Here is a 72089-nt window from a genome sequence, read left to right as displayed (position 1 = left end):
ATTACAGAAGAAATTGAGAATAACTGAAGAAGTAAGCTCACAGAAGAGGCAGATCCAAAACAAAGGTGAAGGGCTTAGCATTAAAGAAGAAAACGATGAGATAGTGGGGAAGGTTCTGAGGTTTAAGAGTGGAAAAAGTCTTGACACTATGAAAGTGAATGAGAGACAAAAGCAGTGAAACATTGAAGAAACCCTGGGCATACCTGGACTTTGAGACCAAATGTTACATAGTTTTCCCAGCAGCACTCAGAAACAATATTAGGAACAAAAGAATGGAAACTGAATTGTTCGTCCATGAATGGGGTTTCTCCAGGTGGTTTCAGATTAGCACAAAGAGGCAAGGGAGTTAAAGAAATTGCCTTGTCAAAGAGAGGGGCAGCATGTATAGAAGTCTTGTGGCAGGATAGATCATGGTGCATTTTAGATTCTTTAACAGTTCATGTGGCTAGTGTGCAGAGAGTAAAAAGAGTAATATGAGATAAGATTGGAGAAAAAGATCTTTAAGAGCCAAGAAAAATAATTTGGGTATTCTAAGTATGACAAGAATCTATTGGAGTTTTTAGGAAGGGTAGTAATCGGATATAAATTAACTTTTTAAATGGTTGCTCTAGATGAAGAATAAATCTGGAGCAAGATTAGATGAAGACACTAAAATCAAGAACAAAGCAAGGATCCTCACTTTTGCCATTTCTATTCAACAGTGTACTAGATGCTCTTGCCAGGGAACTTAGGAAGGAGAAAAAGTTGTCCAAATAGGAAAAGAAGTAAAACAATCTCTATTCCCAGATGACATGATCTTGTACATAGAAAATTCTAAGGATCCACAAATAAACTATTAGAATTAGTAAACAAGTTCAGAAAGATTTCCAAGCTAAAGAATCAACATGAAAAAATCCTTTATATTTTAATACACCAACAATGAACAACCCAAAAATGAAATTAAGAAAACAATTTTATTAAAAATAGCATCAAAAAGAATACAATACTTTGGAATCAAGGAAATGCAAAAATTATACACTGAAAACTACAAAACATTGTTGTTGTAAGAAAATTTTCAAAGACCTACATAAAAGGAGAGGCCGTTATGTTAATGGATTGGAAGATTTACTGTTGCTAAGATAGCAGTACTCCTCAAATTGATCAACACATCCAACACAATTGCTTTCAAAATCCAAGTTGGCTTTCTTTTTCTGCAGAAATACTCAAACTGAAATTAAAATTAATACCAAAATATAAGAAACAGAAAATATAGCTAAAAACAGTCTCAAAAAAGAGCAAAGTTGGGGGCACTCAAACAACCAAATTTCAAAAATTACCACAAAGCTTCTGTAATTAAGACTGTGTAATCCTGATAGGGACAGTCATAAGTAAACTCATTTATTTACATTAATTGACTTTGAACAAGGATGGCAAGACAATTCAATGGGAAAAGAATAGGCTTTTCAACAAATGGTTCTAGGGCAAGTGCATATACTCATGCCAAAGAATTAATTTGAACCCCTATTTCACACCATATAACAAAGTTAATTCCAAATGAGTCAAACATCCAATTGTAGGAGCTAAAACTACAAAACTCTTAGATGAAAACATAGGGAGAAATCTCTGTGAGTTTGAATTAATCAATGGTTTCTTAGATAAAACACCAAAAATACAAACAACAAAAGAGAAAATAAATTTGACTTTATCAAATTTAGAAATTTTCATGCTTCAAAGGATTATCATCAAGAAAATGAAAACACAATCTATAGAATGGGAAAAAAGTATCTGCAAATCATATATCTGAAAAGACTTTAATATTCAGACTACTTAAAGAACTCTTACAACTGAACAACAAGAAAAGACAACTCAATTTAAAATAGGTGAATGTAGGTGGGCTGACATGTTCACTGACCATATTAATGCTCTGTTCAAATGGTTCATCTCTTCAATTCAGAACACATTCTTAAGGGAGAAGCTATGAATGGCTTGACCCCACCTGCTTCTCTGAAATTCCTCTGAACATGAGCTTTCTCCTAACAGAACTATTGTATTTGTGTTAGTAACTTCTATTAGGCTTATGTTATTGCACCTTGAATAGGTATTGTACTCAATATTGATATGTACTGTAAAGTACTTTGTATAAGTAAATTGAACTGAGCACACAAGGTATTATTTATTGCTGGAATTCAAAGTTAAATGCCAGGAAATCTATGAAATAATGAGATACATCAATGGATTAAAGGGAAAAGACATGGTAATCTCAATAGATGCAAAGAAGACAAAATGTCAACAATAATCTTGATTATTTGCTAATATTTAATAAACTAAAACACACAATTGTTGTTCAGTTGCCAAGGTGTGTCTGACTCTTTGTGACCCCATGGACTGCAGCACGCCAAGGCATCTTCACTATCTCCTGGAGTTTGCTCAGACTCACATCCATTCAGTCGGTGATGCTATCCAACCATCTCAACCTTTGTCGCCCTCTTCTCCTCCTGCCCTCAATCTTTCCCAGCATCAGAATCTTACTGACATAATACTACCATTTGTAATACTAATAAAACCCAACAAAATTTCAGTTTTTAAAAGATGAAAAAATGATTTGAATAGGTATTTCTTCAAAGAAGATATACTAATGGCCAATAAGCATATGAAAAGATATTCAAAATCATTAGTTAGTAAGAAAATGTATATAAAAATGTCAATTAGACACTAATCAGCATCCACTAGGCTAGGTATAATAAAAAAATAGACAAAAATAAGTTTTGGCAAGGATGTGGATAACCTGGAACTCTCTTACATTTCTGGTGGGAATATAAAATGGTGCAGTCACTTTGGAAAAGTGGCAGTTACTCAAAACGTTAATCAGAAAGTTATCATATGACTCACCAATTCAACTCCTAGGTATAAAATACCTCCTAAATTGAAAACATATTCATATAAAAATTGTATATATAAATGTTCATAGCAGAATTATTTGTAATAATTCAAAAGTAGAAATAACCTAATGTCCATCTAATGATGAATGGATAACAAAATGAAACATTATTCAGTCTTAAAAAGGAATGAAGTACTGATATATGCTACACTGTGAATGAACCTCAAAAACATTATGCTAAGTAAAAAGAAACCAGTTCAAAATACCTTATATTTTATGATTCCATATATATGAAATGTTCAGGATAGGGAAATCCAGAGGGGCAAAATATAGATCTTTCGCCATAAGGAGAAAGGACAATGGAGAGTGACTGCTAATGGATACAGAGGGTTTTTGGGTGTGAGAGGGTTGATAAAAATATTCTGACATTAGTGACAATGGTGATAAAATTGTGTAACTATATTAACTATATTAAAAACCCACTCAATTGTGAGGTTTAAATTTTATGATTGTGAATTATATCTCAATAAAAAGGAAATAAGGAAAGAAAGGGAAGAAAAGGAGGAAGGATGGGAGGAAGGGAGGAAAGAAGAAAGAAGTGAATTTGTTTAGAACTACAGATAGAAAAAAGTGAGCATTTGTTCTCTGCAATTTCTCAGCTAACTGAGAAACTCCAGCTATGTACATTTTCCCCATTCATTTTAGACACTTAACAAGAGGAAATTACTCCTTGTTTGTTTCTAAAATCAGGGGAAAAAAGGTTAAAGCTGCATTCTGAATTCGAGATTTCTCTTCTCTATTGTCCGCTGTGTTTTCAAAATAGTGAAAATTTGCATGTGACCATGTATCTACTAGTATTTCCAAAACCTAAAAAGAATTTATAAATTGTTGTATCAATTATTTTGGGAAAACTTAATTTTTTTCTAAAAATTTTATTACATTTGTTTTTCTTTCTCTGTTTACTCTGAGACTTTCCTTATTAATGACATCAATTTAAAAAAAAATGAAAGTCAGTGTCTTTTGCATATTTAATATGCATAAAGTAAAGGCTAAATGTTGAGAATTGTGTAAAATGGGTAAATTCCGTGTTTTTATGTGGATGGTGACTTAATTTGGTTATATTTCATATTCCTGGAAGTTCCTGGAAGTTATTCCTGGAATAAATGTCATTTACTCTAAAATACGGGCTTACCAGGTAGCTCAGTGGTAAAGAATCTGCTTGCCAATGCTGGAGACGCAGGAGATGAGGGTTCAATCCCTGGGTCAGGAAGATCCCCTGGAGGAGGAAATGACACCCCGCTCCAGTATTCTTGCCTGTAAAATTTCATAGACAGCCCTGCGGGCTGTCCATGGGGTCACAAAAGAATCAGACATGACTGAGCGACTACAACAACAACATAGTAGTTTAGCTAAGAAAAAGATGTTAGTTTGGACTAGTGCAGTAGCAGTGGAGTTGGAAAAAGACGGAGAGTTTGAAAATACATTTAGGGGATAGGATCAATAGGACTTGGAAGAAACTGGGGGTGAAGATGACAAAGAGGTATCACAGTTTCTGGTTTGTAAAAACGGATGATGTTACCTACCATTCATTGAGATAAGGAAAGGTAAGGGAGGACTGTATTGGAGAATGAGAGAAAGTAGAGATGATTAGACTAGTTTTGGATATCTTGAATTTGAGATGTCAAGGTGAAAAGCAGGTTGCTTAATACAAGTATGAAACTCAGAGGAGATTTTGGACAAGAAATAAACTTGGGAGTTATAAGCATATAAATAAAACCTTTGGCTTCATATTCTATGTACTCTTTCATCCAGCAATCCCACTTCCATGAATTCAACCTAAGAAAATAGTCCAGGATATGCACGAGGGTAAAATCAGAAATATTCATCTCTATATATATCCCTAGTTTCAGTATTTGGGCAAGGACAAGAATTTAGAGGAGTAATTGCTACACGGGAAGAGTGTCAAAAATGATTCAAAAGGAAAGAGTTCTAGGCAGTTGCAAACATTATCAGAAACACAAACATATCACTACTATCAGCAACACCACCAATAACAGCAACGGTCAAATTCTAGGATTTACATGTGTGATTTTACTGGAGGGGAAAACATGTTTTAGAATATCTTTATGATCTATGATGTTCCAGAAAGTGTGTAAAAATTGTCAGTCTCTTATACCCTTGGTGTGACTATAAATTGCTTCAGACTTTTGAAGGCAAATATCAAATGTGTTTGTTCTTTGAGACTAATTTCATTCATAAGAACTAACAAAATAATGGGTGCACATAAGTTAAGTGCACAAAAGTAAAGTAAAGTAAAATGGGCATCCATTTCAGCATGATTTGTAAATTGTACTTCTGTACAATGGAATCCTCTGACTGGGTTAAAGGAAATTAGGTGGGACTCTATCGAATGCCATAGAAAGATGTCAAATATATATTTTTAAGTAAAAAAACCAGCATGTTGTTTCACAATATACCCAATATAATCTCATTTTGTGCAAAAGAATATATGTGTGTCTGTGTGTGTACATGATGGGGGTGGGCAGAGAGATTAGTATTTTGCAAAGAAAAAACTGGAAGAATAGATACCAATAGTTACTTCGACAGGTAGATGAAGGGGGCAACAGAGGATGAGATGATTGAATGGCATCACCAACTCAATGGACATGAGTCTGAGCAAACTCTGGGAGATAGTGAAGGACAGGGAAGCCTGCTGTGCTGCAGTCCATGAGGTCACAGAGTCAGACACGACTGAGTGACAACAACAACCTTGACAGGGAAAGGGAGATATACAGGGAAATTTCACTTCTTAATTTATACCATTTGTATCCTTTGAATTTTTGCAGCAAGCGTATATAATTTATAATCAGAAAAAAATCCTAAAATTAGAAACAATCTTATTGAATAGTGAGTGATTCATAAAATGATGTAGAAGTATATTTATTGACCTGGCATATGTTCAGAGTTTATTGACAAGTAGAAAGTGCAGCCTGCAAGCTTTGTAGGAATGGGTAAAATTAGAAATACACATGAAGAATAACTATGTTTTCAGTATTGTCTCACTTTTGCAAAGAAATATATTTGTATATCCCCCAAGAAAATTCTCTTAAGGAATGTTCTCAAAGCTATAAACAGAGAATATTTCCACAGATTTTCCAAGTGAAGGAGATGAGAGACAATTTCATTATCTCTGTTATACGTTTGTATTTTATTTGATCTTTATAAGAATATTTTACCTTTGAAATTGGAAAAATAGAGATTAAAGTTTGAAACCTGAAGAGTTTTATTTTAAAGTGATTTATAAAATAAAGTGCAAATCTATTTATTGACCCTGAAATTCACAGCATGAGGTTAAATTTAAAATGGTGGTTGCACTTCTTGAAAGAAGAGAATTTTTCCCAATTCTGTAGGGAGTCAGTGTGACTTTCTACTTACTTTGTATCTGCTTACCTGGATTATAGGGCTTCCCAGGTGGTTCAGCGGTAAAAAATCCGCCTGCCAAGCAGGAGACATGGGTTTGATCACTGGGTAGGGAAGATCCCCTGAAGAAGGAAATGACAACCAACTCCAGTATTCTTGCCTGGAAAATCTCATGGACAAAGGAGCCTGGCAGGCTACAGTCCGTGGGATCACATAGAGTTGGACATAACTGAGCGACTAACACTTACTTACTTCCTTAAGACTCACTGGACTCATTGGAAAAGACCCTGATGCTGGGAAAGATTGAGGCAGAAGGAGAAGGGGGCGACAGAGGATGAGATGGTTGGATGGCAACATCAACTCAATAAACATGAGTTTGAGCAAACTCTGGGAGATAGTGAAGGACAGGGAAGCCTGGCATGCTGCAGTCCATGGGATTCGCAAAGAATCGGACATGACTGAACGAATGAACAACATGGTAATATGTATTTTCTTCTTTACATTTTCCTGAACCTTATAGATTTTTCTCAATGGGCAGGTATAACTTTCATAATTTTAAAAAAAGCTTCAAATGAGATCTTATTTTTATTTTAAATCCATGCATGTGTGTGGGCACATACACCCCCCGCCCACACACACAGCTTCTCTTCAGCTGAGAGTGGAAGATTCCATAGGACTGAATTGGCTCCCTGCCTGCTCTGAACCGGCCTTGACAATTGTTCCCACCCTGATTTATGTATGTTGTAGGAGGAGGAGGTTGATGAGGAAGATAGAGGAGAAGGAAGAGGAGGGGGAGGAGAATGAGGGGAAGGAAGGGGAGGAGGGGGAGAGACAGGAGGAGAAAGAAGAGGAGGAAGGGGAGGAGGAGAAGCGGAAAGCACAGTAGAGACCTTGCTGACTAGCTTTGAGAAAAATCTCAGCAGAGACTGCTTGTCCCAGCTGTGTTTCCTATGCCACACAAACTTCTGGAAAGCTCTGTCTGGGGTTAGAGCAGCAGTCTCCTGCATTTACTACATCCTTCCTACCTTGCCTTCCAGCATTCCTGCTGTATGCTGTTCAAGTTGCAGTTTTGACTTTGAACTCCAAGTGGCACTCATTTGTATTTTCTAAATATTTCCCAATTCACAGGTATCATTAGTCCAAGGGGAAAAAAAGCAATGAAAGTCATTTTCTAAACAGGCTTTGAACAAGAAATGATCATTTCTCAGTTGATTGATAGAAATTGAAAAGAAAAGCAATGATACAGTGTCTAGGAGATATTCAGCATTTGGCTAAGGGTATATACTTCACTTCTTTTCACAGCTATTTGTAAGGCCTCCTCAGACAGCCATTTTGCTTTTTTGCATTCTTTTTCTTGGGGATGGTCTTGATTCCTGTCTCCTGTACAATGTCACGAACCTCCATCCATAGTTCATCAGGCACTCTGTCTATCAGATCTAGCCCCTTAAATCTATTTCTCACTTCCACTGTATAGTCATAAGGGATTTGACTTAGGTCATACTTAAATGGTCTAGTGGTTTTCCCCACTTTCTTCAATTTCAGTCTGAATTTGGCAATAAGGAGTTCATGATCTGAGCCACAGTCAGCTACCGGTCTTGGTTTTGCTGACTATATAGAGCTTCTCCATCCTTGGCTGCAAAGAGTATAATCAATCCGATTTTGGTGTTGACAATCTGATGATGTCCATGTATAGAGTCTTCTCTTGTGTTGTTGGAAGAGGGTGTTTGCTATGACCAATGCATTCTTTTGGTAGAACTCTAGAAGGCAATGGCAACCCACTCCAGTGTTCTTGCCTGGAAAATCCCAGGGACGGGGAAGCCTGGTGGGCTGCCGTCTATGGGGTCGCACAGAGTCAGACACCACTGAAGCGACTTAGCGGCAGCAGCAGCAGCCCTGTTTCATTCTATACTTCAAGGCCAAATTTGCCTGTTACTCCAGGTGTTTCTTGACTTCCTACTTTTGCATTCCAGTCCCCTATAATTAAAGAAGAGAAGCGAAAAGCAAAGGAGAAAAGGAAAGATATACCCATTTGAATGCAGAGTTCCAAAGAATAGCAAGAAGAGATAAGAAAGCCTTGCTCAGCGATCAATGCAAAGAAATAGAGGAAAACAATAGAATGGGAAAGACTAGAGATCTCTTCAAGAAAATGAGAGATACCAAGGGAACATTTCATGCAAAGATGGGCACAATAAAGGACAGAAATGGTATGGACCTAACAGAAGCAGAAGATATTAAGAAGAGGTGGCAAGAATACAAAGAAGAACTATACAAAAAAGATCTTCATGACCCAGATAATCACAATGGTGTGATCACTCACCTAGAGCCAGACATCCTGGAATGTGAAGTCAAGTGGGCCTTAGAAATCATCACTACGAACAAAGCTAGTGGAGGTGATGGAATTCCAGTTGAGCTATTTCAAATTCTGAAAGATGATGCTGTAAAAGTGCTGCACTCAATATGCCAGCAAATTTGGAAAATTCAGCAGTGGCCACAGGACTGGAAAAGGTCAGTTTCCATTCCAATCCCCAAAAAAGGCAATGCCAAAGAATGCTCAAGCTACCACACAATTGCACTCATCTCACACGCTAGTAAAGTGATGCTTAAAATTCTCCAAGCCAGGCTTCAGCAATACATGAACCGTGAACTTCCAGATGTTCAAGCTGGATTTACAAAAGGCAGAGGAACCAGAGATCAAATTGCCAACATCCGCTGGATCATGGAAAAAGCAAGGGAGTTCCAGAAAAACATCTATTTCTGCTTTATTGACTATGCCAAAGCCCTTGGCTGTGTGGATCACAATAAACTGTGGAAAATTCTGAAAGAGATGGGAATACCAGACCACCTGACCTGCCTCTTGAGAAACCTATATGCAGGTCAGGAAGCAACAGTTAGAACTGGACATGGAACAACAGCCTGGTTCCAAATAGGAAAAGGAGTTCATCAAGGCTGTGTATTGTCACCCTGCTTATTTAACTTATATGCAGAGTACATCATGAAAAACGCTGGGCTGGATGAAGCACAAGCTGGAATCAAGATTGCTGGGAGAAATATCAATAACCTCAGATATGCAGATGACACCACCCTTATGGCAGAAAGCGAAGAAGAACTAAAGGGCTTCTTGATGAAAGTGAAAGTGGAGAGTGAAAAAGTTGGCTTAAAGCTCAACATTCAGAAAAAGAAGATCATGGCATCCGGTCCCATCACTTCATGGCAAATAGATGGGGAAACAGTGGAAACAGTGGCTGACTTTATTTTTCTGGGTTCCAAAATCACTGCAGATGGTGATTGCAGCCATGAAATTAAAAGATGCTTACTCCTTGAAAGTTATGACCAACCTAGACAGCATATTAAAAAGTAGAGACATCACTTTGTCAACAAAGGTCCATCTAATCAAGGCTATTGCTTTTCCAGTGGTCATGTATGGATGTGAGAGTCAGACTATAAAGCAAGCTGAGCATCGAAGAATTGATGCTTTTGAACTGTGGTGTTGGAGAAGACTCTTGAGAGTCCCTTGGACTGCAAGGAGATCAACCAGTCCATCATCAAGGAAATTAGTCCTGGGTGTTCATTAGAAGGACTGATGTTGAAGCTGAAACTCCAGTACTTTGGCCACATGCTGCAAAGAGCTGACTCATTGGAAAAGACCCTGATGCTGGGAAAGATTGAGGGCAGGAGGAGAAGGGGATGACAGAGGATGAGATGGTTGGATGGTATCACTGACTCAATGGACATGGGTTTGGGTGGACTCTGGGAGTTGGTGATGGACAGGGAGGCCTGGCGTGCTGTGGTTCATGGGGTCACAAAGAGTCAGACACAGTTGAGCAACTGAACTGATATACTTCACTATTATCCTGAGCTCTTCCCATCCAAAGCAGCCAATCTTTTAATCAACAAAGCTTCCTATGTCATAGTAAGCTTTCACAAAGTAACAGCAAAAAGCAAAAGAGCCACTATCATCTAGATTACGTAAGAGAGTCAGTGTTGTTTCTATGATTTAGGGTGTTGTCCAATGGAGTGAAAGGGAAAGTCGCTCAGTCGTGTTTGACTCTTTGTGACCCCGAGAACTATACAGTCTATGGAATTCTCCAGGCCAGAATACTGGGGTGGGTAGCCTTTCCCTTCTCCAGGGGATCGTCCCAACCCAGGGATCGAACCCAGGTCTCCAGCATTGCAGGCAGATTCTTTACCAGCTGAGCCACAAGGGAAGCCCAATGGAGTAGATTGGAGGAAAATCCTTACCTCTTTTCAGGTTGATTTTTTATCCCCTTTAGGAATTATACATGGGCTGGATGTCAGTGATGTCATTGCACCCCCAAAATATTAAGACACTATAAAGCCACAAAGCACAATAATGATGTGATGGACAGGACGTTGGAATGAGAAAAAAAAAAGCATATAACGAGGTGTGGGATTTGTTGGGAATGCCACTACTACCTTACTTTAAAATTATCTCATATTGAACTTTTTCCCCGTAATTAATTCTACACCCCTCTCTTTACACAGCATCTTTTTACAATTAAAAGGCAAATTTTTAGTGCTTAAAAGAATAAAGTGGAGTTATGCTACATTACAGAAAATCAATTGAGTCTATAAAGCTGCTGACTTGACAAGGATTCCTGACATCCAGGCAATGGCCTGCTTCTCAAGCATTATTTGTTAGCCATGTTAATGACTAGGTAACCATGACAACCATCAGGATTCTGACACCCTGCCCATGCTCTTCACTGCTACTTTATGCTGCATCTTAATGTACATGTCTAGGAAGTCCCCACCAGCAGGCTCTGGCAGACAGAACTGCACAAACAGCCTGAAAGAGGAGGGGGGAAATGAAATCGCCTTGCTCAGAAGAGGAGGAACACCAAGAGCCCTCAAATACAGCCCAAAGAATGCATGGAGAGGAAAAGGATGACAACACCCTTTCCCAGGCCACCCCACCTCCAGAAACACAGATACAAAGTATGTAGGAAAGCGAAGCAGAGAGGAAAGAAATGATATTGACTTTGGGATGTTCCAAAAGTCTCTCTTGTGCACACCATGGGATGTACATTTGGTCTGTGCTGTCTGAGCCTCCAGTTTTCTCCTGGTTCCCATTTCCCTTCTCCTTCCTCTAGCCAGCTGATCCACCCACAGGCTCAGAGGCTGATGATCACCACATCTTTATCTCTGGGACAGATGTCCAGTCCAACTCCAGATTCATGTCATCAACTGGTCACTGAAGTGCTCCATGTAGACAACTCACTGACTCCTAAAACTCAACTTTTTCCACCTGAACTCCTCCACTTCCTCCTCAAACTGTTCCTCCTCCTCCTTCTGCTCCCTCTGCCCCTCTCCCTCCCACTCCCCTCCTTCTCTGAGGGGTCTCACTCTCAGTGAAAGGCATGGACAACCCACCCCACTGCCTAATCAGACCCTGTCTTCTGCCTCACTCCCACATCCCATCTGTCTACTTCTGCAATATCCCCCATCCGTCCCCTCCTTCCAGTCACCACTTCTGCCAACCTTGCCCATCAAGGATGACTCCTTGCATCCAGGAATCATCTGTCTCTCTTGGATGACTGCAGCAATCCCAGCAGGTCTACATGCCTCTGCCATGGGGTGGGGTGTGGAGAGCTCCAGCATACTCTGCCGCCTGAGATCTCCCTCCAATCTGTGTTCCTCCATGTCTCACTTCAGACCCCTCAGTGGCTGGCTTCCCACTGCACTGGGGTGAGTTCCAAACAGCCAAGCTTTCCATAGCCCTGTCCCTGCCTACTCTTCCTTCTTCACTCCTTTGGCATTCTGAACCTTTCCATGTTTTGGGAATGCACCATGGTCTCTCTCATCTCCTAGCTTTGGCACATATTGTCCCTTCTGCCTAGAACACGGTCTCTCTCCCCCTTCGTCTGGCTGATGCCCCCTCAACCTTGACTGCCGTATTGGGCGTGCGCGTGTGTGCTGTTGCACCTGTTCAGCCAGTCCTTTGATTGTGTCCTACAGTCTACTGTTCACACTCACTGTGGCTGGGTTTACTTGTTTAGCTTTGAGATACAAACTTCATTTCTAAGCTCTTGCAGGTGTGTGTGTATGTATGTGTGTGTGTATATTTCTTTCCTTAAAGAAACTTGGTTATAGGATGATTTAATAATTTATTGCTAAGACTGAATTTAGCCCTTTGTCTCTAGTCATGCATTCTTTTAATCCTCTAGTGTACTTTCTCATTGCTAGTGTTTATTGATGCCCAAGAATATCTGTGGCTTTATATTTTTATCAGAACTGCATAATAGTTATGAATTTGGGCTCTTCAGTCAGACTGCATAGGTACAAATCCTGGTTTTATTGCTATATGTAGGTCTTTGAGCAGGGTTCCCTGGTAGCTCAGCTGCTAAAGAATCTGCCAGCAATGCAGGAGACCTTGGTTCAATTCCCGGGAAGATTCCCTGGAAGAGAGCATGGCAACCCACTCCAGTATGCTCGCCTGCAGAATCCCCATGGACAGAGGAGCCCTCCAGGCTACAGACCATGGGGTTGCAAAGAGTCGGACACAACTGAGGGACTAAGCACAGCACACATGACTTTGAGCAAGTCATTTAACGTCTTTTTTTTTTTCTTATGTGAAAAATTACGGTAACAAACATCCTTTCTCACAGGGTATAATTTAGTGTAAAATATTTAGAGCAGAGTCTGGTATGTAGTAAGTGCTCAGTAAATTTAACTAAAATTGTCACCCTCAATGTTGCTTTCTCCTGCATGTGTCTTTTCTTCTCAGAGAACAGAACAGCTACCCTTTGTATTTTAGAGTCTGTAGCTATTAGGTCTCTTCCAATTGTAGCTTTTCAAACATACCTTACTCTCTCAGCTTCTTGTCCATTTACAAAGTGAGAGTTAAATATATCCAAAGATTATTACAGCTTCAAAAACCACAAAGGAATTAAAAGGAACTGGTCAGTGCTTAATGGAGAAAACATTAATTTGGGAATTAATTGTTCCTGTGATTTGGGACATAATGAATCTAATGTCTGTCTGTGGTGAGAGTGATAGAAATTCAGTCTTCAAATAAAATTGGATATGTAATATGTTTTTGATTTGTTTTATTGAAGTATAACATTAAAAATCACAATGAGATCTGATAACAAGGTCTAAGTACTCAAGCCAAATCTCTCCCTCCTACCATCTCTTAATTAGCTGACATTTTAAGGTAGGATGCTTTTGAATGACCAGCCAACTGTGAAATAGGTTTCCTTTGTTCCTTTCATTCCCTGCCAATTGAGTTAGAATAATCACATCATTAAAAAGCTTCTCTGGGCAGCCAGCTCACAGGAGCGATTGAATGAAGCTGGGTCACAGGCGAGGTGTTGAAAGCATGGACATTTTAAACTACTTCCCTTATCCTGTGCTTCAGTGTATCAAGACGTCAGCCTTCTCTGGAAACCAGGAATCCCTGTCTTCAGAATGTACTTAGTTCATCAATCATACTGCTTCTTTCAGGTCTATGGAGGGCTCAAAGCCATATTTATCTAGAAAAATACTGGCAAACATTGATATTAAGAGAAGAAAAACAGAATGGAAGAGAGAATGAGAGAGAGTGCTACTCTCTCTGAATTTTAGAGTCTATAGCTATTAGGTCTCTTTCAACTGTAACTTTTGAAATATACCTTACTCTGCCAGCTTCTTGCCCATTTACAAAGTGAAAATTAAGTATATCCAAAGATTATTACAACTTCAAAGACCACAAAGAAATTAAAAAGAACTAACCAATGCTTAATGGAGAAAACACTAATTTGGGAATTTATTGTTCCTATGATTTGGGATATTATGAATCTAATGTCTGTCTGGGGTGAGGGAGAGAAACTATAGTTAAGTTCATGCTGTATACTTTCCTTTATCCTAAAATTTTAGCCTGTGACTTGTCAATCCTAGTTAAAATACCCTGATTACCTTAAAAATTATGAATTGAAATATTTAAAGACTTTCTAGGAAAGTGGCTGGTAACAGAGAAGCCTGGAGTGAGATTTGGGGATACAGTGGGTAGAATTTAAGTGGGATGTTTCAGTTGGAAAAGACTGATATTAAGACGTGTGTCCTGGGGCTGATTAAGTAACTGGATACTCAGTGAGTACCCAATTATACACCTTTCTTTGCCTGTGGAGTGGGAATGACTGAGACCAGCTGGGATCCTGGTGGTAGCCATGGCCTCTTGCACTCTGTACTGCCTATGTGATCTCTTCTGAACACCTCTGCAATCTCTGCTGCCCTACTTTCTGTTTGTCTGCCCAGGGAGTAAGAACCAGCTCAAAATCTGGACTCCCAATCTTATCTCCCACTCCTTGATTACTTTCCTATTTTCAATCAGTCTGCCTCTTCACACTCCTGATTGTGACTGTTGAGGGGGATTGTTTCTGCTCAGTGAGATGTATGAAGGGAAAGAGTGGTGGTGGGGGGGCATAAACCTCCATGTGAGAACAGCTTGACAAGCATGGCCACGAATAAAGAACTGCAAATGTTTGTCCTTCTATCAAACATTTAATATCCAATATTTATCTAGTTGTCTTTTGGGTGGGGACTGCTTCAGCCTCTCTCATTATTCTTTTTTCTGTTTATTTGTACAGTTACAGTTTCTGTTCATACATTGATCTGTGGAGAGAGGGAAAATGTAGCTAGAAACAGGTGTCATGGAATCACCTAAGTAAGAGCAAGTCTACAAAGTAGGAAATAGTGGAAAACCAATGTTCTACATCAGGAATAATAGGTATTGCCACTGATGACCAATGATGGTCAGTCCACAAAGCAGTTGTTAAAGCTGTGTGTTTGGAATATCACCTTGCACATAAGAAAATAGAACCATGATCCCAGCTGACTGCAAGTCTCACCAGAGCACTAAATTAAGATTGAATCCTAATGCATAACAGAGAATTTAGGAGGTGAAGGATAAGAACAGAGATTCAAGGGGAAGGGAGCACAGACAAGTTGGATTTTGTCTGGGTATCAGGTGCTTTTCTAAGTCCTGTCCTAATAAGATGCAAAAGTCTTTATAACCTTTGAGAAGACTCCTGGCTCACAACCCAGATAGCAATTCAACTGTTTGCTCAACAGCATTCTCTCCATTCAGGAACACTAGGTTTGCTTCTACATCTGAGGCTCCCCTACTCTGCCATCTTGCCTCAAGGAAAGTCTTACTGATATTCTCCTGGACTTGCTTTTGTTTTTCTTTTTATCTATAGCTTTGAACTTGAATATTAGATCTATTATAATTCCCATTTGCTTAGAGACCAGCCTCAATGAATCAACCCAATGATAAGACAATAGGATACTAAGACAGTTTTATTGTGCTTAGTCTCTCAGTCATGTCCGATTCTTTTTGACCCCATGGACCGTAGCCCACCAGGCTACTCTGTCCATGGGGATTCTCCAGGCAAGAATACTGGACTGGGATGGCATGCCATCCTCCAGGGGATCTTCCCAACACAGGGATTGAACCCAGCTTTCCTGCATTGCAGGCAGATTCTTTACCTTCTGAGCCACCAGGGAAACCCTTAGGAAGTATAACTGAGTATACAGAAGAAGAAATTAATTACATGTTACTCTGCTACAATCTAGAGATCTTTTTCTGTAGTTGAAAACATTCTGTGTAAACAGTCTCAGTTTCCCTCTCTCTCTCTTTGTTTTAATTATTTATTTATTTGCTTGTGTGGGGTCTTAGTTGCAGCTGGGGGGTTTAGTTGCCCCAGGGCATGTAGGATCTTAGTTCCCTGACCAGAGATGGAACCCACATCCCCTGCATTGGAATGCAGATTCTTAACCACTGGACCACCAGGGAAGTCCCCTCAACTTCTCTTGAACTGGAAACTTTTGGGGCTTCTGGTTGGGTAGAGGGAAGACCAGATATTTATTACGCTTTCAGTCATTTACAACTTTATCAGTGTGTGTGTTTGTGTGTGTGTGTGTAGGAAGGCAAGTTATAAGAAGGGTAATAGTGAGGTGAGAAATGTTGGGAAATCACTACCCAGAATCAGGAACTATGAGTTTTGAGGTCAAAGTTCTTTATTGATCTTTGCCCTGTTTTTGATCTGGACATGGGGACAGCTACTCTACTTTTAGGGACTGCTGTCAGTGAGTTGCTAAGGAGGTCCCAGCCCCAGCCATGTCCCTAACAGTTCATTCATCCACAGGCACCAAGGAAAGCACCAGTTCCATAACAAACCTACTGCAGATCTTGCTGCTGCTGCTGCTAAGTTCCTTCAGTCGTGTTCGACTCTGTGCGACCCCATAGACAGAAACCCACCTGGCTCTCCTGTCCCTGGGGTTCTCCAGGCAAGGACACTGGAGTGGGTTGCCATTTCCTTCTCCAAGGCATGAAAATGAAAAGTGAAAGTGAAGTCGCTCAGTCATGTCCGACTCTTAGCAACCCCATGGACTGCAGCCTACCAGCCTCTTCCGTCCATGGGATTTTCCAGGCAAGAGTACTGGAGTGGGATGCCATTGCCTTTTCCAGGGGATCTTCCCAATCTTATTGGGGCCTTAGTTCAGGGTTGACTTCCAGTTGGGAGGTGTGGAGGTTGAAGTCAGAGCTTCTAGAAGGAAGGAAATAGCTTTTATTGAGCCGCAGCTGGATGCCAGTTCATCATGTCAGGATACATTATTCCTTCTTAATCCCCAAGAAAAATCACTGATTTTCGCATATTCAGGCAAAAGAGGCTTAGTGGACTTCTTAGCAACTGCAATAATAAAGAAAAACTTCCTTTTCCTTGTTTTCCAGCTGGTTTTTATTTAGTCACAGGAAATCTATTCATTTTTATGTATTTATCTTGTTAATGGTCACTTATTGAACTGGCTCATTGCTTCCAATGGCTTTCCAGTTCTTTTTATTGGATTTTTCCAGTTATTGAATCCTATCACCTATAAATAAAGATAAAATTTGCTTTCACCTTTTCAATACTTTACATATCTTTTTTTTTTTTCTAATTCAACTGGGCTGATATTTCCAGAACCATGTTAAAATAAAATGATGAAATCACTGTTCCCTTGTTTCTGATTTTGCTGAAAATGCTTCTGTGGTGTTCCCTCATTAATGACTTTAACTGAAAATATAATATTTATAAACTTTATAAAGTATTTTTAAAAGAAGGATTAGTTGAGAAGTATTAACACATTCCTTTTCTGCATCTTTAAGAATGATCATATGGTTTTCCTCCTATAATTATTAATTTGAAAATTATAGCAATACATTTTTTAATATTGCCACAAGTTTACCTAGCTGAAATGAAACTTAACAAGGAATATTATTTTTAATGCAATGTTGAATGCTATTTGCTAATATTCTATTTGAGCTTTTGCATTTTTTATTTTTTGAAGTGTAGTTAATTTAATGTTGTGTTAGTTTCAAGTGTACAGCAAAGTGATTCAATTATAAATATGTATTTTTTTTCAAATTCTTTTCCCTTATAGGTTATTAGAAGATACTGAATGTAGTCTCTGTATTATACAGTAGGTTCTTGTTGTTTTTCTATTTTATAAGAGTTTTGCATTGTTATTCAATTGTGGAAGATATTTTGGGAAAATATATTTATAACTTCTATAATTATTGCTATGCTGTGCTTAGTCGCTCAGTCATGTCCAACTCTTTTCGACCCCGGGGACTGTAGCCCACCAGGCTCCTCTGTCCATGGGGATTCTCCAGATAAGAGTGGGTTGCCATGCCCTCCTCCAAGGGATCTTCCCAACCCAGGGATCCATCCCAGGTCTCCCGCATTGCAGGCAGATTCTTTACTGTCTGAGCCACCAGAGAAGCCCAAGAATACTGGAGTGCATTGCCATTCCCTTCTCCAGGGGATCTTCCCAACCCAGGGATCAAACCCGGGTCTCCTGCATTGCAGGTGGATTTTTTTTACCATCTGAGCCACCAGGGAAGGTTTATAAAAAGGTATGTGAACGTTTTAATATTTCCTTCATGCTCTTGAATAGTTTAAATCATAGGGGAATTATCTGCTTCTTAAAGAACCATTGACGTTTTAATCTGGGAAGTGGCTTAATAAAAATCTCTCCTGGCAGTAATGTGCAGAAGAGACTGGAGACAGGAAAACAGTCTAGAAGTCATTTAATAGTATAGGCATGAGATGAAGAAGGACTGATACAAAGAGGGAGAGGTGAGAATGCTGCAATTGGAGGCATGGTTATAGAACTGAAAGACACTTCAATAAAAGGAGAGAATTTGGTAGCTGATAATGTTGCCAAATAAAATACTGGGCGCCAAATATTGAGTGACACAGAGGAAAGATTGTATAATCCAATGCACATTTTGATGGGTAAAAGCTCTTTCTCTTGAGCAACTCTAGTGATTGTGTAACGGGAAAAAAATTACCATTTTGAATAATGAGAAAAGAGCAGCAGTGGAAAGAACAACCTAGAGTTCACACATGATTTGTTTTATGAGGTTAGAAGTTTAAGTCTGTTTTCTTTCAGAACAAGGACAATGGTAAGACTTTTTATGACAGCACTGAGTTTACTTAAGAAAAAAATGCATCTTCCTTTTTTCCTTTCCTGCTTCACTGAAGTAATGAAAGGATGGTACGAAAGTAGAACAAATGAACATGATTTTAAAAAGCCAAAATATTTTTTCTGAGTAGTTTGGGTTTCACAAAGGAAGGATTTCTTTTTAGAAGGAGATTTTGATACTAAAATGCTTAAGTCATTTGTTCTAACTTTGTGACTCTGAAGAATGGTGAAAATTTTGAGTGTATGTTCTATATTCTTGACTAGAGCCATAGGATTTTTTTCAAATATTAAAAGAGAATTTTGAGTCACAGATTATTTTCACAGTATTGCTTAACTTAAAATAATTTAAGTTTAAAGGAAAAATGCAAAACACTAAGCAAGTATAACTATAATTTTCTGAAATAAAAATCATGAGTCTTTGTAAAAGAAATAGGTTAATACTTAGAGCTGCATCTCATTGTAGAGTTGGAGATATTTACAACTTCTAACTGATCTTTTTTCTGACTTCTTACATTATTTTAATTCAAAGATTACAAGGAAAGAAATTCAAGCATTCAAAATTTTTAGCTAAATACACTGAACATCCTTGTTCAGTTCCTGTTTTCAATTTAAAATTTTATTATTCATTTATGATAAATTTATTACTCAAGTCCAGTGTGGTACAATTAACTTTTTCATACTAATTAATTGATCTTTTATTTGTAATTTCTTTGTTATTCCTATCCAACATAGAAATGTTGGTTGACAGAGACAGCAATAAGTTTCTAATTTTCAGACTAAGGATGTTGAATTGAACATTTAATCCTTTGAGATTTTATATTACATTGAGTTATGAAATCAATGAGCTCAAATGATTTTCATGTATTTTTTATTATCACCTCAAGTTTCAATCTAGAGAAGACTAAGAGGAGAGCTTCTCTGCATTCAATTTGGAAATCAGCTAAATTCAAAACCATTTGGAAAAGAAGATGCCACATGTTAAATAGGTATTTAGAGACTCTGACTTGTTGAGAAAAGAAAGAGAGCAACAGAGACCAAAGACAGCACTGCTGTTCATTAAAACACATGCATCTTGATCTACCCGAGTGACTAACCACCCTCATAGATTATCCCTGTGTGTGCATGCTCAGTCGCTCAGTCGTGTCTGACTCTGTGTTCCCATGGACTGTAGCCTGCCAGACTCCTCTGTCCATGGAATTTTTCAGGCAAAAACACTGGAGAGGGTTGTCATTTCCGCCTCCAAGGGCTCTTCTTGACTCAGGGATCGAACCTGCTGCTCCTGCACTGCAGGCAGATTCTTGACCATTGCACCACTTGGGAAGCCCAGATTATCCTTACTGTCCTGATTAGTTCTGATTCCTTGTGTCCACTAAGCGTCAGCAGGGCATTCTGAATGGAACTCCCCCTCCTCTTTCTTAGAGGTTTTCTGCCTCTAATCTTTACCAACCTCATCAGTACCAAGGGTTTTATGAAGTAATGTAAGACATCCAAATCTTTCAAGCTGCAGCAGCTACCTGTTGTGTGATCTGAACTCCTTAACAGCAAACCCAACCCAAATGGCTCTCAGACTGTGCTGACCAAGAGAAAGCTGAGTACAAACCAGTGACCTAGGGAGAGATAGTTTCTTCTCTGGCATTATTCCCCTGCTAGAGGGCTCCTGCTACAACCCAGAGCCCAAGGAGTTCCCCTATGTAAAGTTCTGGATAGTCTTAGGAAAGAAGAAATACCCAGTATGTCAGCACTGGATTAAGGGTGTAAGACGTGATGGAGGAACATATTAATCTTTTCCAAGTATTCTTCCTTGAAACTTGGAAAGAGAAAATCATTTCCAATATTGTTAGAGGATGGTTGTTTGTGAAATGGAAAAGATTATTTCAATGAAACTAATAAACTTCACTGCCAAGGAATATTTCACTTAGTAGTTCCTACTAAACTATAATTTATTCAAAGCCCTGCATTTTAAGAAACAGAAATATTAGTCCTGTTTTAACCGAACTGTACTGACAGTGAAAATGTAGCATGTGACGCTGGTCAAGAGACTGACTTTCTTTAACAAACATGAGAACTTAAAATGCAAATAAGTACTGACCTTCAAAATAGTTACCTTTGAAAGAAGGCATGTGCCTCTGTTGTCTTTGTTTAAAATACCTTGGGAATTGCTTTCGGAACCGGTTCCAAAGTCATACAGGCAAAACAAAACCAGTCCAAATGAAAATAAAAACCATTGCTATGCCTGTATAGGTATATTCCATAGTATAGTTATAAATTATTTTATACTTTACATAAAGGACTTTCCAACTTTCATGAGCTGCTGAATTTTCTATTTAAAGGGGATGTTACAATAATCTTCACAGTAAACAGATAATAGGGAAAGTAATCTGGAGAAAGCTGTGCTGGGGGTGACTAGACTCCTGACAACTTGCTCCCTTTAATCTCCTCCTCCCTTCAGTCTCTACCTAGGGCCATAAGAAACTTGTCTGTAACACAGAGCTCTGTAGAACACATTTGAAAGCACTATTTTACATGTCTGTCAATATTATATTAAAAATATTAGCAGCAGAGAGAAAGCGCTGCAAAAAAGCAGTGCTCACAAACTTGGGTGTAGAAACCTTTCACACACTGAAGTCTGCAAACATTATTTTTTAAGAATCTAAAGAGCCAGAAACAAAACTTAAAACCGAATCAACCTAATTTCTATTTTGAGATTATCACTCCCCTAGGATGGCATAAATTTAGTTCTCATAAAGTTTGGATTCTTCCTTTTTTCAGGGTTGTGTTTAAAATCCCCAGTGCAGAAAGGAGAGAGGAGTAAAGATATTGGTTGGAGATGGATATCTGGTCCTTGAATCATACGTCACAAAGGTCTGGGTCATCAGTCCTTGGAGATTGCTGCCGAAAGTCCCTCATTCTTGTCTGATGGCACTTCAACTCTAAAACCTCTGTCAGATGCTTCCTCTATATGCCAAGGCACAGGAACTCTGTAAGGTTGCTCAGGGCCTCATCCATCTCAGCATGACTTGCATGCATTTCCTCCCTGGAATCTCTGCTCTTATCACTTCCTTTCCTTCTCTCCTCTCCACTGGGTTGGGGGAGGGCCTTCTCTCTAATTTGGGAAAAATCCTCCTCCCTGTAATTCTTGTTTTTTGTGTGTTTTTTTTTTTTTTTTTTTTTTTTTTTTTTTTTTGCCTCAGAGGCTCCTAGAATAATGGGCTCAGGTTTTTACAGAAACACAAAAACCAGGAAACCCTGCTACAAACCTTCACGGATATCTGCATGAATGACAGGAAGGCAAAAGAGTGAAATGCCCAAAGGAGTCAGAGGAATATAGGTTGATATCTGAAAAACACTATTTCACACACAGCTAAGGTAGAAGAATGCATGCAAAATTAGGCATGCTTTTAACATCAGTGAGGGGGGCATCTGATTCAGTAGCACAGTACTTGGATCAACTTAGGCAAATCATCATGATGCAATCGTAAGAGGGAGGGGTTTTTCACTTGTGGAACCCCAAGTGCTCTGTTCTTCCGCAGACCACAGCATGGAGAGATGAAAAGGACTAAGTAAAATGGCTGTAGGATGGGACAGAAGCCTTCCTGTCCCAGTTGAACTTAGGGCTCATGAATGTAAAAATGAAATCCCTGAGCACCTTGTCATCAGGACTTCATCCAGTGGCAGCAACTGCAGCAGTAGTGGAGTCTGGGAGTCCCTTGGAGCAGCAGGAGAGAAGATTGATTCAGGGCTAGGGAGTGGCAGAGGAATGTGGATTAAAAATGACTATGAGCTCAGAGAATTGAAGGTACTCTTGAGAGGACAATTACCCATGAATCCAGACTGAATCAAGATTAAAGCAATATGGGTTAGTACCTGCCAGGCATGTGGGTTTAATGAGAGAACACACTAGAGAGAAAGCATTGGAGATGGGTTGTAGGATTCTTCCTTAAAGATTATCTGTGGCTTCTAGGGCCTTTGGGTAATATAAATTAAGAGCAAGAGACTGTCGGGAAGCAAATCCTATTTACTGTCAATATAACATCCTTCCAGACTACATAAGTGAAGTCTACTCTGAACCCAAAAGGCCTTAGAGAGGAGTACCATAAACATTCTGTTAGGTCTGTTTTTGTCAGTTCCACTGTCAGGAAGTCTGTCTTCACTGTAACCATACAAATGATCAAGTAGGGTGAGGGTAGGAAGAGTTAATCAAACATTATCAGGGGGTATCAAAGAAATTAGTAATTGCTACAACCTTTTCCTGATTTTTTCTGATGATTTATGATTTTTTCTTGCACAGTAAATGACTGTGCCACACTTTTATATTCCACGTAAGCCACAACCACAGATTCTTTGGTCCTTCTGCCAAATATAAGCTATCAGATATTTTCTACATAATCATTGTATGTGCTGTGCTCAGTTGTGTCCAACTCTTTGCAACCCTATGGACTGTAGCCCACCAGGCTCCTCTGTCCATGGGATTCTCCAGGCAAGAATACTGGAGGGGGTTGCCATGCCGTCCTCCAGGGGATCTTCCCGACCCAGGGATCAACCCTGTGTCGCTTATGTCTCTTGCACTGGCAGGTGGATTCTTTACCACTAGCGCCACCTGGGAAGCCCTAAATCGTAATAAGAACTAATACTTGTATGGCACTTACTGTGTGCCTGGCCCTGTTCTAAGTCCTTTCCATATATTATTCGTGTAATCCTTACAATACCCCTACTGAAGTATAATCGTCACTATTTCACTGATGAGCAAGTTGATGCACACTGAATTAGCTACCTTATCTAACATCACACAGCTAGTAAATGGTAGTTCTGGGATTTAAAAGCTAGGCAGGGAGACCTGACAGGCAGGCAGGAAGCACGGATCTAGAATCCACAAGTTGGACCACTTCACCTGTACTGCTTAGTGTACTTGACTAATGAGAGGGCTGACTCCAAAGCCTGGGCTTCCCAGGTGGTGCTAGTGGTAAAGAAACCACCCGCCAATGCAGGAGACATAAGAGACACGGGTTCAATCCCTGGGTTGGGAAGATCCCCTGCAGGAGGACATGGCAACCCACTCCAATATTCTTGCCTGGAGAATCCCATGAACAGAGGAGCTTCGTGGGCTTTGATCCCTAGGGTCGCAAAGAGTCAGCACGACTGAAGCAACTTAACATAGCATAGCACACAGCACAAAGGAACAAAGGAATGCCTTCCTCAGATGACTCACCACTCACAGCTATCCTGCTTTAAGTACCAGTAAATGGAGAGGGAGTAAAGTTAGAAAAGTTTTCTTCCTCAGAGTCCGCTGCCAAAACCATATTATCTACAGTCTTCCATGCAATAATCGTCCACCTCAAATCATAACAAGTGCTAAGAATATGTCATTTCATCAAGGTATTAGAGATTTCACTAGAAATAGTTCTATGTGGTTAGGTTAGTGTGAAAATGGCATGGCTCAGCCAGATGCTGGAAGTAGATGCCTGTATAGCTGTTGCTGGCAGGGACATTTGCACAGAAAGAGGGTGGGTAATACATCAAGGCAGTGTGTGGAATAAGAGGTTGCTAGTCAGCATTTTATGAAAACACAAGTAGCCTTGGCTTTTTGAAAGCCTTGGCTTAATGTGAAAATTGTGAAGAACTCATGCAAAGGGATAGGGAAGAAGAACAAGGAAATGGGAATGCAGGCAAGCTCAGTACAAAGTTGGAATCTGAGAAGCACTGGAGAAAAAGAAGAAAAAGGGCAGCAAAAAGGGGAGGGGAGAAATTCACTTTTTACACTATATGATTTTACACTGTTGAATTTTTATCACAATGATTACTTTTGGAATTTGAAACAATAGCAAAGGAGAAAATTGATAATTGATATTATTTTTTAAAGGGAAAATTTTATTTAAAAATTGCCAGTATAAGTTAAGTTTCTCTTGGATTCACCCCTGATTTTTCCAACTATATTACCAATGCCCCAGTGCCCAACCAAACACTATGTTTTACATTCTGTATAAAGCTTTGTAGGGGCAGGAGGAAGTTTTTCCATGACAGTTTTATATTCCTAAGTATGGTTCCCTGACCTCTTCTCCCTAGTCTCATGGAGAGTCTAAAGCAGAAAAATAATCAAGTGACAGAGATTAAAAAAAAAAAATTTTTGACAAAATTTAACACCCATTCATGACAAAAACTCTCAACATTTAGGAATAGAGAGGGAAATTCCTTGGCTTGGTACCGAACATCTACAAAAGATTACAGCTAATACTGTATTCAATTGTGAATGAATGAATAAATGCTTTTTCCCATAAGATCAGAAGCAAGGAAAGATTTCTTCTCTTGACACTGTTATTCAATGCAGTGCTGGAAATTCTTTTTTTTTTTTTTTTAAACCACGTGCCCAGCAGGCTCGAGCCGGCCCCAGTCTTGGCCCTGCGCATGCGCACGCACTCCCTGCTCAGCCACGATTGGAAATTCTAACCGTTGTGATAGGGCAAGAAAAGGAAATGAAGGCATGCGGGTCAGAAAGAAAGAAAGAAAACCTGCTGTTTGCAGATGACGTGCTTGCCTACATAGTAAATTCCAAGAAAATTACATATTGTTATCTTTTACCTCCACATGAATTTGCTAAGAAGTGTATTTCAAAGAAAAATATCCTAAACAAAATAAAAGGAGACCATTATTTCCTGATGTGCAATTATTCTATACAAGTGTGTCACCAGACTACTTATGAAATGTTAAGAGGTTTGGTTGTCTTGACACTCCACCTGGCTACAGCCTCAAAGGATTTCATGTTAAGCTAGGGTAAAATTGAAGTAACCAGGAGAAATCATCCTATCTCACCAAGTTGTACACTCAGGACCACAAGAGACTGTCACATCCCCTGCCTACCAGGGAACATCATAGGAGTTGAGAGTGAGGATCCCTTTGTCCCTTTGTCCAGGGATCAAAGATATGGGTTGACTCTCACCCTTGCCACTTACAATTAGCTGGTGCTGCAGACAAACCCCTTCAGCCTCAATTTCCTCTTTGGTAAAACAGGTATAAAAGGTACAAAAACAGGTATAAAACCTACCTCATAGACTTGTGCTGAGGATTAGATGACGCAAGTAGAGCACTTAACACAATCCCTGTCACACAGTGTAGGGTATGTGCAGTAAAGCTTACTTACAAAAGCTGTACATAATGAGAAACTTCAGGAGATAACAACAAAAATATGCAGAGGCAGAGACAAGGATATTTGCTGGGTTTTATGTTTTTTGCTCTTTTTTCACATGGCGTGGAGATCTGAGGTTCTGAGACAAGTCAGAGCCAGCTATTTAATACCAAGAGGTGATGGTAATGGATTACACGATCTTCTCTTTCTGCCTCCTCTTTGTTTATTTCTTCTGAGAGTTGAAGACACCAACGGAGTTCGATAATTTTTCTTCTTAGAGAAGATGCACCTCCTGGAGTTAAGTTGTCTGACGTTGTTTCCAGTTTGAAAAGCCATGCTGGATGCTAATATGATGAGGAGTAGGAGACAGAGGATCAGCTGCAACATGAACCAGTGATAGAGAATCATGTCTGACCAGTTACCCATTGTGATGAACAGGTTTTTACTCAAAGAAGACCCTCTCTTCACTCTGCCAACATTAAGAAGTTCGTAATTTTAAGGTGTTGGAAGAAGAGCCATCCCACAGTCACAAACTCTCCAGGTGGTTGTTGCCTCTTTCATCCAGCCTAAGTTCACAGTGATAGGTGATTTGGGCAAGAGGCTTAAAGGGAGTCTGACCATAGGCATTCATTGGCTGTTGACCTGGCAACGGGGGGCTTCATTATTACCTGTCTCTTTTTCTCCCCCTCTGGAACTTTCATTATTACTCAAGCACTCAGAGCTGCTCATCAGTCTTGGTTTCCAGTTTAGCCTTGAGTAGAAAAGCTACTGCTAGTTTTCCTAGGAACTGTATTCACTGACTAAGTTATTTGGTGTTTCCCATTTTGTACTGAAAAATGACTTGTGATTCTTTTTTGCCAGTATTATCAAATGGGAAAAGAAATGTTGCAGCATTCATCAAGGGTCCAGCCACTGCTTTGTCACATGTAGTTGTCTCCTTCTGGGCTTCACCATAAATCTTTACTCTTGTTTTGGGTAGATTATGCTAGACATGGGATGATTTGTCCCCCAGGGCCTTCAAGGAAAGAACTCATCCAGGGGTCCTCTTTCCACCCTCTTCTCCAATTAGTCTCTGAGAGAGGAGGTCATTTCTCAGAAGCCCTTTTCCTGACTCTCATTGGAGGCAGCTCCCTTCACTTTGCCAGAAGGCCTAAATTAATTCCCATAAGAGAATCTACCACATGAACAACCTTACTCTGTGATGAAGTCTCTCTATGTCTAAAACTGCTGGAACTGAACAGAACCTGTGAGTTCTAACTCTTGCCTGTGCGTGCTCAGTTGCTTCAGTCGTGTCTAACTCTTTGTGACCCTGTGAACAGTAACCCCCAGGCTCCTCTGTCCATGGGATTCTCCAGGCAGGAATACTGGAGTGGGTAGCCATTCCCTCCTCCAGAGGATCTTCCTGACCCAGGAATTGAACCCGTGTCTCCTGAGTTTCCTGCATTGCAAGCAGATTCTTCACCCACTGAGCCACCTGAGAAGCCCCAACTCTTGCCTAGAAACAGCCTTCTCCCAGAGGAAGATCCTGCCACCACCCTGCTCATCCCTGTGGAGTGATGGCTCCACCGGGATCAGAAAGATGCTCATCAGGAGGCATTCAGCGCCCTGGGAATGTGAGGACAGTGCAGTCACTGTCTAACTTGGGGCCTTGGTCCCATTCCCTTCCAGCCTCAATGGGCCTGTGAAGATAGAAGCTTCTGTGAAGACAGGAAATGAGCCATACTTTCAAAGGGAAAAGGAAGAGAGACTCATACTTTTTGAAGACGGATCTGCTGAGAGTCAAGAATCTGGTGGAAGTGGAAGGGGCAGGAGAATGTGAACTACAGATGTGACTGTATTTGAGGGGCAACATGATCTGGAGAGTAGGTGGAGAGAAGAAGGAAAATACACTGTGAGTCAATACCATTTTCTGTGGTGAAATAAGTGCCCTGATGGGGCTGGGGAAGATAAGAAGGTGTTTGTACAATTTCCATTCAATTGAGTCATGTACCCCATGAATGGAGTTAGGGATAAGGGAATGAAGCCACCACCTACCCCATTCTCTACATTTTTCTGTTGCCTTAGCATACCCTCTTGTTTTACATAGGAAACGAGTATTTTCTTTGAAGTCCTGAAGACTGAGATCAAAGCCCACACCACTGAACCACTGCAAAAAATGCAGTGGATCCCAAACTCAAAACACTGGGTAGAGGAGGTGGCCCATGGAACCAAATTCAGGAATATGATATTGCCACGAGGACAGCTTGCTCCTGCCTTTACCAAGTTGCCCAGTATTTCCCAAACGGGAGAGGCAATCAGTCATGCACTTGTATACCTGCTTCCAAGGATAACCCTTACTACCTGCACTCTGTCACACATTTGAGGCTGAATGTGTGTAAAGGAAAGCAACAACTTGTTAACTCTGGAGCATAATATTCGGGAGTTAAGAGAGAAATTTAATTTTTTTTTTAATTGAAGTACAGTTTATTACAGTTGTGATGGTTTTGGGCATACAGCAAAGTGATTCATTATGAGTGTATTATATATATGTGTATATATACAAATATATATATATATATATATATATATATATATATATATAAAACTTCTCGGGTGGCTCAGATGGTAAAAAGCATCTGCCTACAATGCAGGAGACCTGGGTTCAATCCCTGGGTCAGGAAGATCCCCTGGAGAGGGAAATGGCAACCCATTCCAGTACTCTTGCCTGGAAAATCCCATGGATGGATGGAGGAGCCTGGTAGGCTACAGTCCATGGGGTCACAAAGAGTCAGACACGGCTGAGCGAGTTCACTTTTACTTTCATATATATATTATTTTTCTGATTCCTTTACATGAGAGATTTAATTTTTATTTTATGTTCCAAAACATTTGTTATGACAGCATAAAAGTTAATAAATTTATTCTATGTCATTTCTGCATTGTGTGATATTTTATAATCTGTGTGATATAAAGATGTTTCTTCTAGAAAGGAATAAAAAAGACCTAGAATTTCAAAATTAAAGAAACATCTCATCAGTTAAATATGAAAGATTGCAAACTTTATCTTTTTATTTTGTCTAAGTATACTCAACTTTAACCAGACTTGATCTAAAATAGTTTCCATTTTTATGTTTTATCTAATTGAAAGGATATTAATTTTTAATGGCATAATTAAAACTAATCCATATGTAATTGAAATATTTTTTTAAAAAGGCATTATACTAAACATGCCAACAAAAGCATGGTCAAATTAACCAGTAATCAGAAATAAAAAATAAAGCAATGTGATACTGGTTTTATATCTGGTAAGCAAAGTAAAAGGCAAAAAAACAAAAAAGGAAAATTTGCAACAAATGCATCAGCGTTAATATCTTCAGTATATAAAAAAACCTTGCAAAAGAAAAAAAAAAAAAAAAACAACTACCCAGAGCAATTCATAGAAGTGGAAGCACAAATAGCCAATAAACATAGGAAAAGATGTTTGATCTCATTAATAAATCTACAAACAAAATAATCTTTTTTTGTCTATAGATTAGTTAAGATTAAAAAAATGGTAAAACTCCATGCTGATAAGAGTGCAATAAATAGGTTTTTTAAAACTATTTTTGGTTGTACTGGATCTTTGTTGCTACACGTGGGCTTTCTGTAGTCGCAGCGAGGGCTACTCTTGGTTGTGGTGCACCGGCTTCTCATTCCGATGGCTTCTCTTATTGTGCAGAACAGGCTCTAGACACATAGGCTTCGGTAGTTGCAGCACAAGGGCTCAGTAGCTGTGGCACTTGGGCTTAGTTACTCTGCAACATGTGAGATCTTCCAAGACCAGGGATCAAATCCATGTCCCCTTCACTGACACGTGGATTCCTATCCACTGCATTACCAGGGAAGTCCAGGAAATAGGCTTTTAAGTTTTCTGTTAACTTGAGTGTCAATGCACATACAGCTTTTCTGATGGTAATTTGACATTTTTTAAAAATTATAAATGTATTTACAATTTGATTCAGCAATTCTATTTCTAGAAAACAATCAAGTGTGCACCCTGGTGTATGTCAGGATGTTTATTGAAGAGTTTTTTGTAGTAGGGGGGAAAAATGGGAAAAATCTAAATTATCATAGGTAGTGGTTAGAAATATTTATGGTATACTCATACAATGGGATACTCTGAAGCCATGTAAAAGAATGGTTGAAACCTATACTTATAGATGGGAGAGATAGCTACAATATTATATTACATGAGAAAAAGATTACAAAAAATACTGTGAATAATACACAATAATTTTCTTTCAATTAAAATTTAAATATTATTAGTATTGCTGAATATACACAGAAAATTATACACTAAACTGTTTATCTCTGGCTGTAGGGAATCTGGGGATCTTTTAATTTATACTTCTGTACTTAAAAAATTATATTAATGTAAGCAGAATTTATAATGACAAAAAGATTTAACACAACCTAAAATGCCAACTGTGAAGAAAGCTGATCGCTGAAGAATTGATGCTTTTGAACTGTGGTGCTGGAGAAGACTCTTGAGAGTCCCTTGGACTGCAAGGAGATCCAACCAGTCCATTCTGATCAGCCCTGGGATTTCTTTGGAAGGAATGATGCTAAAGCTGAAGCTCCAGTACTTTGCCCACCTCATGTGAAGAGTTGACTCATTGGAAAAGACCCTGATGCTGGGAGGGATTGGGGGCAGGAGGAGAAGGGAACGACAGAGAATGGGATGGCTGGATGGCATCACTGACTTGATGGACGTGAGTCTGAGTGAACTCCGGGAGTTGGTGATGGACAGGGAGGCCTGGTGTGCTGCGATTCATGGGGTTGCAAAGAGTTGGACACGACTGAGCGACTGAACTAAACTGAACTGAACTGAAAATACCAACAAGCACATTGGATGGTTCCAAATATGAGACACTGTTGACAATGATATTTTTCAAGTATGTTGTTGACATGGTATATTATTTTTTAAAAATCATGCAAATATACTTTATCATTTTCTTATGTATTTTTAATATTATCTCAGTTTGGTAAAAGAAAAAGCATGTATGGTGGAAGAATGTATTTAAACATCAAATCATTATTTAGTGTTTGATTCACTATATTTTTCTTCTCTTTCAATCCCCCTCCCCAATCCCAAAAAGGGATTTAGGCTTATTGTACTCCTTTACGTCTGGGGAAGTTGGTGGCATAAGGCTGAAAACAGATGTTGTCTGCCAATAACCTCCCTTCCTGGCTTTTGTTTTCTGAAAGCCTGAGTTCCTAGGGAGGGTTGTGCTGTGGAGAGGCAGGGAAGTGTTAGGGGAGAGGTGATTGAGAGGGAGAAGGAAAGCAGCCAGTTTTCCAAGACTGGGAAGAGGGCTGGCAGTTTACAGATCTTTTGTTACATAGAAACCTCACTTCCTACTAGTGCCCAAAGAAGATACATAGTAGGTGCTCAGAAAAGAACATCTCCATGATATGACTAAGAGGGTTGGACCCCAAACATCAAAACTTCTAGCCTCAGCAAAGAGTCCTGGGACCAATCTTGGCACAGAAGTAGCATAGATCCTTGCACTCTAGAAATAATCCAGACTTGGGCAGTGAACATATCAGCAGCAATCATAGTATCCCATGTTCTGGGTACTCTTTCATTCTGGTGAAACCTTGTGGAGGAAGAACAACCCAAAAACAACAACAACAAAAATCAACTGCAATTGCATTTTCCACCAGTCACGTGGGATGCAAGCTTAAAGTCAGGTTTAATTTGACATTTAAAAGATACCAATGTGGCATTTCATATACACATGTTTATGAAGTAAGATTCATTCCCTTCAGGGGATCCTTCTGACTCAGGGATTGAACCTGGGTTTTCTGCAGTGCAGGCAGAATCTTTACTGTGTGAGCCACCAGGGAAACCCTCATACCAGCTACACATGTTTATATAAAAGAAACCATTCTGGAAAGAGGAAAACGAAAATGATAACAATGGCTATCTCTGGGTAATGAGATTATGGATATTAGTAAGTTTTCTATTTTTCGTGTTTTTTAGTTTTTTGATACTGGGTCAGTTCAGTCAGTTCAGTCACTCAGTCATGTCTGACTCCTTGCAACCCCATGAATCGCAGCACACCAGGCCTCCCTGTCCATCACCAACTCCCAGAGTTCACTCAGACTCACATCCACCGAGTCAGTGATGCCATCCAGCCATCTCATCCTCTGTCGTCCCCTTCTCCTCCTGTCCCCAATCCCTCCCAGCATCAGGGTCTTTTCCAATGAGTCAACTCTTCGCATGAGGTGGCCAAAGTATTGGAGTTTCAGCTTCAGCATTATTCCCTCCAAAGAAATCCCAGGGCTGATCTCCTTCAGAATGGACTGGTTGGATCTCCTTGCAGTCCAAGGGACTCTCAAGAGTCTTCTCCAACACCACAGTTCACGAGCATCAATTCTTTGGCACTCAGCTTTCTTCACAGTCCAACTCTCACATCCATACATGACCACAGGATAAACCATAGCCTTGACTAGAAGGACTTTTGTTGGCAAAGTAATGTCTCTGCTTTTGAATATGCTATCTAGGTTGGTCATAACTTTCTTTCCAAGGAGTAAACGTCTTTTAATTTCATGACTGCAATCACCATCTGCAGTGATTTGGGAGCCCAAAAAAATAAAGTCTGACACTGTTTCCACTGTTTCCCCATCTATTTCCCATGAAGTGATGGGACCGGATGCCATGATCTTCGTTTTCTGAATGTTGAGCTTTAAGCCAACTTTTTCACTCTCCTCTTTGACTTTCATCAAGAGGCTTTTTAGTTCCTCTTCACTTTCTGCCATAAGGGTGGTGTCATCTGCATATCTGAGGTTATTGATATTTCTCCCGTCAATCTTGATTCCAGCCTGTGCTTCTTCCAGCCCAGCGTTTCTCATGATGTACTCTGCACATAAGTTAAATAAGCAGGGTGACAATATACAGCCTTGACGTACTCCTTTTCGTATTTGTAACCAGTCTGTTGTTCCATGTCCAGTTCTAACTATTGCTTCCTGACCTGCATACAGATTTCTCAAGAGGCAGGTCAGGTGGTCTGATGTTCCCATCTCTTTCAGAATTTTCCACAGTTTGTTGTGATCCACACAGTTAAATGCTTTGGCATAGTCAATAAAGCAGAAATAGATGTTTTTCTGGAAGTCGCTTGCTTTTTCCATGATCCAGCGTTGTTGGCAATTTGATCTCTGGTTCCTCTGCCTTTTCTAAAACCAGCTTGAACATCAGGAAGTTCATGGTTCACGTATTGCTGAAGCCTGGCTTGGAGAATTTTGAGCATTACTTTACTAGCATGTGAGATGAGTGCAATTGTGTGATAGTTTGAGCGTTCTTTGGCATTGCCTTTCTTTGGGACTGGAATGAAAACTGACCTTTTCCAGTCCTGTGGCCACTGCTGAATTTTCCAAATTTGCTGGCATATTGAGTGCAGCACTTTCACACCATCATCTTTCAGGAGACAGGGATCAAGACCATCCCCATGGAAAAGAAATGCAAAAAAGCAAAATGGCTGTCTGGGGAAGCCTTACAAAATATTCTGTTTAGCACAGTCTAAAAGAGGTGAGGATATGATCTCAGAAAAAATAATGAATTAACTGAAACTTGACAGGAAAATAATTTATGAGACATAATTTAACTGGGATCCAGGGTAAAAGAGTGTCAAACTTGCTTTATAAGCTTTTAAAACTGAGTGAAAAAAAGGAGAAAATGGCATCCAGGGTGATAACACTGATAGAATACAGGCATGAGTTACTATATCATAACATATCCTTGAGGATCGGTAATGATCAGTAATGAGAGAGCACACTGCATAATTAAAGGAACACTTGGACTGAGAAAATGAGCTAAAATCTTCTTCTGGCAATAAATTATGAAATACTTGTCACCCAGTTTGATAAGTTAGATCATGTACATATAACCATTTTTTATTTTATTTTATTTTTTTTTTTGAGAACTGAAAGGAAGGACATCATGTTGGTAGATAGGAGCTTCAGTGACTTAAACACACACACATTCAAGAGCTTAGAAAAGGAAGTTTCTATCTCAAAGCTAAACAAGTAAACCCAGCCACAGTGAGTGTGAACAGTAGACTGTAGGACACAATCAAAGGACTGGCTGAACAGGTGCAACAGCACACACGCGCACGCCCAATACGGCAGTCAAGGTTGAGGGGGCATCAGCCAGACGAAGGGGGAGAGAGACCGTGTTCTAGGCAGAAGGGACCATATGTGCCAAAGCTAGGAGATGAGAGAGACCATGGTGCATTCACAAAACATGGAAAGGTTCAGAATGCCAAAGGAGTGAAGAAGGAAGAGTAGGCAGGGACAGGGCTATGGAAAGCTTGGCTGTTTGGAACTCACCCCAGTGCAGTGGGAAGCCAGCCACTGAGGGGTCTGAAGTGAGACATGGAGGAACACAGATTGGAGGGAGATCTCAGGCGGCAGAGTATGCTGGAGCTCTCCACACCCCACCCCATGGCAGAGGCATGTAGACCTGTTGGGATTGCTGCAGTCATCCAAGAGAGACAGATGATTCCTGGATGCAAGGAGTCATCCTTGATGGGCAAGGTTGGCAGAAGTGGTGACTGGAAGGAGGGGACGGATGGGGGATATTGCAGAAGTAGACAGATGGGATGTGGGAGTGAGGCAGAAGACAGGGTCTGATTAGGCAGTGGGGTGGGTTGTCCATGCCTTTCACTGAGAGTGAGACCCCTCAGAGAAGGAGGGAGTGGGAGAGAGAGGGGCAGAGGGAGCAGGAGGAGGAGGAGGAACAGTTTGAGGAGGAAGTGGAGGAGTTCAGGTGGAAAAAGTTGAGTTTTAGGAGTCAGTGAGTTGTCTACATGGAGCACTTCAGTGACCAGTTGATGACATGAATCTGGAGTTGGACTGGACATCTGTCCCAGAGATAAAGATGTGGTGATCATCAGCCTCTGAGCCTGTGGGTGGATCAGCTGGCTAGAGGAAGGAGAAGGGAAATGGGAACCAGGAGAAAACTGGAGGCTCAGACAGCACAGACCAAATGTACATCCCATGGTGTGCACAAGAGAGACTTTTGGAACATCCCAAAGTCAATATCATTTCTTTCCTCTCTGCTTCGCTTTCCTACATACTTTGTATCTGTGTTTCTGGAGGTGGGGTGGCCTGGGAAAGGGTGTGTCATCCTTTTCCTCTCCATGCATTCTTTGGGCTGTATTAGAGGGCTCTTGGTGTTCCTCCTCTTCTGAGCAAGGCGATTTCATTTCCCCCCTCCTCTTTCAGGCTGTTTGTGCAGTTCTGTCTGCCAGAGCCCGCTGGTGGGGACTTCCTAGACATGTACATTAAGATGCAGCATAAACTAGCAAGGGAAAGTGTGGGTTTAGGAGACAGTTCAGACTCTAACTCCACTAATTTTTAGCTTTGTATGCATTATAAAAGTTGATTAACATTTCTGAATCTTTATTTCCTCATCTATAAACTAATCCCTATTCTTAATGAGATTTTATAAAAATTGTAATAGATAACATATAGAAAGCATTCATCACATTTATCATTATTATCATTTCTATTTTTATTATTCTTGCTCCAGGACAATCTGGAACCTTCCATCCTAGGAATTTTATGCCAGGCATCAGGACGAAGAAAGAATGCCTGAGAAGCATATAGTATTCATGAATTACAAGAAACTTTTACTTTCCAGATGAAGAGAAAGCCACAGGACTAGTTTGAGTTTCATGAGGTAGTTTTGAGTGTTGATACTGAGAGCCCAAGGCAAGGGTTCCCTTTCCTAAGATGCCATCTCATCTACTACAACACATGACACAAGAACTTCTTATATTCCAACTGATTAGGTTGGAGTTCCAGCATCTCTCTTGATGACATTTTGATTGGATGGTCAACCAGTAAACCAGTTCTATATTCACTGTTTAAAATAACTACAATAGGTAAAACGTTTTTCTGAATTGCAGATCCCTGGTGGCCCTAGACAGAGATAATAGAAATACTCTTCTCCATTTAGTAGTCAGGACTGTCATGGTTACCAAACAGTTCACAAGACTGGTAAGTACAGCCTGCTTTTCTATGTATATGTATTTGCATTTCAAAGGAATCCACAGTTTCAAAATTCCCTTCTAAAAACATTCGTTTCAGTGGGGGAAATGGAATTAAGTCTGGAACAGTTGATATTTGCAATAGCAAATTTATGTTTGCTGCAGGAATTTCAATAATAAAGGTTTTATTGGAGCTTTAAGTGTATAGGTATAAAATAGGCTTCCTGATGACAAATTCAGGGTTTGATTACATGGAACATTTGTTCGGGAGTAACAGCTTTTCTTTTCCTTATCACCAACAGCTAAAGCTGAAACTCCAGTACTTTGGCCACCTCATTCGAAGAGTTGACTCACTGGAAAAGACTCTGATGCTGGGAGGGATTGGGGGCAGGAGGAGAAGGGGACAACAGAGGATGAGATGGCTGGATGGCATCACTGATTGGATGGACATGAGTTTGGGTAAACTCCGGGAGTCGGTGATGGACAGGGAGGCCTGGCGTGCTGCAATTCATGGGGTCGCAAAGAATCGGACACGACTGAGCGACTGAACTGAACTGAACTGAACGGCTCTTCTTTTCCTTATCACCAACATCTCTATCGTTAGAACAAACCTTCTTACATAGTCTCATCAATTTGTATCACTTTTATCACCCACTGGTAGGATAAACAGTATTTAAAGGCATTCCAACCAAGTTGGTATGTTCTTAAAAAAATATAAGTGATAGCGGCTCTTGATTTTGATGGCAATACCAACCACTCTTTATATAATGTAAATTTGGTTTTCCTAATTGATCAAAGACTTTATATCCGATTTGAATTATAAAAACATGGTTATAAGAGAAATACACACACTGTATAAAAATAAGCCATTAGCTGGGACTTGGAAATCTTTGTCATGGAGACATTTTTAACAGACTTACATAATATCCTATAATGTGTTGTAATATTTAATTATCTCACAACATTAAAAGATATAACTTTTAATTATAAGTGAAACTGGTTAGGAATAGGAGAAGGAAGTAAATTAAATTATAATACAATTTCTTAATATCTATTTTAATAAGATATATGTTTTTAAAATGAGAAAGAACTTATCCATTGACCTATCAGTACCTGTAGGGTCTTGGTTAACTTATTCTCTCTTGATCTCATCTGTCAAGTTAAGCAAGATAACTGATGATTTGAAGAGACAGGAATTTCCCCCTAGTGAAGAACGTTCACCTGTTCTGGGGAAAGGTTAGTGAATGTGAAGAAATGAGGGACTCCTGAACAAGGAGATACCCCAAGAGTGCTTCAGTGATGTGGCAAGCCTCAGATAGGACAGCCATGATGAGATGCTCAACAACTCCAGTTTTGACAAAGAATCCTGTTCCTCTGGCATACAGCAGAGGCGCTAGAATTTTCAAACCTGAAACGGGTTTGCAATTTGGAACAATGTATACCTTATCAGACTGTGTAAATAGGCCTGCCTTTCTGATACTCTGGCTCCCAAATTTTGATAACATTTGAAGTATAAGGGAACCACGAAAAAAAAAAATGAGGCTTCTTTTTCACATTAGCAAGATGAGGGCTCAAATTTTAAATTCCTCCAAGGACCCTTCTATCTCCAAGAGCCCAGGGCCACCACATGAATGTTAAATTAATGGGCAGCCCATTTGTCAGGCTAACAAGGTCCTTTTGCCTTTACATCCTCCTGCCTCTGCTTCGGTCTAAGTGAATAACACCTGCCCTTCCTCTAGCAACTTCACTAGTTTCAAGAATTTGGAAGAGAGTTGTATGGCAGTCAATTTAACACTTGCCAAGGCCTGTTCTAATTGGCAGGCCTAACCTGGCAACCCACTCCAGTGTTCTTGCCTGGAGAATCCCAGGGACGGGGGAGCCTGGTGGGCTTCCATCTGTGGGGTCACACAGAGTCGGACACGACTGAAGCGACTTAGCAGCTTAGCAGCAGCAACCTGCCAATTAGGTTCTAACCCTAACCCTAATTGGACTAGAGCCATACATCCTATCCTATATCTAAACATCTCTCAACCTTTGTACTAGCCTCCAATCTCATAGGCAGAACATATTTTTGCAAGGTGCTAAACTGCGTGCTACACATTAGCCCTCCAAAATCCATATATTGAAGGAGGAGAGTTGATTCTTACTTAGGTTGTAGAGAGAAAATTAGCCTCTGAGAGAAAATGTTTCTGAGACAACTACTAGGAGACTGGAGAAGAAGCAGCACTCTCCTCTTTTTGTTTTGTTTATGGAGAAGCTGGGCATTTCCTGATAGACCGCACCCATGAAATAACTCTGCAGCTAGTAATGCTGAAGTTAAGGCTTCCTGATGGGAAGTTCCCATGGATAGGAAACACATTTTCATTCCAAGAATGCAGACTGGCTAGTTATAGTTGAGGGGGTTGTTGTTGGTGGTGGTGATGGTGGTTTAGTCGCTAAGTCGTGTCCAGTGACTCTTTGGACCCCATGGACTGTAGCCTACCAGGCTCCCCTGTTCACAGGATTTCCCAGGCAAGAATATTGGAGTGAGTTGCCATTTCCTCCTCCAGAGGATCTTCCCGATCCAGGGATTGAACTCGGGTCTCCTGCATTGCAGGTAGATTCTTTACCATCTGAGCCACTGGGGAAGAAGGCACTATTGATGCCCTGCCCAGATTCCACTTCCTGGGCTAGTTACAGCCACCCCACTCAGTTGCTATGAGCATTGGTTGCTAAAAATTCATAGCCACACCCTTGTCAGAGGATATCTTGGAGCTAAAACCCCTTTCCTCTCATACCAACTCACCCATTGGTGGATGGATAAAAGGCTTTCAGTTGGTGGATAGAAACTTGGCTCCTTTGTCTCAAGATGGATCAGTTCTGTGATGCTCTTCACATCCCAGAGCTGCCCTGGACTCAAGCTGAGGCTACATTTCAGCTGAACAGTTATGCCTAGTTTCTTCCCCTGTCCTGTGCCCCTCATCTCCATACATGTTTCATCTGAGAACACTCTGTCAATAAACCACTTTCAGAAGAAGCCCCATGTCAGGCTCTGTTTCTAGAGAACCTCACTTAAGCTTTTAATTTGTTTCATTTCTATGGTTGTCTGTGTTCCCTGCTCTCCCTTTCTCAGTCCAGCCAATTCTGTTACTTCCTTGCCTCAGAGAAAGTTTGTGGCAGGATTTCCCAGATATTATTTCCTCCAAACCCCAAATTCATTGTGAAAAATGAAGCTCAGGGAGTGAAGGATTTCCCTCATACTAAAAAGAAATCCCTTCTCCCACTCAATGGAAAATGGGAGAGATCTCAGAGTCCCTTGAATAGATGAGACCACTAGCCTGCTTCCTGACAGCCCAAAGAAAAGAGGAGGAAATAAAAGCTGCTGGCCTTAATGATACTCCTACAAGGCTGGGTCCTACCAAAGGCTGTCAGTCTCACCAAATTCCTATGCCCTCTATGCCAAGCATGGCACCAAAGCTACCTAATTGGTCCTTCTGGAAACAAGAATGATGGATATCACAGCTATAACTAGTATGGAAAGACATCCCTGCAAAAGTCTATGTAGACTTTCTCTATGTGTGTGTGCATGCTCAGCCGCTCAGTCACATTCCATGCTTTGTGACCTCACGAGCTTGTAGCCCTCCAGGCTCCTCTGTCCATGGAATTTTCCAAGCAAGAATACTGGAGTGGCTTACCATTTTCTCCTCCAGGGGATCTTACCAACTCAGGGATCGAACCTGAGTCTTCTCTGTCTCCTGCATTGGCAGGCGGATTCTTTATCACTGATCCTCCACGGTTATTTTGTAGAAAATTAAGATATCTAATATTTCTTTCCTATCTGAAAGGCCAGCAAAGGGAGAAGATTATGATGTTATTATGAAACAATCTGTTAAAAGACTGTTTATGAAGCATATTCATTAACTGATGAAAGGCATACCCTACAAAGTAACCTGAAAAAAAAATAATTCCAGGATATCATACACAGTATAGTTTCAATACTGTTAAACACACACATCCACATTCTTACACAGACAGAAAGACAAGGAATAGCAATTATTGGTGACTTATTTTTATTTTCTTCCTTACAGTTTTCTGTATTTTCTAAACTTTTTGTAGGCAGGATTAATGTCTTTCGAATCAGCAGGTCTCTTCTTATTCTGCTCTCCCAACGTCAGTCGGTATATGTAGTACCAGGAGCCAGCCCCGACCACCAGGCCTGTTGCCATCAAGCCCAAATTCTGAGCACGGCCCATGCTGCAGCCGAGCGAAGCTCTCAGGGGACTCTCATAGGCTATCCAGAGCCGCCTGGACGCAGGAGTCTGAAACCGCAATCTAGCTGGATCTAGGGGGCGGGGGTGTTGGGGGCGGAGAGGGAAGAAGAAAATGAGGCGTTAAGAGGCTTTTTCTTTTGCATCATCAACCCACTGATAGATGGACCAGCAGACAGGGACAGACCAAAACGAGAACCAGACAGAAACAGATAGGAGACAATGGGGACTCAGTGCTGCAATGAATACAGCGAAAGCACCAACAGCTAAATGTGGGCTCAAAACCGGAACTTTTCCTGTCAGTCCAGGTAGTCAGGCCTGTCTCTCACCTCACACCGCACCCCCCCATGGCTCCACTCCCCGACAGCCTCCTCCTCCCCTCCCCTCTGCCCGCGGGAGTCCCCCACGCCAACATTTTCAGCTGTCTTTTACAAGGCAGAACACAAAAAGGAGCTGGGTTCGTGTGACTCTGACGGGGTGGGGCGGGGGGGAGGGTCGGGGAGACTGAGAAGCCCCTCCAAACTCGAAAATCTACCCTCCACCCTCATTTCAAGAGTCTCCAATCAATACCCACCCTCACCGTGAGCGGAGGGAATCAGGACGGGTTTCCTCTTGTCCTCCTTCCCTGACCACAGTCACACCACCTCCAACGAAATCGGGAGTCGGTTACCTGAGTAAGAACCGCTATCTGGACCGACTTCAGCACACAGGCTCCTAGTCACGTGAAGCTACGTCAAGGGTGAGTTCAGGGTCCCAAATTTCCCCTCTTATTATTAGCCAAGCAGAGGGTGACCCGCCCCCTTCCAGCCCCCTTTTTCTGTCCCCCCAGCACCACACAGGACGCTGTCCCTCTTTTTAGTCATTGCACATCCAACAAACGTGTTGTCTTTGATTATTAGAAGAGGCAATATTTTCTCCTGGGCTGCTAGCCAATTCTACTGCTTCTCTGGGGAATGGTCCTGTCCTTTTCCCTGCTCGCTCCACCTTTTTTCTTTGGAATCACTAATGTTCACCTCTGCAGTCCTGAAAATACCTGGAAATAGGGATGGGGGAAGGGGTGGCAGGAAAGGAAGCAGAGAGTAGGAATGGATTTTGTTATTTTCTTGTTAGCACTATTCTGTTTCTTTTTTTATAATGCAAATTTTATTGTGGCAAAATAATGATAAAACTACTTTCACATGCGAAGAAAAATATTATTTTTTTGTAAAGGCATGTCTCATAAACAATCATTCTCACTATAATGAGTTCCATATGTGCCACTCAAAGCTCTCTTAATATCTTCTACATCTAGTCACATGATAAGACCCTGATTTAGCTAACTATTTACTTGAGAGTTTACAAATCTGCTAATATAGCATAACCAACTGGCTTTATTTCTGGACTGCACAGAGAGTCACTGCAAGTGAAATGTTGGAAAGCCATTCCTTTATTTATTCATTTATTCAACATATTTACTGAGACCTCCTACATACCATGCATTGTTCTACATTCTGTGGTTACATGGGTGAATAAAACAGAGCTAAATCTCTAAATCATGTGGCTCTTACATTGTAATGAGAGAGACAGACAATAAAAAAGCAAATAAACTATATATATATATATATATATACTATCAGTGATACATACTAAAAAAAAAATTAAAAGCAGGAGAAGGAGATATGAAAAGTTGAGACAGGTTAAACTTTCAGATAACTTTTCAGGGTGACCAGAGATGGCATCACTAGAAAGGTGACCTTTGAGTACAGACATGAAGTCAGTGAAGAATCTAAGTGTGGTAACATCTGGGGGAAGAATATGCCAGGCATGAGGACAAGCAGATGCAAAGCCTCTGTGGAAGTAACAAGCCCAGTATGTTCCAGGAACATCAATGAGGCTGGAATCACTGAGTGAAAGAGAGAGCAGTAGAAGATGAAGCAGAAAGGTAATAAGGTTAAGAGAATAGGCCCTTGTCAGTTGTAGTGAAGACATCTGCATTTACTCTAAACCAGGGAAGGTGGGTTGGGAGTTTGAATTTGGGGGAGGTAGTGAGAATAAACTATAGGGAGACTAGAGTGACAGGGAGACTGGTTCATCTACATCTTTCATTGCAACAGCAAGCTGAAGAAGAAAAAAAAACCATACAATTAAACCATTTGATAAACTGATTCAGGCAGTCGTAAATTTATATATATATAAAAAGGAATAGTGGAAACTTGGCTTATGTAGTAAAGAATTATATATTTATAATTTAATGAATTATTATTGGTTAAATTAGATTAAGTTAAATTAAATTAATGAAAAGAAAATGGGCTTCCCAGGTGGTGCTAGTGGTAAAGAATCTACCTGCCAATGTAGGAGACACAAGAGATGCGGGTTCAGTCCTTGGGTAGGGAAGATCCCCTGGAGTAGAAAGTGGCAACCCACTCCAGTATCCTTGCCTGGAAAATTGCATGGACAAAGGAGCCTGGTGGGCTACATTGCATGGGGTCACAAAGAGTGACTGAGCGACTGAGCACATAAAATAGTCTTAGTCTGATGAAGACTATATCAGAGGCTATTCTGACCTAGCAGATTCCTCCATCTTTGTAGGCTACCAAGACCACAGAACCTGTGAGGTAACCTCTACTCACTGATATTATTTCCTTCTACTACTTTTTGTGAAGTACTGATAAACACAAGTAAAAGTAACCTTGAAAAACAGATAAAATGTATCAGAAACAGCAAAAGTTACACTAAAAGATGAAACATAAGAGGTATTCCCATATTCTTCAAGAACAAGATCAGAAGGTTCTCAAGCACCACCATTACTCAACATAGTTCTGGTCCTTATAACACATGCAGCAAAGAAAAAGGGAAAAGTTATACATATTAGAAAGGAAGAAATGTAAAAAAAAATAATTTGAAGATGGTTATGTATACATACCTGGAAAAACCAAAAGCATCACCAGAAAACAATTGGAATCAATCAGACAGAACACAGAAATGGGCAGATACAAAATAACTATATGATAGAACATTTTCCTTAAGCAGAAAATCACCTTTAAGAAATTATAATTGGAGAAAGGAATAGCATTTCTGCAACATAAATTTCTAATACCTAGGAAAAATCTAATAATTAATAGGAATTACTTAGCTGAAGAAACTTACAATATTTGATTAACAAACAAAAATAGATCTGAGCAAAATGGAGACATATTTTCCTGGAGGGGAAGTCTCAACGTTAAGATGCTAATATTCCTCAAATTAAACTGCAGATTTATTGCAATTACAATACAAATTCCAAATGCTTATTGTTTATTCTTGTTCAATTCAGAAGTTGATTAGTAACCACAAATGCACCTACTAATATGTGCATAAAAAGAAAGCTGGAAATCTTTAGCAGCAACTAACAGTGGAAAAGAGATCATGGAGCTCTTTCCCTGAATGCTGTACATTTCCTTATTGTTTTGAATATTTGTAACCATTAATTTATGCATACACTGGGGCTTCCCAGGTGGCGCAAGTGGTAAAGAACCCGGCTGCCAATGCAGGAGACATAAGAGACTGTGGGTCCAATCCCTGAGTCGGGGAGATCCCCTGGATGCCCCGAGGTAAGGTGGTCAGAGGTGAGAGGCAAGCAGGCTGCACCTCTAAGGTCAGGTGGTAGCAGCAGACAGCATAAGGAACAAGGCTAACTGGGCCACCATGAATCAGGGCAGAGCAGGGCAGGCAGGCCTGGGTGCTTTCCCCAGCAACCTTCATGGAAACCCTCTGCTGCAGGGGTAGGTGGGAACAGCAATGCTTTCTGTGAATCCCTAAGTTACCGCTGTGAGGGAGGGAGGGAGGAAGCCAAAGGCACTTACTCAAGTTGGTCATCTGAGTAAATATTAGATTTACCACCCTAGTCACCGGTCCATATATACTGTTGCTTTTGAGATAAGCAACAGAGTCAGGTGCCAGAGGATGAGAGGCCCTGGAATATAGGAGAGGTGGGAGGGCAAGTGCCTTCCTCCCTCCCCTCTTGACAGGACTGGAAGGATTTGACCATATCTGCATCCCACATATCCATCATTTTCTTCATACAAGAGCTATTCTTTTTGCACAGAGCTGAATCACAAAACTGGAACCTGATCCAGGGACAGGTGATCAAAACTGTCATGGTTGCAGCCATCAAATTGCAAGAGGTTCACACAGTAGGCAGCAACAGTTTGGGACCATGAAATAAATGTGCTTCTCTAACAGAACAAGACAGGATCATTTATTTATCCAACTTAAAAGCTGTCCCAGAAGGAGAAAAAGTAGGATATTATTTGTCCAAAATAAATAAGATCAGACAACTGAACATCTCTCCATAGATCAATTTACAGATGGTATGGAAACACACTTGTTGAGAAAAATTCCATTTTTAGATATGCAAATACATTACCATGCTTTGAAAACTATTTTCTATGCAGCCAATATAATTTTCTATGTGGTAAGAATTAACCAAAATTAATGGTGCTTTTCAATATTAGTGGGAGATCTTTTTTCTAGAACATGTCTACTCTTTTTTTTGTTGTTGCTGCTGCTGCTCACACTGAACTCTTGTTTTCTTATATTTTCTTACTATAATAACAAAGGGTGGTAACGACTTAAAAAAAAACCAAACAAACAGAGAAGTATTACAGAAGTAAAGACCGCACTACCATTCCCTGTCTCCTTTCTGACACTCTGCCGCTTACCTATACTGGAGCAGGGGTCCGACTGTGGGCAGTAGTGCATGGGGGACTGGGGGTGGAGCGAGGGGAGAGTGTTTAGCTGCTCAAGAAAGGATGTTTAGCTGCTCAAGAAAGGATGTTTGGCTGCTCAAGAAAGGATGAGAGAATTCCCCGACAAAAAAATAAAAAAATGTCAATAGCTCTCCAAGAAGATTCCATCCCCTCTCCGGTAACCAGAGAAAGGCAAAATTCTAACACAGGGAGAACAGGCTACTTGTGGCTTCTGGACTATAAAGACCAAAAAAAAAAAAAAAAGAGTGACAGGACCTGATGGGGTAGGGTGAGGTGCTAGTGGGGGTAAAGGAGGGGGCTCTTGCTCTTGGTGGGAGTGGAAATTGGGGCCCCAAGCTCACTGGCGATGCAACCCTCACGTGACCAGGAGCTGACGTTAGCAAAGATACTTAAAGCTCTGACCGCCGTCCTCCGTTCTCCTCTGGGTACCAACTCTATTGCGCTGTGCACTGCCGTGCGTTTAACCCAGGCGCGGAGGAGGAGGAGAAAATCCCCCCAGATCCGGGCAGGTGGGTGTGAGGGTGGCCATGACCCGGCACCCCTGAATAGGGGGTAGCACAGAGATGCGGGAGTCTGAGGCCGCGGGTATCTCCACCTCGCCCGCCCCTGGCCGACTCTCCAGACCCCCGCGCTTAGTCGCAGCTCATTTTGGTGGGCGGCGGGGAGCGGGGGAGGGGGGAAAATAAAGACGCAGACATACTTGCAGAGAATCGCTCACTTCCTCTATCAGCCAGTGTTTTTCTGGTTTTGTTTCTGACACTCAGGCCCCGCACCCCACATCCCATCCAGTTTTGAGAGGAGGAGGGAAGAGAAATAAACGTGGCAGCGCATATAAGGCCAGTGGGGAGGTTGGGGAAAGGGTGATCCGAGGGGCACGCAATTAGTAAACAGTCCGGCTTATTCACTCCCACTCTCACTTTTCAGATACCTCCTTCGACCACTGCCCCCACACCCTCTTCCCCGGCCGGCCCCCAGTCCTTTGGGGTGCTAGGAAATGGGTGTGACAGCATTTGTAGGGGAGATGGCGGGTTGGCTCTGGGCTTTACAGGAAGGAAGACCCTGAGAGAAACCGCCGTGCTAAGTCCTAGGCTTCTTTCCAGACATCACTGGCCCATACAGCCCTTCACCTCTGTTTTTTCAGTCCTGAAAAAGGAGTTTGGGTACGCTGGCGGGAGAAATGGCGGTTAACGGGGGTTTGCGATGGGGGGTGGGAGGCGGAGCCCAGAGCAGAGAAACAGTGGAGAATCACGACCCTCAAACCGAAAGGGCAAACACTGGGGCCCGGTTGCTGGCTGATGCCAGGCCTGGGGGCTGGAGCGTGAAGGACGGGTGGTCATATGAGGGAGACGCTCGATTGTTTGGCCATAACCCCTAGTCCAGCGACCCAACCAGCCTCCGCAGCACCCTCGCCCCGCCCCCTCCTGTTTCGGTGCAGGAGAAGGGGTGTGGCCGTCTGGGAGAAATGGCGGACGGGGGCGGGGCGAAGGGAAGGAGGGGTTGAGTGCCTGGGGAGTCTGCGCGGGGGCGGGGTTTAGGGTTGGGGTAGGGATGAGAAGAGTTGAGGGAATTGAGAGGTGCATGCCCTTTGTCATTCGGGTTTGTGAATGCTAAAAAGCAATTGGGGACTATTGTCTTGAGTCAGTACCATCCTCCGGGCTCTCAGTCTCCAACGTTTTGCTGTCTGTATTTCTGCTTTTCAGTCTGTCTGTAGGATGAAGCTGTAACTGAACTGAAGGAAAGAGAAACAGCCCTGAATCATTGGAGATCAGTGTGAGGGGGGCTGGGAACTGTCTGGGAACCCCGTGTATGGATGTGGCAGAAACCAGAGCAGAAATTGGGGCCAGAGGTTTCTCTTCCCTCATCTTCTCCCTCTTTACAAAAAACACTTGCCCTGGATATGTCCTTTTAGGTGAAGCCAAAGGGGTGTGGCATTTGCTTTCTTAAATCAGGGTTTGAGGAGGAAGAGATATGGTAGGAAAGAGGAGCCCTGGGAGGGAGAAACTTACTCACAGGGGTTCATATCAAGAGAAGAAGAGAATCCTTCTACAAAGGTGCCCAAAACCCCCTTTCTGGCATCTTTCCACAGGTTTCTCTGCCTTTTGGGCCCTGCACAACTGTTAGCCTGGTGGAAAAGTGCAAATTGCTCCTGCTCTCCCAGCAGGTTGGTAAGTGTATGGGGATCACCTGGGAATCTTTGGGGTGTGGGTGAGGGAATCAGAAAAGAATCTAGGGTTCCTTCTGGCTCTCTACCTACTTTCCTGAAGTCTATTTGGCCTCTCATCCCTCATTTAGGTGCTGGGAAATTAGGTGTGTTGATACTGGGCAGGGTGGGCTAGGGATAAAGATGTAGAAAACATTGGACAACCAGGGACCTGAAGCAGCACACAGAGGCCTGGACACCTATATCTGGGTACTAGCCCACCCACCAAGCATTATGTCCCCAGACTCTTCTGTAAGTAGGCCTGGTTAGGCATGAAGTGTGCCAGCCCTAAGCCTCATTTTTATCCTACACCCCCAGGTCCTGCTTTGCTTGCAACCTCAGCAGAATTTTGAGCCTGAGCTGAAGCGCCTCACTTGGACGTGCACGCACCCCCCTTGGGCACGTCTGGATCAGAGAATTAACTCCAGCTGCATCATGAGCCGTGTTCGGGATGCTGGCTGCGTAGCTGCTGGGATAGTCATCGGGGCCAGTGCCTGGTACTGTGTCTACAAATATGCCAGGGGAAGAAACCATATGATGAAGAAGAGACTGGCTAAACCCAAGACCAGGGCTGTGGCTGAGACTGGAGCCAGGGCTAGAGCTGGACTAAGGGCTGGATTCACAATTGACCTTGGGCCAGGATTCAGTCCTCCAGCCCCAGTCCGCACTGGGGCAGAGAAAAGGGCTCAGGATGAATCCTCTGCTCTGGACACTGCTGGAGTTGAAGCAGTGGTCCCAGCTGCATCCAGTGCCGAGACCCAGAGTGGGGCAGGAAATAAGGACCAGGAGACAGAAGGGGCTTGGGTGGGGCTTAAAGCTGAATCAGTCGCCACAGTGGCTTTTGCAGTGGCACCACCTCTCTGGGAGGCAAAGGCTCCCTCAGCTGCGAAGGCTCCCGCAATGGTTGGGGCTCCTAAATTAGCAGAAGCCCCTGGCGCAGCGGAGGCTCCCAGGGCACCAGTGGTGCCTCATGTGGTGCCAGTTCCTACTGAGGCATCACAACCTACAGAGCCAGTGGAGGCTTCCATACCAGCAATGCCTACTGGGGCAGCAGCGACTTTAGGGGTAGCAGCACCTTCTGGGACTGCAGAGGCTCCTGGGCCTTCAGGGTCCTCTAGAACAGCAGCAGCCACTAAGAAAGCAACCCCCGGGGCTCATACTGGGGCTATACCTAAGGCCGGGTCAGCTACTGGAGCTGTACCCAAAGGTGGAGCTAAGGGTGTAACCAGGTCCCGGACTGGAGGCAAGGGCAAAGGCAAAAAAAATAAGGTTGAAGTAGATGAACTGGGGCTGGGCTTCCGGCCCGGAGATGGGGCTGCAGCAGCCGCGGCAGCGTCTGCTAATGGGGGCCAGGCTTTCCTGGCAGAGGTTCCTGATTCTGAGGAAGGAGAGTCTGGATGGACAGACACAGAATCGGAATCAGACTCTGAGCCTGAGACCCAGCAGAAAGGGAAAGGGAGGAGACCTGTTCCCATGCAGAAGCGCCCCTTTCCTTATGAAATTGATGAGATTCTGGGTGTCCGAGATCTCAGGAAAGTCCTTGCTTTGCTTCAGAAGTCGGATGATCCTTTCATCCAACAGGTAGCTTTGCTCACTCTGAGCAATAATGCCAATTATTCATGCAACCAAGACACAATTCGCAAGTTGGGAGGCCTCCCAATTATTGCCAACATGATCCACAAAACTGACCCTCACATTAAGGAAAAAGCCTTAATGGCCATGAATAACCTGAGTGAGAATTATGAAAATCAGGGCCGGCTTCAGGTATACATGAATAAAGTGATGGATGACATCATGGCCTCTAACCTGAACTCAGCAGTACAGGTAGTTGGATTAAAATTTTTAACAAACATGACTATTACTAATGACTACCAGCACCTGCTTGTCAATTCTATTGCAAACTTTTTCCGTTTGTTATCTCAGGGAGGTGGAAAAATCAAGGTTGAGATTTTGAAAATACTTTCGAATTTTGCTGAAAATCCAGATATGTTAAAAAAACTACTCAGTACCCAAGTGCCATCATCATTTAGTTCCCTCTACAATTCTTATGTGGAATCAGAAATTCTTATTAATGCCCTGACTCTATTTGAGATCATCTATGACAATCTCAGGGCAGAAGTATTCAACTACAGAGAATTCAATAAAGGCTCCCTTTTTTACTTATGTACTGCATCTGGAGTGTGCGTTAAGAAAATTCGAGCCTTAGCAGATCACCATGACCTCTTGGTGAAAGTGAAAGTTATAAAACTAGTGGACAAATTCTGATTGTCTATGTGCTCTTGAAAACTTGAAGAAATGTCTGGTTTTGCAGTCTGGGAGCAATGAAAATTGAAAGTTACTGCTTTTTCACCCTCTCATATAGTAAAGGGATCCTTTCAGCTGCCAGTTTTGAATAATGTATCAATCAGAGTGATGTTATCTGCAACTATCTCCAGTTTTAAGCTGAACCATTTTATGAATACCAAATAAATAGTCCTCTTGTCCTGAAAACACATTTGTGACTTTAATCGTGCTGCTTGAATAGAAATATTTTTACTGATTCCTCTCTCTGAATTGATAGTGAAACTGTCCATCATGAATAGCCTATACTTCTATCATCTGTTTCGACTTGAATTTATTCACCAAAGACTTCATTTGTGTATCATTAATAAAATTGTATGTTTCAATCGATTAAAAGAATGGTTTTCTTGCTTGAATATAAAATCTAGCTGGAATTTTTCATAATTTCTTTCGGATGTTTAAAACATCTCTTAAATTAGCATTAGGGGTATCAAATTTTTTTTAAGTTATGATGCCAAACACTACATAGATGAACTAAATGCATTTTTTATCCAAACTTACATATAAAACAAACATTTTTCTTTAATGGAATCAATTATAAAAAATAAAATCTAGCTGGAGAGGTGAGGTACACAAATACAAAAAGATTACTAACAGTACTTGGGCATATGCTTATTGTCAAATATATGCTATCTGTTTAAAGAAAGCAGAGGTTGCTAGGAAGCTTCAAGAAGGAAAGGCACACTTAAAGTGGACCCCGAAGGGCAGCATGAGAAAACATAGAAGGGCATTCCAGGAGGGGAAAGGACTTGAAGACATGCAATTTGTTCCAGTGACAGGAAATTAACCAGTTTGCCTGGAATGGAAACTGGGAAGAGAAGTGATGAGAGACTAAGGTGGAAATATAGGGTGTGAAAAGTTTGGGGAAGATCCTGAACTGCAAGCTGGAATATTGAAATATTATCCTGTCATTTTCTGGGAATTACTGGACATTTTTGGCAAAAGAAAAGGTAATGGGGCAATGTGCAAAATGGGCTGGAGCGGGGATGGCATTAGGTGTGGAGACATTTGTTAAGAAGTTATGATAAACCAGGGGGCTTCCCAGGTGGTGCTAATGGTAAAGAACCTGCCTGCCAATGCAGGAGACATAAGAGATACAGGTTTGATCCCTGGGTTGGGAAGATCCCCTGGAAGAAGGCATGGCAACCCGCTCCAGTATTCTTGCCAGGAGCATCCAATGGACAGAGGAACCTGGCAGGCTATGGTCCATAGGGTTGCACAGAGTTGGATGCTACTGAAGTGACTCAGCATGCATGCATGATGACAAACCATCATCTTCATAAGATGATGAAGAGTGAAATAGGGTGGTGACTATTGGAAATGTTAGGAAACGATAAAGAGGTGCTTTTCAAAAAATTACCAAAATCTGCTGTCTTGTCTCTAGGTTGACAGGATTGTATGATCTTGTGCGGGCTCTGACAAAGAAAGCCCTCTTCCTTGGGCAATTCTGGCAACCAAGTAATGTCAGAATGAGTTACCATTTCTTTCTTTCTTTGGTTTGTTTGTTTGAGTTAACCATTTATAATGATGTGAAAGAGAAGTGTGACAAAAAGAATGACTCTTTGTGCAAAGAGTGATTTCCCCACTCCTCTCAAGTTAGAGGTTTAGGTCCATCTTCTTTTAGAAGAGAGGAAGTGGTTGAGGCCTTTATGGGAACTCCACCCCCACCCCTGAGTTCACTTAAGAGCAGGAGGATCTTCCTTCCTCTACTCCCTGGCCCAATGAAGCTATGAAAGAAGAAAATGGGAGAAGTCTCAGAGATTTTTCCAAACCCAGCCTGCTTTCCTGACACCTCTCATGAAATCTTCATTTTGGAGCAAGTGTATGGTAGGCTGTGGCAGAAATAGAGATAGGGACTCCTGGGAGGGGGAGCACATAGAAAATGGACAGGTTGGCATACATATTGGTACAACTTACCTAGAGGCAATTTGGTAGTCTATATAAGAAGCTCTAAAGATGTACCTGCCTTTCAGCGGAGCACTGTACTTGTAGGATTTTTTTTTCCCTAGAGAAATAAATAATTGTATGCAGAGGAATATCAATTATATGCAGTTGACCAATGTTTCTAAGAAAAAATAGAACCAACTTAAATGGCTAACACCATGGGATTGACTAAACAATAGGTATGTCCACATATAAAATATTATGCAAGAGTATGTCCACACAGTAAAATATGATACAACTATTATTAAAAACTGCGATGTACTTTTATATTATTGGCATGAAAAGATATTCACGATATGTAAGTCTGTGGCATCAGTCAAAAAAGTCAGTGAAGTTTCTTTTAGTTCAGTTCAGTTCAGTCGCTCAGCTATATCTGACTCTTTGCAACCCTGTGGACTGCAGCATGCCAGGCCTCCCTGTTCATCACCAATTCCCCGAGCTTGCTCAAACTCATGTCCATTGAGTCGGTGATGCCATCCAACCATCTCATCCTCTGTTGTCCCCTTCTCCTCCTGCCTTCAATCTTTCCCAGCATCAGGGTCTTTTCCAAGAAGTCAGTTCTTTGCATCAGGTGGCCAAAGTATAGGAGTTTCAGCTTCAGCATCAGTCCTACCAATAAATATTCAGGATTTATTTCCTTTAGGATGGACTGGTTGGATCTCCTTGCAGTCCAAGGGACTCTCAAGAGTCTCCTCCAACACCACAGTTCAAAAGCATCAATTCTTTGGCACTCAGCTTTCTTTATAGTCCAACCCACATCCATATATGACTACTGGAAAAACCATAGACTTAACTAGACGGACCTTTGTTGGCATAGTGTCTCTGCTTTTTAATATGCTGTCTAGGTTGTCATAACTTTTCTTTCAAGGAGCAAGGGTCTTATAATTTCATGGCTGCAGTCACCATCTGCAGTGATTTTGGAGCCCAAGAAAGTAAAGTCTGTCACTGTTCCCATTATTTCCCCATCTATTTGCCATGAAATGATGGGACCAGATGCCATGATCTTAGTTTTCTGAATGTTGATGTTTATTATATCATCACAATGTATTTTTACACAGAATTGGAATCATTGTACATCAGCGGTTCTTAATGTGTAGTTCACAGACCACTACAGGTCCCTGAAACTGTAAGATCAAAATTATTTTCAAAACAAAGCAATGGTGGGTTAAATTTCTGGTGCCTCAGCATAGATCAAGGCAGTGTCCCAAAACTGTACTAGTAGTGATCAATTTCTCTGTAGCCACACACTCAACAAATTCTTGTAATCTAGTTTCATTTTAAAATGTCTTTAATGGAGCCCTATAATAAAATTATATTTTTAATTAAATCTTGATGCTTGAGTGCATATCTTTTAAAAATTCTGTGTAATCGAAGGATGCAAAAAGCTCTTCTGCTGCATAGCTTAATACAATGGTTGTCTCAAAGGAAAATGTTTACATAATCATTTGAATTGTGCCTGAATTAGCTGCTTTTGATGTGGAACACCATTTTCACTTGAAAGGATGACTGGCAGAAAGACTGTGCTTTTTCAGACTTGGATACTGGGTAGACATTTTCTTGAAAATGAATGAAGTGAAACTTCAAGGAAAACAGTTGATAGTGTTTGCCACCAACAATAAAATTTGAACTTTCAAGCAAAATTAGAATTTTGGAAAGCTTGTATCCACAGCCATAGGCTTGACAGCTCATAATACTTAAGGACTTTTTGAAGAGATCAGTAGTGATAACAATGAATATGGAAGCCTTTTTTCTTTTTCTCCTTTTAGGAGAGAAATGATGGAGGACACTTGGTCTAATGTGTGTCTTACTCATTTTTACTGTGACCATTGTAACCCATATGACATCAAACCTGTGGTCGTGTAATAAAGAATATCATTGCTCTGGTAATGACATGACCTTGGGTGAGGCTAGATTCCAGATTGTTAGAACCCTTAATAAGGAGAATCTGAAAAGTTGTCAGTCCTGGAATAGTAATGTCTTCTTCTGGATGAAGTAGAGATGGTATCTGAGCTTATATACTGAAGATGGATGTATTAATGTCTCTTGGCTTGATCCCAGCTATGAGGGTAATCCAAGCAGCTTCCTTTGCTCTGATTAACAGTGGAAATTTCCACTGCCTTCAGATGGAACCTATTCCCATGCAGAGACATGTAGACTGGACTTATGAATGAGCTAAGAATCACACAATAGGCAAATATTTCATTTCCTAAAGTCTGAGTTTTTGTGTCTTAGGTCAGATGAGAATGATCAACAGCACAGTCCAGGTGGTGCTGAGACTTAAAAAGGTAGTTCTTTGGAAAGATTTAACCTGGTAAAATTATGACAGTAGGCACCAGGAACTGAGCAGCAGCTACATAGTGTTCTATTACTGCTGCTGCTGCTGCTAAGTCACTTCAGTCGTGTCCAACCCTGTGCGACCCCATAGACGGCAGCCCACGAGGCTCCCCTGTCCCTGGGATTCTCCAGGCAAGAACACTGGAGTGGGTTGCCATTTCCTTCTCCAATGCAGTACAATTGTTGAAACACTGTTAGACATTCTGTCATACTATAGTTTTTACCTTTTACAGTGTGTGTCCAGGGCATCGTTGAAGTGGAGGCAATTCTCACAACCAAATTTGCATTGAAAAGTCTTACCTTCCTTGCTTTAACTTACTGGTCTGGGAAATCAATTGGATCAATAAGTTTTCATGGTCTTTTTTATTATTTTTAAAGAATATGAACTTGACAAATGTAAGAATTGAGAATACAGGGCTGTCATTTTAGTGGTAGAGCACAAGGATGAAGTGATACAAACTCCTGCTCTTGGAATCCCTGAGGTGCACTTGTTTTCATCATTTATCAGGCCAGGTATTCAATTTTTCCATTACTTGTAAGATATATCACAGCATCTTTCCTTAAATTCATTTCTTGTGCTTAACAAAAGTCTACAGACAAAGAGTAAGAACAGAAGTGGGTTAGTAAGCAATAGAGCCTCAAGAAAACATGAGTTATATGGGCTGAGGTGGGCAAAAGGCAAATAAGGATTTGTTCCACAACCTGGCATTGAAAACTAATAGCCTACAATTAACTGAGAGTCCTTTCCCTCTGACAATACATTCTAGGTGACAATAACCATGGAGAAGAGGATTTGAGTGGGATCAGATGTTTGTTTCTAAAATCAATGAGCAAATTCCAGTGAAAACAATGAGTAGACTAAATTGTGGAATACCTAATTAAATGCAAAAGATAAAATAGAGCAATTACAAAACCCTACTGCATGAATTTTTCTTCACTTAAAGCTGTCAGACAGACAACTTGAAGAATGAGTTAGAAATTGGCCTTTTTCTTTACTTAATTTTATATCAGTTGAATGTACCATTTATCATATTTCTTTAGTAAAATGGGGGAAACTGGTAGTTTGAGTAGGTTATCTGGGAAATTCTGAGCCTTTCTGGGCCTTTTAAAAATAGTTATCTCTGTGCCCTACTTATAAGGAAAATAAATACCAATTTGTCTCATGCCTTCACTGAGACTCATACTTTCAAATATGAAAACACCCTAGGTCTGAGGATGAAACTGCATTATCAGAACAAAAAAGAAAAGAATTGTAGATTTTATAGATTTTGAGTATGTCCAAGAAGTTTGTCAGTCCAAATTAATCACAGTTGGGACTCTCACCTATTCTTAATATAATTTAATAACTCTAGACTGAAGTCAGATATGAATGATAAAATTGGAAGAGTGACCACTAAAATAATAGATAGTGTAAAATGTCTAATGCATCAAAGGGAAAAATGCACTAAAGCTGATTTAATCCAAAGAAGATGAAAAATGAGAAAAGTGAAGCCTCAAAAGAGCAAAAAAAAAGAGAGAGAGAGAAAGCACGTAGTTCACATGTATTAATAAAAATAATAGGTAAAAATGGGCTAAACTTACCAGCTTAAAGATTTTGTCTGATTTTTAGAAACCCAATATACATGATAAAGAATAAGCATGCAGAAACTTTGAAAGTAAAAGTTAGAAAAATATACCATGTAAACACTAACCAAAAGGAAATTAATAGCCAAATTAATTTATAATACAAAATAGGTTTTAAGACAGAGGCATTATTAAAGATAAAAAAATACATGAATGGTTAAACAAGCCATGATACATCCGTACCATGGAATACTACTTGGCTATAAAAGGAATGAACTATTATTAATACACACAACAACTTGAGTGGATCTCAAGAGCATTATACTGAGTGGAGGGCGGGGAGCCAATCTTAAAAAAAACCCTCACATACTGTGTGATTCAATTTATATAACATTCTTGAAATAAAAAAAAACAATAGAAATGGAGAATAGGGAGTAAGGGATGGTGAGGGGGAGTGCGTGTGTGACTAGAAAGAAAATACAAAGGAGATCTTTGTGGTGACAGAATAGTTTCAAATCTTGGTTGCAATAGTGAGAGAAAATGGCATAGAACGATACATAAACATTGTACTAGTGTGAGTTTTCTAATTTTGATATCACATTGGGGAAAACTATGAAGAAAACAGAAGAATTCTCTGTATTATCCTTAAAACTTCCTGTAAATCTATAATTGTTTCAAAATATAAGGTTAAAATTACAAAGTTAATACGGGATAAGAGAATATCTCTGTGACAGAGAATTGGATCAGTTCAGTCGCTCAGTCGTGTCCAACTCTTTGCGACCCCATGGACTGCAGCACACCAGGCCTCCCTGTCCATCACCAACTCCCGGAGCTTGCTCAAACTCAGGTCCATCAAGTCAGTGATGCCATCCAACCATCTCATCCTCTGTTGTCCCCTTCTTCTCCCACCTTCAATCTTTCCCAGCATTGGGGTCTTTTCCAAGGAGTCAGTTCTTCGCATCAGGTGGCCAAAGTATTGGAGTTTCACCTTCAGCTGAAATAGATAATAATTTCTTAAACAAAACCTCAGAAATACATACCAGAAGGCAAAAAATTTTTACTGTTTAATTTTAAATATTTAAATATTACATAAATATTACAAATATACATATTTATGTAATATTTAAATATTTATGTAATATTTTATTACATAAAAATAAGAATTTCTATTTGATAAAGGGCACCATGAACAAAGTTAAAAGATGACAGAAAATAAGATATTTGCAATATCTTAAACTAACAAAGGATTAATATCTAGCATATGCAAAGTACTCTGGTACCAAAAGAAAAAGACAGGAACACACCATTGTAAACTGGCAAAATACATGAAAAGTATACCTAGAGAGGGCTTCCCTGGTGGCTCAGGAGTAAAAAACGCACCTGCCAATGAAGGAGACATAAGAGACACAGGTTCTATCCCTGGGTTGGGAAGATCCCCTGGAGTAGGGCATGGCAACCCAGTGCATTATTCTTGCCTGGAGAATCCCATGGACAGAGGATCCTGGCAGGCTACTGTCCATAGGGTTGCAAAGAGTAGTACATGACTAAAGTGACTTAGCACACACATATACATACCTAGAGAAGAGGAAAACCAAAATGCTTAAAAATACATGAAGAGATGTTCAAACTCATCATTAATCAGATAATTGTTCATTAAAATACAATTATAAATACAGGTTTTCCCCAAGTCTTCCAAAGTAGGGTGTTTTGTAAACAGAAATGGTCTAAAGTATAGAAATAATCACCTTAGGACACATCTTGCTAACGGATGCACAAAATAAGTGCGATAAAACACAGATGCTCACAGATACATTTCAAAGTTTCGGGAGATGCTGAGTGTAGTTTCGGGAGAAAGAGTTTGATGTTCTGGGTGCACGCTGTCTCTACAATGGTTTGCTGCAAACCAAACCCTGAATTGCTGTTTTCACTTTTCTCCATTTTTTCATAAAAGCAAAATCCTCTTCATATTTCTTCCTGTTAGCACAAAGAGGTACTAACATAAATCTTTTGTAAAAGTGAACTTTCAAAAAGCAGAGGATGCATGTACATTTACACCTATTTGGCTAGCAATTCAAAAGCTAGGACATGCCAATTGTTAGTGAGGGTGCAAGGGTAATAGGAACTCTTACACATACAGGCAGCTAATTAGATTTTAGACTGTATCTGCTATTCCAAAAAGTAATCTGACAGTATTTAATCAAATTAACTACACACATGCCCTGTGTGTGTGTGTGTGTGTGTGTGTTAGTCATTCAGTCGTCTCTGACTCTTGTGACCCCATGGACTGTCACCTGACAGGCTCCTCTGTCCATGGAATTCTCCAGGCAAAATACTGGAGTGGGTAGTCTTTCCCTTCTCCAGGGGATCTTCCTGACTCAAAGACTGAACCTGGATCTCCTGCATTGCAGGCAGATTCTTTACCATCAGAGCCACCAGGGAAGCCCACACATACTCCCTATGGCCTAACAATTCCATTTTTATATTCCAGAACACTTCTTACACAGGTCCATAAGGGGACATACAAGAGGACAATCATGTCAGTGTTTGAGGTAGTAAGGAGTTGGAAGCAGTCTAGAATCTATTTCTAGGAAAATGAAGTAAATTAGAGTGGATGAACACTTTAGTACATTAAGCAAAAGCTGGAAACTACAGAATAAATGTACCCAGAATAACTTGTAACATTTTAAAAAATACTGCTGAGTGGGGGAAAAAAAAAACAGAATAAGAACCACAGCACTGTGTCTTTATTAAATTAAAAATCATTCATACAAAATAATGTAATTTCTAAAAGAACTCAAATAAATAAGAATGTACACATCAAACAGGACAGTTGCCTGTTGGGAGGAAGATGGAAGTGAGGAATAGAGATGAAAGAAACAAAGTAGTAAATGAATGAAGAAGAAAAGAGGAAAATATTTTTATTAGACCAATGCAAATGGTGTGATATGAAGGAAGGAATTTGATTAGTATAATCTTCATTATCTGAAGTCAGAAAAGGAAGGGAAGAAATCCATCAATGTCATAGTAGCATAAAAGGTTAAAACTGTTATAACAGAAGACTCAAAAACATAGACAGTATGATTTTAAAAGCAAGAATAAGTATTTCTCTCTCACAAAAGAGTCTCAAGTTAATGTTTCAGGTCAGCAGGGAGGTTTTACGGCACATTTATTAGCTGTTGGATGAGAAAGGAGAGAACAAAGATGAAGCATGGAGACATCTTGTATGAAAAAATCTGGAAGTGACTTACATCACTTCTGCCACAATTCATTGGCCCAGAATCAGACTTACGGCTGCATTCAATCAAAATGGATGCTTATCAGGACTTCCCTGGTGGTCTAGTAGTTAAGAATCCACCTTCTAATACAGGGGACATGGGTTTGATCCTTGGTGGGGAAAGTAAGATCCCACGTGTCCAAAGGACAAATAAGCCCGCACTCTACAGCTAAAGAAGCCCACACACCATAACGAAGACCCAGCATGGCCCAAAAAGATATTTCCAACTTAAGAGGGAGGCCTCACTTCATGCAAGTGCCTTAGTCCAATGAAGTTTTATAATTGTATTATTTTTCCATGTAAGAAGAGTTATAAATGTGCTTAAACTATTTGATAAGTTTTCAGACTGAATCCTTCTAAAAAGTGAAATTCAACTCTGGGCAAAGGGAAGAGCTGTGAGGCCCAGGCACCCAAGAGTGTAAGAGTTGCAAAGATGGTCTGATTTTCCCTGTCCCATCAGGATGGGCATAAGGTGCTGTCTCTCAACCCCTTCCCAAATTCCACAGCCTCTCATTCTTTGCACCTGACTCTGTTGCTCACCTCAAAAATAACCATGAACAGGTGACCAAAGTGGTAACCTGAGTAAATGCCTTTGGCCCCTTCCATCCCGCTCCCAAATTTCCACAGAGATAACTCAGCCTCAATATAGATGGCAGCACTCTTCCCACCAATGGAAACAGAATGGGATCCCTCTCTCTTAGACCCCTACAACTCAGGGTTTCCATGTAGCCTAGAGAACTGACACAAACCCACTTTTTCTTTCCCTGAGTAGAAGCTCCCCCTTGGCCATTCTACTACCTCCCATGTAGCCTGAGGAGTGCAGTCTGGGAGGCCTCTCATTCCCAAACTCCTGGGAACCCAGGAGGAGTCTACCTTGCAACAAGGTTACTGCTTGTCATTCCACCTCCTCCCTGGTCACCCTTCAGCCAGGTTTAGGCCAATGTTCAAGGAACTCTCACCCACTGACCACACACTGATATACCTAGACCAGATGTTCTCTTAGCCAAATCTAGAAATACCTAAAGTATATGTAAAGTTCTTTTTAGGAATGAAAGGAGGGTGTATGTGGATTTTTCAGGAGAAATTGGCTATAATTACCAACACATTTTTAATAAGAAGTGTGACCCTCAAATAATTACTGGCCCAGAAGATCTATGTTTATATTTTTTCTAAATGGGATAATCTTTATTTTCTTTTAATAATGAAATTAATACAACCATTGTAAAAATATTCAAACAATGCAGAAATGTATTCATTTATCCATTTATTAAGTCTTCATTGAGTGCATATGCAAGGTACTAAGAATACAATGGTGAAAAAAACAAACTAAATCTTTGCATTCATGAAGCTCATGGACTAGTGGAAGATACACATTAATCAAGTAATCACACAAGTACATGTATAATTTTAATTCTGTGTAAGTGCAAAGAAAGAATGGGACACTGGTATATAAGAATATATAGCAGAAGATCAAACCCCTCTGACGGAGTAGAAAGGGGACAGAAAAAATTCCCCCAGGAAGTAAAATTTGAGCTAAAATAAGGAAAAGTGTAGTTAACTAGGCAAAGAAGACAATATAAATGTCTTGCAATCTTATTGCTACAGAATGCCATTCTAATACACTGTGGTGTATCCTTCCAGCTTGTTTACTATCCATATACAAATATGCATGCACGTGTATATATATGTGTGTGTGTGTGTATTTATGTGTAACCATAATAAATCTCAGTCCACAACTTCAAGTGTGTAAGACAACCAACTTTTATTTTTCATAGCAACACTCACAGTTTTTGTTCTGTCTTCTCATTCCATGGGGGTGACTGAAACAGTATCAGTTTTCTCCATGGTGTGTCTAAATTTAAAGATGCTTATAAGAGTGCCTTAGAGTCCTTGGAAGGAAGGAGCCCACGTGATTCTAGTATTGTTCTACATAATTCACCAATTTCATTCCCTCCTTGTGGCCTCTTCCGACATGATGGCTCTCCATTTGCTTCTGTTTTCCTTGAATAATCAAGACTTTTTCTTCTGCTTCCCTATCATTGCCATTCCAGGATACAGAAAGCTTGTTAAGACTCTATACTATGTGACTGGAAGAAATATAAAATACGTTCCCCCAAGATGTCTCTTAAGAGGCACCACATAAATCATCTACACAATTCAATCCAACAAAACTATCTGAGGAACTTCCAGTTAACAGCAGACTGAACTGACTCAGCACTGATCCCTTCCATTGACAACTCACAGAAATGATAGAATACGTACTCCCCTCTAAAAGTAGTAATATAGTCAACCTGGTAATCATGAAATAATCAACCTCATGATCATGAAATGGAAATCCCCAAGAAACAAAGAAGGGACTAAAAACAGTGAGCAAGAGATAAAGACAAACAGAGATAAAGACAAAAGATGGATATTGGCTTTAAGCGCTGGGGAACAGGGTTTTAATCCCACACAGTAACAGGAGGCAACACCTCTAGACACTGGAAGATGGGAAGCTGGTACCAAGCTCCTATCGAAATCCAGATCCCATAGAAGTACAACTGGAAGTTGTACTAAGAAGTACCTAATATGATGACTAGAAAACCTTTTCTCACAACAAAGATATATAACAAGAAAACATGTCTTTTATGTGAGGTTATGGGTGGATAAAGAGACCCATGGGAGTTATCAGACTCCAGGACAGCTCCACCCAAATATGTAGGGTTGAAATCACAGTTCCTATATGTTAGCAATCCCAAAGGACAAAAACATAAAAATTAATCTGGAACTGGTTAAATGTATGTGGCCTGAGCAGAGGCAAACTCAAAAGCAAGAAGATAACTACAACGTTCAAAGATAGATCTCAAAAAAATCACCCAGAATGCAGCATAAAAACATAAAGTGGTGCAAAATATGAATGAGAAGCTAGAAGACATGGCAGAAAGAATGAAAAGTATCAAAATATACTTGGAAGAAGTTCCATAAAGACTAGAGTGAATAAGCAAAAGGCGATATTTGAAGAGATTGTGGCACAGGAGTTTCAACAACTGAAGCAAGACATGAATCCTCATACTGAACACACTGACTCTGCAGCAGGATGAATGTAAATAAAACCATATTTATTACACAGCTTACTGTAGAGCATCAACTATACCTAGCACGATACTTTCATGTGTTTGGGCTTTGGGAAATAACAAAGCCCTTCCATAAACCTTTCCCGAAGGCATCACTGAAAGAAAGTGAAAGTATTAGTCGTTCAGTTGTGTCCAACTCTTTGGGACCCCATGGACTATAGCCTGCCAGGCTTCTCTGTCCATGGAATTCTCCAGGCAAGAATACTGGAGTAGCCCACCATGCCCTTCTCCAGGGGTTCTTTCTGACTCAGGAATCAAATCCAGGTCTCCTGCATTGCAGGCAGATTCTTTTCCATTTGAGCAACTTGGGAAGAGGGTAATCTACCACTTAGGTAGGTATCACTAGGTATGTCTAAGAAACAATGTTTGAAGAAAATGCACATATAGTGAAGAATAAACACAGAATCATAAAATTTATTTCATTCAAATCCCAGTCCTGCCTCCAAGGGATATCTCCAAAAGACCTTCCTTGGAGTTTCTAGTCTCCAAATTTCTCCAGTCACTTGTATTACTTCCATAAATGACTATTCATGTTCATTGTCTGTGCACTTTAAAACTTACATTATCTCCCACTGAAATAGAACTACTTAAGGAGTCAGATATAATCTTTAGCAAAATAATAACAGTACTGAAAAAAATACAACTAAAGCAGAAAAAATAATTTCTGGGATTGAAAAACATGATTTTCAAATTTAAAAACTCAGATTAAATGAAACAGGAAATACATTATAAAAAAGGAATGAATTTATAGGTACATTGTCTTAACAGCATAAAATTATAAGTAAATAAAAGATTACCATTAAATATAACTGCCTGATCATGTAGCACTGTTCTCCAAAATAACCCCTGGGTCAAAGAGGAAATTAAAAGTAAAACTACAAGCTAAAAGCAAGACAAAAAGAAAAAGAATACATCATATCAAGGCTTATGGGGCATGACTAAAGCTGTACTCAGAGAAAAATAATCTTAATTACCACTATTATTCAAGAAGCCCATAAATAAAAGAAATAAGTCCTCTTCTTGAAGAATTGGAAAAGTACAAGAAAACAAATCTAAAGATAGAAGAAATTTGCTAAAAGTTAAAAATAATGATCAGAAAAAAACATTGTAGAAATGATAAATAAAATCCTGGTTCTTTCAAAGACCAATAAAATAAACTCTTCATAAGTAAAACTAAGTAATAATAGAAGAAAAACAAAAGTACACAAATTATGAATAATGAAGGCTTTCACTACATAAATAGATGTGATTAAAAGAGCTGTAATTTTATATATAATCTTTGATATCAAATTTAAAAATCTAAAGATAATGGATGATTTCCCAGTAGAAGTTATCAATATTAATCCAAGAACCAGAAAATCTGAGAAGACACTAGAGATAAGATTAGAAATGTGATTGTAGACCTACCACTAAAAAAGGAACCAGGATCAAATGGTTTTGCAATTCAGTTCTGTATTACCTTTAAAGAAGAGATAAGACTAATATTGGGCTTCCCTGATAGCTCAGATGGTAAAGAATCTGCCTGCAAGGGGGAGACCTGGGTTTGATCCCTCGGTTGGAAAGATCCACTGGAGAAGGGAATGGCTACCCACTCCAGTATCCTTGCTTGGAGAATTCCACGGACAGAGGCTACAGTCTATGGGGTCTCAAAGAGCTGGACATGACTGAGCAACTAACACTACAAAGATCAATATCATTTAAACTCTCTATCAGAAAAGAGGAAAAAAATGGAAAGTTAACTAATGAATTTTATAAAGTTAGCAAACTTAAGATCAAAATCTGCTAAAGATAGTACATAAAAGGCAACTATAAAAATATTAATAATAATATAAAAAATAAAATATTAACAAAGTATAAAATTTATAAACAAACAGAACCCAAAAAGTTTGGCACGAAAAAGCTCTACTATGACCTAGTAGGATAGAAAAAAATCAGCAGCTACTCCTAATGGATACCAACAAGAATAGAAGGGAATGACTTAAATATTGAAAGTGCTTTTTACCAACAGTTAACAGCAATCCTCATTTTAACCATTAAATGCCAAAGTCATTTCCACTAAAACCAAGAACAAGTCAAGATCATCCACAATCTCTATTTTCATTCAATAATATTTCTGGTGATTCAATTTATTGCAATAAGATAAGAAAATAAATAATTAGTGTAAAACTGGGAAAAGTTAAAACCAATTTCTATTTACAATTGATATGACTGTATTTGTCTAAAACACAAGTACTATTTAAAGATCATGAAGTCAATAAGCAAAATAGAAGAGGTGGTGAGGCAAAGATAAACACAAAAAAATCAATAGCTTTCTTCTATTCTAGCAAGTTTTTAGGAAGTATTGCACTATTGAGACCATATGCCAACATTTTCTTATTTCTTTTGCTTAAAAGTATTTATATTACTAGTGAAAAGAGTATCTAATATCAAACTCATTCATCAAATGTTTTAATAAATTGCTACTTCAATCACTTGCCTCCAGTGTCAGCGTGTCATTGATACACTTTTTAAATTATATTATTTGTGCACAAGTGTCTTTTACAAATTTAAATCTGTACGTCTTCCAGTTTTCTGATAAGAATATTACTTTATCTTGTAAGTGTCCTCCAAAATGTCTTAATTCATAGTGCTCAAGCCCTCTAGATCTAACAGTTCATTCCATGTTTCAAAAAGATCAGTTTCTTATCTTTGGTTCCAAGGCATATGTGACAATATGTAATAACTCTTCTGCTTGGAAGACTGAGTTAGTTGGCAGATTTTCAAAATCTCAAATACACCGATTAGCTCATTCCTTGTCATGCTTTGAGTGAAGTGTTGTCACGCTCATGTAAGTCACCTGCTAGACTACCATTTACAAATTGTAGCATTTTCATAGCCCATAGTGCACTGTACTTATCCTTTGGTGTTTTAAATTTCTTCAATTTTTTCTCTATTTCATAATAGACCCATAAAGAATTAATTACTAGTATGACAACCCAATATAATTCACTCCATCTTTAATAAACAGGTTCTGTAATATAGGACTTCACCAAAAGTCTCCAGTGCATCGTACCAGGAGGATAGCAGAAAGAGGAATAATGTTTCCATTTATAGAGAAGAATAACATTAGGTAGATAACCTATAACTAATGATGTCTAAAAAGGTCTGCCAAAAAGTGGATGGCATAGTCAACGTCTAGGGCTGGGAAAAAGAAGTAAAATTATGTCTCTACTTCATACCACATATAAAACTATATACAAGAAGAACTAAACACACACACAAACAGTTATTTTTAAAAGCGCGGATAAAATATTAAAAATTATTGTAAACTCTTCGGGGAGTAAAAGCTTGCCTCAGCATGCCCAGAAACTTAGAAGCCATAAAGGGAAAGGCTGAATGATATGACTACCATGAACAAAGCTGAATGAGGTAGGATAGGCATGGAAATATACACATGATTTTAGGTGAAATAAAAGTTGCAGAACAGAACCATATATGGACAGTGACCTCATTTTCTGATAAAAATATGAATATGTGTTATCATTTATGTTTAAGGTGCTAGTGGTAAAGAACCCACCTGCCAATGCAAGAGATCTGAGATGGGGGTTCATACACCGGGTCAGGAAGATCCCCTGGAGAGGGGCTTGGCAATCCACTCCAATATTTTTGCCTGGAGAATCCCATGGACAGAGAAGCCTGGCGGGCTACAGTCCATAGGGTCACAAAGAGTCGGACACGACTGAAGCGACTTAGCACAGCATAGTACAGCACATGCATAGAACACATTAATAGCAGGTAACTGTAAAAATGGGTGAGAAGAGGGCAGTTTTATGTTTTAATTTATATTTTATCTGTTTGAGTTGTTAATAAGCATAAAGAACTTCTATGGTTTAAGAAAATATAATAAAGAAGACTAAAATAGAGTTCACTATGAAAAATAATCTCTCAGAGTGCTAACTCCGAAATCTGTTTCAGAGAGGTAGTCAAATGCCCAGGTGGATGCATAATCCTGTCCATCAATGCAGAGGCTATAATATGGTCTTCTTTCCCAGATACTAATTTTTCCACTGTCTAAGTTAAAATAAATATATCTGGGACTTCTATTCATAATTTGAAAATAAATGAAAAGCAATTCCAGAGTGTTACTAATATCTTATTATTTCCCCAAGTAGTCATTTCCACCTAAACACATATGTGTGACTTGTATTTATAGACATTCACAAATTATGACATTCATAACATAAAGGTTTAACTTTTATATTAGAAGAAAATCAATCAGAATTGAAGTAATTTTTATAAGCAACATGGTGTGATTTAATACTTTCAATTTTTGGCTACAGATTACACAGATCAGCATAACAAGAGGAGAAGACTGATGATCTTAAATACTAAGTAATTACAAAGAATTATTCTCCAAGTCAGTTTAAATGGATTTAAGATTTAGAAAATAGTTGTCTGTTTTATTTGGTCTTGCCTAGATTCCATCTTTTCTAATATCAACAAGATAATCCATTTAATTCGTTTTAAATGATGGAAGACAGTAAAAATTAAAATTAAATTCTTTTATTGATCCATTTCATTATGTCAGAATTTTCATTACAGCTTATTGAAATATAGCCACAAAATTTAGCAAGATTATAGTTACACCACATTTTAGCAAACAGAAAACTGAAGTAGAAATGGGAAAAAAACTAAAGAGGTAACAATTTATTTTACCTTGGTTTCCAAAAAATCAGTAACACATTATCATTACTCATAAGAAAGGTTCAGAAAAGGGAGATACTAATCAATATGTAGGAGGGAATGCATTACAAATACTACAGTTTTCTCCTGTTGTAAAATATACATTTCTCAAATCCTGTATGGAAACTAATTGATAATATATCTTAACAGTCACAAAACTACCATCAACTGATAATCCACCTCTGGCTAAGGGTCATCTGGGCAGACAAAATTTCTAATTGTGTACAGAGAGAAACATGCTCTAGCTCTTGAATACAAGTATTTGATTTCAGACACAAGTCAACCCCCATAATTGACATGGGTGCATCAGGTTCTTCTTCTTTGACAGCACCAACATCTAGCTAAGTCAGCTCGCCCCAATTCCCTAAGCACTAAATAAACAACCTTCTGATGATAATGTGGTTCCTGATGTACATCCATCTTAAGGACAGAATGTTCTGAGCAGCCAACACTAAAAATCTGTTCTACTTGGTAATTACATTTCTTAGAGTAACAGACTCTCATTCTGTCTTTTTTTTTTTTATTTTATTTTCAAAAGAGAAAATCCACTCAATTTAATAACATGTTATGTCCATGCACAAACTTAGAAATGTTCTAATACCCAAAGATGCTTGTACTACACTTACTCTTTCACTTTTTAAAATGTAAATGGTCAACAAGGGTCAAAGAGTTACACTTAGCCCACTGTCAGTGCTGGATCAAATTCCTTTGACATGAACCTGTTAGAATGAAGCTACCCCCAGTAAGGCTTCTTCCCCACTCCCTCCCTCCCCTCAGGCTTGTCCCCAAACCCAACAATGCCCAAGCCCTTAACACAAGGCCTGAGAAAGACACAGTGGAGAGGGAAAAGCATGGAGATACACATCTCTGAAAGTAAATATGTGTTATCCTGCTTGATACCACACCTCAGGGGTCAATATCCTAGTCTTCTGCATCCAGAGATGGCAGCATGATAGTTCTGGTTTAAAAGCAAGAAGAGCCACAGTTTGAACAGAGAAATCAGGAAAAAAAATTTTCAGTCTGGGATATGATGAAGAATGAATGTAAAATGTTAGCATTGAAAATAGTCATAATCATTCTTCAAAAAACCACTCTCAAGGGAATAGAGAAATTAACCAAACAGAGGCATAAACACAAAATTTGCCTGAACTACATCAATTTGCTAAATCTACACTTAGAATCTCTTTTGAAATAAGGCAAGTAAAATATGAATTTAAAAATAGAAAACCAGTTTCCTGAGCTTTAAATATAATGCTTTGGGTGACAATTTGTAAGAGAACTATACTCCATCTTTGTAAAATCACCTTTGAACACATTTGCCCGGAATAGACCCACTTAAATTCCTAAAAATCAGTAGATAAAAACAAAATAGCAGAATATCCTTGAGTTTCTAACTTCCTGTTTCCAAGAAACTGCCATCCTTTCTAAAGAAAGGACACTGGCTCCTCCCTGCCCCCATGAGCTGCCACAATCACGGCTACTATTCTAGAAGGGTGCCCTTCCCAAAATGTTTGAGTGGCACCTCTGATGTGAAAGCATCAGGACATCAGAGTGTGGCTGGGCCGGCCCTGTGTCTTCCCTGGACCAGGCAGTCACACATCTGTCTCACACAGCACTTCCCAAAGTCCGGGTGACTCAGTTTCAAATAATACCAGGTATGGGACATCAAAATTCATGCAATGCACACAGGGCTGATCTGCACTAAGACTGGTGCTTTCTCAGTTTCTGTTCAACAACGGTCTGAAAAGTCTTGGCATCCAGCCATACATACCCAGGGTCATCTTGTTACCACAGCAACGACAATTATCATTCTGTATCAAATGCCCACTGGTGCATGACCTGGTGTCATGGAGATGAAACGATCACCCCCAAAAGACACAGAAGCACAAAGAGACTACTGTCAATGGTCTCTCAGAGGAGGAAATAAGAGAAAAGTGTGAAGGAGGGAAAGGGAAGGAGAATGGGAAGGGAGGAGAGGATGAGAAAAGAGACCTGTGGAGCAGATGGACACTAGTCAGGCCTGTGCCCCTGCTGCAGGGTGGCTTTTTATTACCCAAGTTCACCTCATTGCCACCCCAGGTCAAAAAGTCACTCAGCACCCCAGTCCAATGTGGCTTGATCAGAATATTTTTTAGATGTTCACGATACAGATCTGGGTGAGGGAACAAGTTTGTTCTTATTGTCTCTATTTTCTTAAGTATCTCCAATGAATACATTTTAGAAGAAAAGTAGACAAAATTTAAATCAGGTTCTGAAACTTCACCTACAGTATCATCCAATTTGATGTACAGACTATATAGGTATACTGATAGTTAGTATCTCGAAGGGTATCCACAGTTGGAATTTGATGCTTCTTTCCCCCAGCTGCCACAATCCCTTATCCAGTTCTTTGTGCTGCTTTCCACTCTTACACTCTGAACCTTCTCTCTGGGGATCACATCCACTCCCATGTCCTTATTTATCATTTCTTCTCTGGTGGCCCCCAAATCTGTATCGGCAGCCTGGTCTTTTCTGAGCACCAGATCAATACACTAAAACGACATTAGGGTATATCCATCTAGATGTCACACAGGTATCTCAAAGTTAATTTATTTTAAATGGCTAAGGCTTTCCCTCCCAAATCTTTGTTTCCTGCCTAATAATAGAGCAATAAAAAATTTTAATTCCTTTACCCTCATTCCACCCTTAAAACTGATGTCAAAGGAGCCCCAGCATGATTCAATAGAGTCACCATACCCAACAACTTCAAGCTGATCAGTCCATGGTCCTTTTGTCTATTGTAGGCAACATTTGAGTAAGTATATGGAAGCCTGGGGCTAAAACCAGATCATAACTGAACAGAGATTTTACCCTTTCCTGGCCTCATGTATAAAGTAGGATAACATCCCCAAACTGACCAACAATACATTGTAAGGGCAGGTGAGATCATGTCTGATAAAACACCTTGAGTACGTAGTAAAAGGAAAAGCCTATTTCTTTGAGAAACTATTGTTAACAGTTGCCTTGCAGGAATGACATCACTCTACACAGTAGTCACTTAATAAATGCTAACTTTTATTGTTGTTACTATTTATTAAATGATGCTGACACATGGCAGAATGCCCCCAGCAACACAAAGGTCAACCAGAACAACTATCGACCCTGAATTCTAAGGGACTAAGTGTGCTCAATTTTCTTAATTAATTGCTATGTGCCAGAAAATTCTAAGTATTTCACATATATTACTTCATTTAATTCTTACAGTGAGCCCCATCTTTAGCACTCTTCTATTATTTCAGAGAGAAAACTTCAACCCATCTTATGTTTAATGTAAATACTCAGTTCATGCTCCAATCAATCACCTGCTCCATTCCCAACACTTTCCTTTTGCAAAAACTTTTGAAAAATCAGTATTTGTTTTAGGTTAATAAGAACACATAGATGAATAAAAAGTAAAAAGGTAAAAATTACACTATCCTTCCACCCAAAGACAATCACTGTTACTATATGGATGTCTGTAATTCCAGAGTTTTTAGTGTCTACTTAAATATCTTATATTCTCAGAAAAATTGAATCATACTAAGAAGACTCCTATCTAACCTACCTTTCTCACTTAACAGTGCATGATGAATATCATTCCCTGACAATATGGATTGCAATTGACATATTTATCTTACACCATGTGGCGTGCTGCAATTCATGGGGTCGCAAAGAGTTGGACACGACTGAGCAACTGAACTGACTGACTGATGTGAATATTCCTTAATTTATGTAACCAGTCCAGTGTGCTAAATTGTTAAAGTTGTTTTCAATTTTTACTATTTCACACAGTGCTGGGATAAACAGCCTTGTACATACAATCTTTGGCCAATGATTCAATTATTTCCTTAGGACAAAGGGATTACATATTTTAAGGCTAATGATATGTATTACCAAATGGCCCTCTGCAAACCTTGTGCCAGTGTAAGCGAATTCCTATCACCAGGGTTTTAAAGGCTCCATTTTTGCCATACTCTCAAAGACACTGCACAGTAGGTGAGAAAGGGACTTCTATATGAATTCCAATTTCTCTTTCTAGTCAAAATTATTCACTGGCTCTCAGCGTTCGGTGAGGTAATATTCAAACAGTTCTCCACAAACTGGCTTCAGCCAACTTTCCAAATTTATTTACTTCCAGTCACACTTTCCACTCTGAACAGACTAGTCTCCTCACTGTCACAGCAAGAGTTCCTACCTCCATGCCATTCTCACACCAGTTCCCCTTCTCTCCCATCACATGGAACTCCCTACCTACCTACCCCACTGAGGATTCATTTTAAATGAACACTTCCTCCATAAATCTGTAGCTGACTACTGTATCCTGCAGAAACCTTTGCTTTCTCTGTGCTCTGAGTGCGAATATTAACAAAGAGTATATGCTTGAGATATTGTTTTCTTTTTGTTTGTATGTTTCTTATCTCTCCAACTAGATTATAAACCGAAAGATAAGTATGGTTTCTCTCTTTCTTTTTTCTTTCAGCATTAGCACACAACTTCATTGATGATACACAAATGCAGTCAATGCAAATGACAGGAGGGAGCTTATTTATGAGGAATTGGTTCACTGTCACTTATGCAGAAGAAATAGTAAAAATATTTCAATCTAGGCAGTGAGATAAAAAGCAACAAACATTTTCAGAACAGGTAGTGATATTCATTCATCCAGCTTAGGCCTGCAGACCAACTCAGATAAATATCAGCATTGATGATACAATATGATATTCATAACTCAAAACTGGCAGCTGAAAGGATTCCTTTACCATATAGACAAGGTGGAGAAAAGGAAGAGTTTACAACATGTGTTGCTTCTAAACTACAAAATCAAGAACTTATTCCTGGCTCTTTGGGAACATATTCTCAGCCAGTTTGGCCACAAATTTTCCAACTTTCACTTTTACCAAAAAATCATGATGACTTTCTAGCCCCAGAATCTTATCAGCACACACCTGAAATTCTTTTAAAAAGAAAAAAAGTGAACCTTCACTGAATTGATTCTGAGTAGATTCATTTTCCTCCCATTTAAAATTGTCATTTATGTTCTCGAATATGACCAGAAGCTTAAGAATCACCTCTTTGTTCTCCTTCTTATTAAAGAGGGAACCCAGCGAGGATGGCACTTGGGCCCTGAGCAGTTCTCTAGTCATGGCTGGATTTTCAGCCAAATTCAAAAGGAGTTTCAAAACCTGAAATTTGGTTTCTTCATTTCCTGCTGAAAATAAACGGAAAAAGTCTGAAATGGAATTAGCAAGCATGTGCTGATACTCATTAGTAACAGTCATGTTCGTAAGCAATCTTAGACCTGCCAGTTGCACAGATGAGTTCAATCGAGAAGTGATTGTGTCATCACAGACTTGATTCATGTATATCTTAAGCCTGCGCTGATTTTCAGCATTCACACTCAAGTTATTTAGGACAATTAAAGCCTTTTCCTTAACTATGGGATCCCGAGTATTGAGAATCTTTGCAACAATTGGGAGACCACCCAGATCACGAATAATATCTCTGTTAAATGCATAAGCAGCATTGTTACCCAGAGCAATTAAAGCTGCTTCAAGAATATAAGGCTTTTCAGACATCTCAACCAAGCAAAGAACTTTCTGCAGCTCTTGAGGGGACAAAATAGTATCATCTGAATTGGGGGAAGCCCTTTTCTGGACAGCTCGACGAGCCCGGGTGGCCCTGGCCCTTGCCCTGGCCCTAGCTCTGGTTCCAGCCTCAGTCCCAATCCGGGC

The 72089-nt window shown here is 40.1% G+C and overlaps 2 protein-coding genes and 1 long non-coding RNA gene across 7 annotated transcripts in view; 1 reads left to right on the top strand and 2 right to left on the bottom strand.

Annotated features, from left to right (window-relative positions):
• Positions 1-39910: 39910 nt before the first annotated feature.
• On the bottom strand, positions 39911-40886 carry LOC123331915. Its single transcript, XR_006548728.1, has 2 exons — positions 40703-40886; positions 39911-40196 (listed from the first exon to the last, which is right to left on the bottom strand). It is a non-coding gene; the product is annotated as an uncharacterized LOC123331915 (long non-coding RNA).
• Positions 40887-45205: 4319 nt separating this feature from the next.
• Positions 45206-49725, top strand: ARMCX2 (armadillo repeat containing X-linked 2). 3 transcript variants are annotated; one of them, XM_025276083.2, is made up of 5 exons: positions 45265-45358; positions 45614-46009; positions 46550-46619; positions 46936-47014; positions 47368-49725. In XM_025276083.2, the coding sequence occupies exon 5, from the start codon at positions 47485-47487 to the stop codon at positions 49312-49314; it is 1830 nt and encodes a 609-aa protein (XP_025131868.2). In that variant the 5' UTR covers positions 45265-45358; positions 45614-46009; positions 46550-46619; positions 46936-47014; positions 47368-47484; the 3' UTR covers positions 49315-49725. The 3 variants fall into 3 exon arrangements, with proteins under 3 accessions (XP_006051935.2, XP_006051934.2, XP_025131868.2); XM_006051873.3 differs by lacking the exons at positions 45614-46009; positions 46550-46619 and having other exon boundaries at positions 45206-45358; positions 46936-47010; XM_006051872.3 differs by lacking the exons at positions 45614-46009; positions 46550-46619 and having other exon boundaries at positions 45206-45358.
• A 16418-nt stretch (positions 49726-66143) lies between these two features.
• The window catches only part of ARMCX3 (armadillo repeat containing X-linked 3), an 8057-nt gene continuing 2111 nt past the window's right edge, over positions 66144-72089 (bottom strand). For all 3 annotated transcript variants that reach the window (XM_006051864.3, XM_006051865.3, XM_025276715.2), the window contains one exon: positions 66144-72089. This exon is cut by the window's right edge and continues 388 nt beyond it. In XM_006051864.3, coding sequence (XP_006051926.1) covers positions 71187-72089 — 903 coding nt within the window. In that variant the 3' untranslated portion in view covers positions 66144-71186.

This window comes from Bubalus bubalis, chromosome X (assembly GCF_019923935.1).
Source record: "Bubalus bubalis isolate 160015118507 breed Murrah chromosome X, NDDB_SH_1, whole genome shotgun sequence".
Lineage (NCBI taxonomy): Eukaryota > Metazoa > Chordata > Mammalia > Artiodactyla > Bovidae > Bubalus > Bubalus bubalis.
The sequence above is the reverse complement of the archived record's forward strand: the minus strand, read 5'-3'. Positions and strand labels throughout refer to the sequence as shown.

Excerpts from the sequence above, each read along its gene's own strand:
- ARMCX2 (XM_006051873.3), top strand. The coding sequence starts at position 47,485 with ATGAGCCGTGTTCGGGATGCTGGCTGCGTAGCTGCTGGGATAGTCATC.